General features: G+C 35.7%; 1 protein-coding gene across 1 annotated transcript; it reads right to left on the bottom strand.

The window, feature by feature from the left end:
- Positions 1 to 22,608: 22,608 nt before the first annotated feature.
- Positions 22,609 to 56,008, bottom strand: LOC145266665 (uncharacterized). The gene is made up of 5 exons (XM_080122591.1): positions 55,627 to 56,008; positions 46,927 to 47,091; positions 44,146 to 44,412; positions 30,447 to 30,697; positions 22,609 to 23,382 (listed from the first exon to the last, which is right to left on the bottom strand). Exons 1-5 carry the CDS (start codon positions 55,938 to 55,940, stop codon positions 22,823 to 22,825), a joined length of 1,557 nt encoding a protein of 518 aa, XP_079978717.1. The 5' UTR covers positions 55,941 to 56,008; the 3' UTR covers positions 22,609 to 22,822.
- Positions 56,009 to 72,089: the final 16,081 nt, after the last annotated feature.

The raw sequence follows: 72,089 nt of genomic DNA, 5'->3' as shown, positions 1-72,089 counted from the left end.
AATGTTTGTTTTTTCTGTTCAGTCTTTCCATCCTCCTTAAACCTCTTCGTTTTGTTGTGGTGACACAAAAAATTAAAATAAAATTCCAGTTTTTATGATTCCATGTGATGCTCCTTTGTGTTTTACATCTCACATTATCTGCAGTTCATGTGTATTGATCTCCACATTCAAGGGTTTTCCTTAATATTTCAGCAGTTTTCATTACTGTTATCTATTGTATCTCATAAGTTATCCCTCTAATTCAAATCTCTCCCATTCTCTTTTCAAAGTTTTTCAGTATTGTTCCTAGTGCCCCTACTATTAGTGGTGTTCTCCTAACTTTTTTTTATTTTCCATATTGTTTTGGACTCTTTGGCCAGTTGAGTATATTTGCTCTGCTTCTCCGTCTCCTTAATCTTCATTCTGTGATCTGCTGGGACAGTAAAATCTACAATCTGACAGGACTTTTCCTTCTTGTTAATTAGTATGACATCCGGTCTTCTTGCTTAGATTGGTTTATCCGTTTGTACATCCATGTCCCATAGAAGTGTGTGGCTTTCATTTTCAAGTACTGCTGCCGGTTTGTGCTTGTACCATTTGTTTGCGTGTTCAAGATTCAGTTGTCTGCATAATTATCACTGTACTGCATCCACTCTCCTTGATCGTGTATGTTCTTATATACTTTTTGCTGCATTCGCTTATTATGTGATTTATTGTTACGTCTTTTTTTCCGCAGAGTGCACGCGCGCGTGTGTGTGTGTATCTATGTGTGTGTGTGTGTGTGTGTGTGTGTGTGTGTGTGTGTGTGTGTTTTGTCGATCCTTGTTTTTATGCGGTTGGTTCTAATCGCGTTATCTTGTGCGACTGTTTTTAGGGATTCATTTACTCTGTCAAGGTTTTCTTTTTCATAGCCATGTCCAAGTATTTTCGTTAATCTCATCTTTTGTCATTCTGTAAGATTTATTATTATTATTATTATTATTATTATTATTATTATTATTATTATTATTATTATTAAAAATAACACTCGGTAGTAATTTTTAAATTCACAGAAACCATCTGTTTCACAAAAAGAACTGGATAACATGCCTGTAGAATTTAGGATGCCAAACTTCAATCGTTCTGCAATCGATGATCTAACACACTTCCATATACAAGGTGCTTTCAATAAGTTTCCAGAAGTTTTTCGTATGGGCACTTTTATTGAGAGTACACACATGAAACTCTAGCCCCCTTCGGAGTAATCTCCTCCGGCTTCAATGTACTTGTTGTACCGTTCTAACAACCTCTGGAAGGCATCATGAAAGTCATCTTGCGTGAGCGTGTCAATGATCTTTGTCACAAACTCTTCTATTTCCTCAGTTGTTTTATAACGGCAGCCTCTAAGGTTTTCCTTGAGCTTAAAAAATGACCAAAAGCCACAGGGAGCAATGCCTGGACTATAGAGATTTGACTTGATCAGCTCGACTAACCCCCTACTTTCATGATAAGGTCTTTCTTTGTAATCTTCTCTGAGTATCCTTGGGACACATTTTGTTCCCACATTGACATCAAACTGTGCACTTATTGTCTCATTATACACACAACGATTCTTATTCCTTAAATTCTTTATTTTCCCAATCAACACTGCTGTTCTGAATTCCTTACTTCTCTCACACCTGTCATCATCTCTCACGGACTTCTTGCCTTCCATGAATCTCTTATGCCGCTCAGAAATTGGTGTTTGGTTCATGCAAGATGGTCCAAAGCGGTCTGAAGTATTTGATACGTTTCTGTGGCATTTTTACCAAGTTTAAAACAGAATTTTATCGCATATCGTCCTTCTAAATTGTCCTCACGTCCAGATTGTATTTTTTAGTATTCACAAGCTGTGACAATTAGGTTTTAGTAGGGTGTATTCCAATGCCTACTGTAGCTGTTCATTTAGACCTGAAATCATAAAAAATTGGACATCTCATAAGATGTAAAGCAATAACATACTGAATTTTACGACAATTTTAAATGCCTGTACAAAAAAAAATCTGGAAACTTATTGAAGTTACGTTCGTATATAACTCTCCGCCAGTAAAGATTAGTCGTTTCTATGCAAGCGAAGGTATCTATGAACGATATAGCAAAAATAAATGAAAAATAACGAAAATTGAAGACAGAAACATTTTTGGGGAATGTTATTTTATTTAATTTAAAATCTCAAATATTTTTGTACATTTGATCTAATTATCTTGACATTTAATTTGATTATCTTGACATTGATTATCTTGAAATCTGATCCAATTTTCTTGACAGTTTGACTTATTTTCTTGACATTTTATCTAATTTTCTTGACATTAGATTTAATTATCTTGACATTTGGTTTAATTTACTTGATTCAATTGATTGAAATTTAAACTATTTTTTTTCATTTGATTTAATTTTCCTAAGATTCTTGACATCTGGTATAATTTTCTTGACATTTGATCTAATTTCCATATCATCTTGCTTAATTCTTTTATCTAATTGAAGAAAAAATTGATCCCATTTCTCCAACAACGAGCTACATTCTTATAAATTTAATTCAATGATCGAATAAAAAATGATAGTTCAATATAATTTTAGAAATGTTGCTTTTTAGTTTTCTGTAGATTCATAAAAAAAGATATTTTCATTCGTTCATTCTTTCATTCTTTCATTCTTTCATTCTGACGAAACCGAGATTTACTTTGATTTGATTTAAAAATTTGATTTGGATTTGGATTCATGTAGCGGAAATTGATTCGCTTGTGGAGAAATGAATTGCCGATTATTTACTTAATAAAAGAAAAAGTCGAGGAAACAATGTAAGAAAATGGGAGATATATCCTTTGAACTGTTTTCAATAAACGTTGAAGCAGAATTGAAACATTTGTAGAATGGTTGTACCCAATTAGCATTTCTTTTAAATGAATAAATGTTGGGCGTATTCCTTGCAATAACTATAAGGTCAAAACGCCCTGATTCAAGTTAAATCATAAAATACACTAATTAATATATTTTATATAGTTTATGTATATGCGACGCTAATCGCAAGGTTAACTATTTTCCATACTAATACAACCTTACAAGCATAACATTTAGCAAGAACATAAGCATTTTAATAGTTCTGGTGTTGTTTCTTGCCAATATTTCTCGAGTTTGTTGAACTATATAGATAATATCTAAGTTGAACTATACAGATAATATCTAAGTTGAACTATACAGATAATATCTAAGTTGAACTATACATATAATATCTAAGTTGAACTATACAGATAATATCTAAGTTGAACTATACAGATAATATCTAAGTTGAACTATACAGATAATATCTAAGTTGAACTACCTTTACGCGGTATCAAAAATTGCTTGTTTTATTTAATGATGTTAAGACCCAGTTTGTATTCTACAATTGTAGGCGTGCCCTCTTTGTTCCTTAGAATCATCACGAATATCTTTGAACGGAAATCGATTTTAAAACTTGTTGATTTTCTTTCTTATCAAATCTTTCTTGGAATTCATGTCTTACATCGATTGTTTTTTTGTTTTGTTTTGTTTTTTGTTTGTTTGTTTTTGTTTTTTGTTTGTTTTTGTTTTTGTGTTGTTTTTTTTTTTACTTTTTGTAAAGTCAGTTCTCTCAATGGCTCTAAACACTTTCTCACGCCTGATGATAAGCCTCTATTTCTACAATATTCCTTATATATTGTCCCTTAGAATCATCACGTATATCTTTGCTCTTGAATAGAAATCGATTTTAAAACTTCTTGGTCTTTCTTTCTTATCAAATCTTTCTTGAAGTTCATATCTTACATCGATTGTTTTGTTTTTTGTTTGTTCGTTTTTGTTTTTGTGTGTGTTTTTTTTTTGTTTTGTTTTGCTTTTCGTAAAGTCAGTTCTCTAAATGGCTCTAAACACTGTCTCACATTTCTGATGATAATTCTCTATTTCTAAAAATCTACTATCATATCATGTATGGAGAACTGTTGTCCAATTTTTGCATGCATCAATCTACTAACTATGAGTATATATATATATATATATATATATATATATATATATATATATATATATATATATATATATATATATATATATATACAGGGTGTCCATAAAGTCAGTGTGCACTTTAAAAAATGTATAACTTTATTTGTATTTGCAATAGAAATAATCTTTAAAATGGATTTGAAAGAAGTAAATCTATATTTTTAAGCTTTTATTGAAATTTTATTTCCCTTTTCACATGCCCTACATTATTAGCAATACAAAGGGTAATACGATTTTGCAGTTCACGAAAAACATTTGCCAAATGATTTATAGTAATGCCTGAAATCACATTAGTTATTCTAGCTTTCAAATCTTCCAATGAACAAGGTTTTGTTGCATACACAATTGTTTTCATATGTCCCCATAAAAAATTCTAATGGAGTCAAATCTGGCGAACGTGGAGGCCAATGAAATGGTCCACCCCTTCCGATCCATCTGTTAGGAAATTCCTGATTTAGAAACTATCTAAAACGCCGAGCAAAGTGACAAGGAGCTCCATCTTGTTGAAACACGGTATCATCTTTTAAGTTTAATTGTTCAACTTGCGGAATAAGTAATTCTGCAACATATCTAAGTAGCTGTCACTGTTAATAACATGATCTTAAAAAAATATGGCCCTATGATTCGATTTATTCCCAAAGCACACCACACATTAACTTTAAGAGAGTCCCTTTCATGTTCAACATTTTCATTTGGGTTTTCAGTTCCCCAAATTCGGCAATTATGCCTGTTGACCTTGCCACTAATGTGAAATGTTGCTTCATCAGAAAACAGTAAATTACTCACAAATGCATCATCATTGCAAAGTTTTTCATTGAACTGGTGACAAAAAGTTAGCCGTGCATAAATCCTCTTCTAACAACTGTTGATGTAATTGAATTTTGTAAGTGTTGTGCAGACGCCCACTAATTAGCATACGTGGGTGAACAAGATATAGATAAAGGTATTAAGTCAGCAAGACCGGAGAGCTGTGTTCGAACGCCGGATAGGCAAGACGCATGTGCCAGTTGCTCCATGAAAGACTTCAACACGCCCTCTGCCGGACAATCTTCCAACTGCAGTACAACTGCACCTTTGTAAATATGTATTATCTTTTCGTCTTAATATATTTGTTTCACCTTTACTTTCTGCGTTCGTGTTGTTATTGATACAGACACAACAGTAAGCTTTCATATGAAGTTTTACCCGCAGAATCTTATGCACAGTAGACTTTGACAGCCCGAGCTCCAATGATGCCCGTCTTACAGACTTTCTTGGACTTGCAGTAAAGGATTCTTCTATGGAAGCAACACTTTCGTCACTGACACATGGCCTTCCAGACTGTGGTTTATCATGGACAGAGCCTGTCTCTAAATTTTTGCATCCATTTAACAATGGTATTCCTATGAGGCACTTTTTTAATGTATTCAATTCTAAACTTTCTTTGTACAGCAATAGTAGATTTCATTTCAGCCAACCAAAGGACACAGTTTATTTTTTCCTCAATTGAAGCCATGGGATCAAATTGATTCGGAAAAACAAAAGAAATATTTTTTACTTATTTTTTACTTTTTTTAAAAATTGTTACAAATTTTGTGGGAAAAATTATTCAATAATTATACTTAAAACTAGATACATGAAACTTTATAACATTTTTTACAGATTATTTCTAAACTCACATAAATTAATATACGAAAGTATAAATTTATGCGTAAATTTTAAGTATTTATTTCAACAGTGCTCAATACATAGGTAGAGCTAGTTAGTAAGTTATAAAATATATGTGGCGATTAAGCTACACTGAATATTCCGCGTTTCCTGGAGTGAATGAAACGCGGAATATTCAGTGTAGCTTAATCACCATATATATTTAATAACTTACTGTATATATATATATATATATATATATATATATATATATATATATATATATATATATATATATATATATATGTAGACTGCGTGCAAAAGAGTTCAAAATAATGTTTTAATAAATTACACGGTTTCTAAGACAATAATCAGACATTTTAATGAATTATGTAAAGTTTCTGTAAAGTTGACATATTTTCCTTATTCTGCATGTAGTCAACAATTAGAAATTTCTGGAAGATATCACAAATATTTTTTTTAAATCCCGGGCTACGCCCTGTAATGAAAGCTAGTTTATGAAATGAACTCAGAAAATTGTATTGTTACATCATAAGAAAATTTACATTGAGAACATAATTCAGTTTCAGTAAAAGAGAATTTATTGCTCAAAAACCAATAACTCTCTTCTTTTTCTGTCATAACTGCAAATAACCCTTTTTTTCTTACCATGTGTAACATCAAACATAATTCCCATTGACGGGGTTTCTTTTCATGAACTTTTCATCTGTGAACCATATTATTATGTGACTGCTTTCCTGTTGATTACAATAAAACCTCTTTACCAAATGATGTTGTTATATATTAGGACTCTACGCAAGTAAGAAACGATTAAGTAAACTAGTATGAATTTTTGCGAGTACATGTCATGTAACCTGGTGGCAAAAAGAAACGAACGCACCGACAGGTGGCGTCATTGAAGCGGTGGTCAAATGTTACTCCTTGGACAAAACATGTGTCGAACGAGATGAGATGATGTCACATGTTCGAAGAGAGAACAAGAGTTCTAACCAGTCTTTTGCTGAAAATAAATTTTGCTTCAAAACTCTGTCCGTGCGTGCCAATCCTTAAGACTAAGTGTAGTAAATAATATGCAATCAACAATTCCCACCACTAACCAACAATCATGAGGTTGTTTGCTCAGCAACCGAGAAGCCTAACATACTTGCCAGTCGGTTTGCCTCCAACTCCACATTGGACTCTGCTAACCACCTCCTCTCCCTGACTTTCCTTTGCAGACAGACGCCACGGTAGACTATCTGAAAATCACCCCTTCTCAGGTGCATGCTATCATAAAAATAACTTGACACTTCAAAAGCATGTGGACCTTATTTCATCCCGGCTGTGCTATTAAAAAATTGCTCCACCGAAGTAACTCCAATCCTCTCCAAACTTTACAACAAATGCCTTAATGAATCTGTCTTTCCTGCCTGCTGGAAAACTGCTTCTGTGGTACCAGTTTTCAAGAATTCTGGCGAAAGCACTGACCCATTAAATCATCGCCCCATTAGCCTCCTCCCACTTTTCGCCAAAATATTTGAGTCCATAACCAATCTCTAGTCCATCACCTTAAAGATGCGAAACTTCTGATTGACGAACAATATGGATTTAGGCAAGCCCGTTCCACAGCAAATATCCTAACTACAATCTCTGAACGTATATATCATTCACTAGACAAGGTAGGGGAGGGTAGAGTGGTAGTCCTTTATAAATCTAAGGCTTTTGACAGGGTATGGCATATGGCAAAGATAGCCTCAGGAAAATCAGATCATACGGTATCAGTGGACGAATACTTAACATAATTAAATCCTTCTTAGATAGGAGAAAAGCTCCAGGTTGTGCTCGACGGTATTCCATCTAAACAATATGATATAAATGCGGGGGTGCCTCGGGTGTCTATCCTTGGACCTTTATTATTCCTAATATTCATAAATGACTTATTCGACAAAATTGCCTCTGAGATGGGTATATATGCTGATGACACCACGCTGTATAACAGGCACAACAGGAAAACATGCTAGAAAGCTATTAACGCCCGAAAGTATCCTGTACCTCTATAAAGCCACCATTCGCCATGTATGGAGTATTGTTGTCATATTTGGGCTGGTGCATCGGCTACTAGTCTCTCGCTCCTAGACAAGGTTCAAAAGAGAGACTCCAACCTGATAGGCCCTGAACTGGCATCAAGCTTCAGTCTCTGTCCCATCGACGAAATGTTGCATCCCTCTGCCTGTTCTACAAGTATTTTAATGGTGAATTCTCTGACGAACTGCAAGCACTTGTGCCCCCACGACGTAAATACTGTCGACAACCCCGAAAAGCAGCTAAATCCCACCCCTTCACAGTAGAGATCCATAGATATAAGAGAGTTTTCTACTCCAGTAGTTTCTTCCCAAGAACCGCTAGACTTTGAAATTCCCTTCCGGGTCCCTGCTTCCCCAACTGTACTGACATGCAAAAGTTCAAGTGTAACGTGAACCGACATCTTGCTGTCCAACTCCCTACATAGTACCCCAGTAGCTTCTTTCCCTGATAGTAGCCCCCTACACCAAAGTGGCATTGTGCCTTGTTTGGGGTGAAAATGTAATGAATATAAAATATGTTAACAAAATTAAGTAAACAATTAATTAATTAGTTACGTTGAAGATTTTAAATATGTGGGAACATTAATGCGTTTTACCATCAATACGTTTACATCAACACGTTTACATCAACACGTTTACATCAACACGTTTACATCAACTCGTTTAAAATGTGCTTGTGTTGTATCATGTAGTACTATTAATACTTCCACCTGTAAAGATTTCTCACAACAAAAATTCCACCAAACTTCATTCTACAAAGAAAACAAAAAAAAACTCAAAGTAATAAAAGCATAGAAGTTTAATCAGTTGATTAGTCAAATAACGCGAATAACGCTTGTCTTAAACAATGAAACATAAACATTAACATAACTTGTATATTGTAAAATCATTTTAATAAACAACGGTAATTCTTGGTGTTATTTGAGTCCTGTTTAAACAACGTTTCGGTCGATATAACCGCCAACCTATTTCAAGTGTATTTTGTCGAACTCTGGAGTCTTGGTGAAGGCGAACACGCGCGATTTGATAGCTCAGTACATGTGCGAAGCTATGCGGTTACGAAAACGACTTTGTGCGAGGGGTACCCGGCGTTGCCCGGTTGTTTGTAGGTGTGTGCGTAAGGGGGGAGGGAGTAAAGTAAAGAATAATCGAAAAATAATCCTGTTTAAATATCAAAATAAAAATAAAAACGATGTTAAATTCTGTAAAAAAATCGCAAAACAAAAAAAAAAAAACATCGAACAAACGTAAAACTTATTTAAAAAAGAAATCGGAAAAACAGAAAGCATAAATCAGGGAAAACGATGATGGACGACTTCTTAAAAACGAAAACCAGAAAATACAGCGCAAAGCGAAAAGCTAGATGCGGAAAAAAAGAGAAAAAAGAGGGGAAAATTGCATAAATAACCCTTCGATTCGATTAAATCCAAGGATGCGTTTCACCCAGTAGAGAACATAGAACGAAAAGGAACGCTAAAGTGCCATTCAATGTTTTTAAGCAACTACGAACCAAAAACCGGTGTTTCTTCGTACAGTTCCTTGTGGACGGATCCGCAGCGGTGTTAAGTGGTAGCGGTGGTAGGAGGAATTTATTAGAGATAAAAGGTTTTACAACTTCCATTGATTCTAACCGATTTTTGCCGTGAACTGTCACCAGAAAAAATATAGGGATCTACGATTATCGAGGAAGTGGAGATGTAATAGGCCTATAACACGCCTCAGATAATATGCTGCAGTTTGTGCACATTACATTTGCATGTAAAGTCTTGATTTTTAATACTATTACGGTCAAATTCGGAGGGGAAAATTGGTTCATTTTATATATATATATATATATATATATATATATATATATATAGAAGAGAAGAAGAGAAGAGAAGATAGAAGATAGAATAGAAGATAGAATAGAAGATAGAATAGATAGAATAGATAGATAGAAAAAGAAGAAGAAGAAGAAGAAGAAGAAGAAGAAGAAGAAAGATCGTCTTAACTTGATTCAACTCTGCGTTCTACAAGAAGAAAAGATGTCGATTTGTTTAGGTATATGGAGGGAAGAGAAAGAATAGAATTATGGGAACTTTCATTTTTTTTTTAATCAGCGTATCAGACGAAATGAGTACATTCTTTAACAAGTCTTCTTGCTTGGATGGGTTTATCCGTTTGTATGTCCATGTCCCATAGGATTTTGTGATTCTCGTTTTCAAGTACTGTTGGCGGCTTACACTTGTATTATTTGTCTGTTATTTACACAATTCCCAGTGTACTTCCCACTTGGTGGTGCCTGTTCTTGCATTCCCTGTGAAGCAGTTTGCTGTATTCACTTACTATATGGTTTATCGTTTCGTCTCTTTGTCCACAGAGTCTGCATTTGCTGTTTACTTGTGTTTTTGTCGATCTTTACTCTGATGTGATTGGTTCTTATCGAGTTATCTTGTGCTGCAGTTATTAGGGATTCATTTTCTCGGTTTATGTGTCCTTTTTGCATCCATGTCCAAGTGTTTTCGTTATTCTCATCTTTTGTCATACTTCTGTGTAGTTGTTTCGTTTCCCATTTTTTCTCGTCTCATCTGTCTCTGTTTCGTTGGTTTGTCCGTGTCTTTTGCTGTCATGTCAGTGTTTGTCATTATGCATTGTTCTAATTCTTTTGTTTGTTTGTTTGTTTTTGCTTTGTCATTCACACAGTCTTCTATACTAACCAGTCCTCTCCCGCCGTTTTTCCTGTTCATGTAGACTCGGTCAACATTTTCCTTTGGATGTCGTGCATTATGCATGGTCATCATTTTCCTGATCTTCTGGTCAAGCTGTCTCAGTTTTTCTTTACTTTACTCTGTGAACGGTCCATAGTATCTTACTTTCCATATATTTATACCTTTTTTATGTTTCTGCTATATAATTTAGTTTCTAAGAGTTTTCTTGTTCGTCTAAAGTATTCTTTTCCAATTCTCTCTTTCATTTCTGTTGCTTTGATGGTTTCTGCTTCCAGGACTCGCAAGTATTTATAGACCTCTTGTCCCCTCAAGCCCTCATCTCGGTTTGGTTGGGTAGTTCCATGCCTTCTGTGGTCTCCATTTTTCTCTTATTATAACTACTAGTGCGCACTTTTCCATACAATACTCTATTTAAAATCCTGGTAGTGTTTATTAGTATCTCTAGTGCTTTTTCGGTCCTTGCAAAAAGTTTCAGATCATCCATCTACATCAGATGGTTCATTTATTCCTCTATGTTAGAGGACCTGTATCCGGCTTGGCACTTTCTCGGTATATTGTTTAGGGGCAACATGGTTATTATTATTATTATTATTATCATCATCATCATCATCATCATCATCATCATCATTATTATTATTATTATTATTATTATTATTATTATTGCTATCGTTGTTTTTATTTATAGGATAGACACTGTCCACAAAAATGTTCACTTTTAGATAACACTCGTAATCTATAGTTGTAAATTTAGTCACCATAAGAACATAAAAAGATAATATTTTAAGAAAAAGCAACTAAGTTGAGGAAATGTCAGTGTGTATAACAGGTATTAAGTATTAGAATAAGTATATTTGATGAATGTTTGATAAATATCAGTCTTTATATAAATGCTACCAGAATTTAAAACTATTGAATTAAACGCAATTAGATTAACTACTCATCAATTAAACGTTGCGATTAACCATATTAATAAGGTGGGTAGTAATAAATCAGTATAATTAAGGTGTAAAACACACAATAATTCTTATTGATGAGAAAATGGAACTTATAGAAAATTAAGAGGGGAGGGAGCACGTGTAGAGTAGAGTAGATTGAATGACACGTCGGCATGAAGAAATGAATAAAGGATACAGTAGTGATAACAAAGGTGGATGTAATTATTAGATTGATTTACAATATAAAACTTATTAAAATTAGATGTAAAAATATTAAACGGTAAAACAGTTCACTAAGGATGTTAAAAAATAAGTATTAGTAATATGACTCAAAGTAAATAGAAAATGTCTGTAAGAAAAAAAAACTTTAATAACATGCTCAGTTCATAAGTTCAATAATCCGACTAATATTTGAACCTAAAGGATATAAATAGCTAAATACTAAATAAATATAACAAGAAAAATATATGGGAAAATAGGATAAGGAATAAGAAATATGACTTTAATATTGAACTTGAAACATCAAAGAATATACAAAATGTAAAATTAATTAGAATGGGTTAGTAAAAAGGGAAAATAAATGACTTCAGATTCAGTCAACTGAAATTTCATTTAAGTAGAAAATAAAGTGAATAAGATTCTGAGATATTGCGTTTTATAAGAATTACCTCCCTTGGGCTGCCAATAAGATTGATAGAAAAAAGAATAAGTTTACTTCTAATAATCAAAATTTTAAAACTTAGCACACACAACGTAAAGTTGATATAAGAAATTATAATTTAAGTACATATAACAAATAATATTATAACTATGCTAATAAAGTTTGTAGAATAAATTTAAATTCAACTATCAACGAAACCATCAAAAGAAGGAAAACAGCATGAAGTTTCGAATTTAATTTCTATCACTGGAAAATAAATTATACACTTCCCTACAAAATTTCTCTGTAAATTTTCAGTCTACAGACTCAAGATTTGACATAAAGGGTATTTAGATTTGGGGACATCTTTTTAATCAGTTTTCGTTATTAAGTTAAATATATAAGTTACATTTTTGTCGTTGTATTCTATTTTGAAGGATCGTTCAAGCAATTATTCATTTCGTACAGACTCAAAGACAGAGCATCGAACAGCTAAGCAGAACTATACATATATCAACTGAATAAAATGTATCATGTCATATATCGGTTAAAATTCTATTCAAACGTGCCTTTTTTGTTTGTTTTGTTGGCGTAGATTTCAAATCGGTAGCGGTTCGCTCGCTTCAGACTTCAAAGTAGCATTTAATTTCCTTCTCAGAACAAAGAGGCCGTAGTAAATAATTATTGCCGTGAGCTTTGTCTGATTATTTAATGATTAAAGGAGAGGACGATGACGCTAGTTTGGGTCAAATCATTGAGGCGTATGGCTCAGTTGAGAAGAACCAGGCAAGATTAAATGCTGAAAATATCAGATACAAGATACTGACCCACATAGTCTACCATTGTCTATCCAAATTAAATTGTCATTGGCAAGATTTGATTTGCGTAGATTTGATTGAAATTGATGACGTCATCGGCCTTACAGCTTATTAAACTCGAAGACAATATAGCGGTGGCCAAAGAACGATGAAAAACTCGGGACGTAATTTGAATATAAAAATACCTCTTATTATTTAACGACCAAAATGTACAATTATAAATTGTTAAGTCGCTTTTAAATCGGGTTGTCAACGTGATTGTATATATATATATGTATATATATATATATATATATATATATATATATATATATATATATATATATATCAAAACACGTGCACACATGCAGTGGAAACAGCTTCAAAATAATGCCAATCTTCCAAACAGACAATTATTTTTATTTACTTACGCAGGAAAAAAACTTCATCACAAGATTCACTCCTGAATTGAACAGAGCCTTATATCAACACAAAAAAAAAACATGAAATGCAAGGCACACTCGCATGCACATCCATATACATATACACACCCACACATAAATCAGAACCGACACATTAAAACACACGCGCGCGCATACAACTACACACAGACATAACACCCCTATCTCTAATACAACACACTGAACAATACCAACCCTACATAACCTTAAGACCAACAACACTAGGAAACACCTAGAACCATAATATAATATATGTTCCAACACCTCGCTCCCTCCTCAGTCAGTGGAGGAGAAATCCCTCATGACTGAGACAACTATCATCCCCCTCTCATACCTATACCCCTCCAATTGGCCCCTCCCCTCTGGGGAACAAGATCTTCCCCACACTAGGAACCGATCCTGGGTCTGGCCATACCCACATAGGGAGACAAATAAATAGAAACATTAAAAATTCCCCTATATATAATTTTAAATACACCCCTCTATCTAAACAAACATAATATAAAGAATACCGGAAAAGACTGGAACGAAAAATCACAATACTAAAATCCAAGAATCCAAAAAATAAATATCAAAATAGAATGAAAGCACCCCTACCCTTATTTCAGAAGAGCTGGTTCTACCCCCCCACCCTCCTCAGACATACACATTAGTACCGACCTTGGATCACAGTCACCTTCCTATGGAAGCAAATAACATCATAATACTATAAAACAGTACACACATTCTCAAACCAATAAAAGAAAACACACACACACACACACCCTAAAGGAAAAGAAAAAAACACAAGCAGAAAAAGAGAGTGAGAGAGAGAAACACAACACGGGAGTGACCACAGCCGAGGTACGCGGCCTCGACAAGCCCAATAAAAGAGTAATAAAAATTGAATATTCCAATGAATAGTAGACACTTACACGCTTCCACCCCTTGAAAACCCTTCAAATGAACTACGAAAATGCTATTTTTATATCTCCAACACATTTGAAAATAATTTCTGACGAGGACGCTTCACAGAACGTCTGAAACGCGTTAAAAACGATTTCAATGATTTAAAAACATTATTACAATGATCTAAACATAATTCTCCATCAAAAACCAAGACACGGAATAATAAAATAATGTTAAAAATACACATTGTTGGTGACTACCCCCTTATTTAAATATATATAAATATATATATATATATATATATATATATATATATATATATATATATATATATATATAGGGAGGGGGCAAAATGAAACTTATCGGTATATTACAAAGCTCAACAATTACATTGAAGCTTATATACAGATGTAAAACATAGACAAATGGAAATATAAATTTATATACTAATGTATATACATTTCATTGCCTTAAAATTTATACTTTCTTTGATACTACCTTGTACGTGTCAGTGGATAATTATATTTTTAAAATAATATATATGTCGCTCCCCATTAAAGGGGGTACCAGATTGGTCAATGGTAAAATTACTCCCAACAAGCATTTAAGTAAAAATGCACTTTCGTATAACTACTTGAATTCATTCAAGAAAATATCTCTAACAAAAACAAATGAAAACATCTACGTAAAAGTGATACATTTAGTAGTCCGGCGAGGTTAGCGGCGTAGTAGAGGTTTAGGCTTCTTATCACGATGTGCCGATTTTGAATCCCACTAGATTCAGTCAATCTGATGAGTCGTGGACGACGAAACACGTTTCAGTGGATAATTATATTTTTTTTTAAAATAATATATATGCCGCTCCCCATTAAAGGGGGTACCAGATTGGTCAATGGGAAAATTATTCCCAACAAGCATTTAGGTAAAAATGCATTTTCGTATAAATACTTGAGTACATTCAAGAAAGTATCGCTAACAAAAACAAATAAAACATATATATATATATATATATATATATATATATATATATATATATATCTTTAATCTTCACTCCGAAAAGGGGGAACAGGAGAGGAAAGAAAGAAAAATTGGGAGCCAGCTGACCCGTTTCGACCCTCGCTTCTCAAAGCTGTATCGAGGGAATTTTTAAAACAAAGAATGAAAAAGCGATTAAAATTGCGTTTTATTCAATTTATGGGGAGAAAAAAAGTGGGAAAACGATTATAATAAAACAGCGTTATGGTCGAATACCCTAGGGATTAATAACGTTCAAACCCAGGAGGCATTCCCTTTGCTTGTAAAGGGAAGGTTTTCTAAGTCGAACGTGAATAGTCTCCAAGACCTTAAGGTGATATAGTGAATGAGCACTACTCAGAATAGAAAAAGAGTCCGTGCTAAAGTTAGCTTTTTTTCTTTCTCCATCTCTCTCTCTCTCTCTGTCTCTCTCTCTCTCTCTCTCTCTCTCTCTCTCTCTCTCTCTCTCTCTCTCTCTCTCCATAAATTGAATAAAACGCAATTTTTATCGCTTTTTCATTTTTTGTTTTATAAATTCCCTCGCTATAGTTTTGAGAAGCGAGGGTCGAACCCGGTCAGCTGGGTCCCCATTTCTCTTTCTTTCCTCTCCTGTTCCCCTTTTTGCTATTTTTGGGAGAAGATTAAAGGAATATATATATATATATATATATATATATATATATATATATATATATATATACAAATTTACTTTTAATCATGAATCATAAAAGTCTTCCTTTCCTAATTGCAATATATATATATATATATATATATATATATATATATATATATATATATATATATATATATTTACGTGAATGTGCATTTTAAAGCGTGTTGGATGGTCTAGTAACAGTTGGGGACGGTTAAAGACAGTTCCAAGTTGCACACAATTAAACTCAGATTGTGGCTTTGACCAGATCGAGCTCGAAATTAGCTAATATCAGCTGAAGAACACGACCTTAAAGAGAACGTAGATTTTTATTTTTTATTTACTCACGTTTCCCCCTTACAAGAATATCGCCACTTGGACATAGGTGTTAATATTTGGGATCATTCATAGGAACGATTAACGAGATGTTGCTTTACGATGGTCGCTTGTGCCTCCCAAGCACATTTACCCAGAGTACAACTAATATTTATTGAATAAGTTAGAGTTTATGTTTTTCCTTTTTGTTCTCTATTTTTATATTTGTTTATCTGTGCACACACCCTCGGCAGCTGCCAATATGAGAGAGGGGGCAACGACCAGAAGAGAATGTAAAAAGAAAAAATCCACAGCACACGATCGTTGTCGAGGATCAGGTGGTGACACGTTTTTCTGAGAATGGGAAATTGTTCTGATATGTTTAGTTGAGTAAATCAAACATCAAACGTCGGATAAGTATGGCGGTCAACATTCGAAGATAATATCAGCATCAGAACCTGGGCTATGGTTGCTAATGAACAGTCAAACATATGGACTAATATGCCATGCCATGTAAGTAAGGTGCCATGCGCAAACAGAAAGATGAATCAGGTCTGTAATTATATACGCTGTTACAGAAGAGATAAAATAGAATTTCATGTCTAAAGACGTGATCAAGGGAATTCTTTGAAGCTGGAACAAAATAACAACAGTGATTTTACACTGAATTATTTATTTGCAAACCTAATAAGCAAGTTTTACAGATAAGCTCCAAGGTTTTAAAAAGTGTGGCCCTTTTTTTGTTTGTTTCTTTTTCGCCGATATTTTCGAAAGTAATTCCCTCTTTTCGATTGACTAGCCTTAATTTAAACTCTTGCCACTTCCGGTTTGGCGATGGACCCAACGCCAAAGACGTCAGTTTTTTTCCACGTTCTTTTCGTACTTTGCGGTATGGGTTCGAGCCTGCTTTTCTACTATCACTTTTTCTTCAACACACACCTTCAAACATCCGGGCAATGCTGGACATCCAGGCTAGTAATAAAATACAACATAAAAATTTTTTAAATATATAAAGTGTTGCCCAAAAGTATGATCTATATACTAAAATACACAACATGCGACAAATCCTATACAGACACCAACAAAGTACTCAACAAAAGAGTCGATTTTCATAAAAGCAACAGAAAGCCCCCACAAAAACATAGAATTATTTGTTTTACAATATATGTTCGCATTCAGCAAGAGTTAAGTTGAAAATCATGCTGATTTGTCGGACTCAAAAGTATTCCCACCTCTTTAAAGATGAACAAAGTCTAACTTAATTCATACCATGTTTATACACATCATAACACAACACATACAACGCACACATCACACAAAGCACATATATACGTGCGCATGAAAATAAAAATGAGTACACGTGTGTATGTTGACGAAAACATATATACGCACATCTTTATATTGATATAGGCAACCATATACAAAACACTGACATAAACGCAAATGCCCTCTACACACACACGCACATATACATAACAGACAAGGATTATGCACAAATAAACAAACCGCATACTTTTATTCACTAATTCCAACGCTCCTAATTCTGTATAAAATCATTCACCAAATAATTAACACGCTTCAATAAATGCAAGTTGTATTGATAGTGGCTCATGAAAGAAAAAAGGACAGGAACCAGAGCCGTTGAAATGTGCGCAGTAGCAACGGTAGCTTACATATGCAAATGACTAAGTCAGTGAGCGAGGTGACGTCACATCGGAGATAGAGAAGAGAAAGAAAAATCAGGAAACAAGAACCAAGTGAGCGACTAAAGGATTTGGAAGCACGAGTAGCGAAAAGAAAAGCAGAGGTTAAAACCAAGACCGTCTTAAAGACAAGATGGCCGGTGGCCAAAAATAATTTAATCTGCTGACATCATCACGGGTAGTCCATTAGTTGCTTCTTGACACCGGTAAACACCGGTAGTCACTCGTGGATATCTCCATTCAGCAATTAACGTGCTCCCCCCTGTATTTAACACGATGTAACTATAATTTAATTCAATATTAACATCCTAAGTTTTTTACCATTCAAAAGAAGAAGCTTCAAATAAATTGCTAATATTAAAAAAAAAATTTTTACAGCATACAAAACTAATGAAAATGCGAGACAACATCGACTCTTTTGAAGAGACGATTTTTTTAAGCTGTTGACACAGGTTTTAAAAATCTAGCAAAAATTAATTTTCCTGAAATTTTCAATATTTAAAAATAAATTATGCCGGCTGATAACATTTTTAAACTTTTTTTTAAAGCTAGAAAGATAAAATTTAAAAATACTTATAAAAAGTAAAAAAAAAAAAAAAAAAAAAAAAAACGCGTGTTCATTTCGGGTTTGTATTACTGTACACATAGATTCGAAAAAGTTGTCAAAAAACAAATATATAACAAATAAATGTCATCAAAGGCAAGATAAGTTACTTTTCTACCAAACTAGATATATTTTTCGTGTTTTTATTCAATGTAACATGTTTATTCAGCTCGAAAAACAAGGTGTTATAAATAAAAAAAACTAGAAAAAATATATGTCAAGCTATGTCACGGTAACATATATTGAGCGAGTTTTTAACAGTATTTTAACCAGTTTTTTTATTTATAACATCTTTTCCCAAACTTACCGTGTTAAAGAGGGGGTCAGACACCATCTTGAATTTTCTAATACATCGCTAAATACTGTACGGTTTTCGAGATGAATAAACATGTTACATTGAATAAAAACACGAAAAATATATCCAGTTTGGTAGAAAAGTAACTTATCTTGCCTTTGATAACATTTATTTGTTATATATTTGTTTTTTGACAACTTTTTCGAATCTATGTTTACAGTAATACAAACCCACGTATTTTAACAAACTGAAAATATGGATATAAAAAAATGATTTTGCATGTTATTTTTGTTATGTGGTGAAATAATCTTAAATAAGAAACATGATTTTTTCTTTAGGTTAATTATTTTTTTACTGTGCATTATTTCATGAATTTATTAAAAATATTGTTTTTGATTTTGAAAAAATATTGTGGTTCATTTGCATTTAAAAATATTGTGGTTCATTTTGATTAAAAAATATTCATTTTGATTTTAAAAAAATATTGTTCATTTTGATTAAAAAATATTCATTTTGATTTAAAAAAAAATATTGTTCATTTTGATTAAAAAATATTCCTTTTGATTAAAAAAAAATTCATTTTGATTTAAAAAATATTGTTCATTTTGATTTAAAAAATATTGTTCTTTTGATTAAAAAAATAGTTTAATTTTAATATTTCAAATGTTTTGCTTGTGTTCTGCTTCAAATATTCATAATCTTACATGCATAATTTTCATTTAATTATATTAAATAAACTTCAAGTTTACTACAAATAAAATCGTGTTCCTTCACTTTTTAAAAATGTAATTTATAAGTAATAAAGAACGCATTCTAATCTTTAAAATCTATAATACAACGAAATATTCAATTGCTTATAATACTTAAACAAACAACTTGTGTATTTTTTTATTATTTTTTTATTATTATTAGATGAGTTTCAGTATAAATCATCGTGTTCTTTATTTCAATCCAATTTTGAAGTTTTGTAACACTGTCTGTAAAAATTACTGTTCATTATTGACAGTCTAAGAGTTCCACATATCTTGCTTGTTGGGACCTCGGCGATGACGTCATTTTTTCAGCTGGCCGGCCATCTTTATAACGAAGGCCACGTTAAAACCCCACATGTCGGGGCAGCAAGGCGAAGACGGGCCTGCGTGAGAGATTTGAAACCTACGTGTCGTTTCAGCAGGCCACAAGGTGAAGATACAGGAGGTAATACTTGGGATATTGTATCATGACGGCAGAAGATACGGTACATTATCTTCAAAAACTTAGGAAACAATGCCTGGGAAGATGGTCTCATAAGAATAGAAAATATATTACACTTGGCAATGTCTGGACTGACAGTATCATGACAACATAAAAGATAACTTTTTCTCCTCGCATTAATTGAGCATTGAAAGATAGTTCATTAGTCTGAACTAGCCTAATAAATCTAAATTTATTTGAAAAAATCAATTATTTTAAATCAAAATTAAAACTTCTACAAGAACTTTCTTCTCAACCTTATATACATACATACATATATATACATATATATATATATATAACTACTTCGTTTAGTCACATAAAATTAATATACGAAAGTATAAATTTATGCGTAAACTTTAAGTATTTATATCAATAGTGCTCAATATTTATGTAGAGCTAGGTAATAAATTATAAAATATATATGGCGATTAAGCTACACAGAATATTCCGCGTTTCATCCTCAGGCTAATGCGAACTTTTGTGGTTGTCTCAAAATTCTCGCATATACTTTATAACTTACTATATATATATATATATATATATATATATATATATATATATATATATATATATATATATACCGCATATCAAATTATTAACGAGTTTACATTTTTTTATATTTAAGGAACGAATGAATAAAAATCCATGAAACTTTGATAAAGTGCTTACAATACTATTCAGGAATCTCTGTTGATTTCAGTGTATCAAGTTATTAACGAGGTTGAGAAAAAATGCAATATACCCATAACTTTTTTATTAAAATGATTTTCAAACTTTAAATGAACCAGAACAAACGCTTAGAACACAATAACTACATAGCAATTTCTACGTTGACATAATTAGTAGAGGATATACGATCCTTTTTTATAAAAGACGTTGGTCCACAGAATTAGTCAAATTTGTGATTTCGTCAACAGTTATTCTTCGCGATACATCTTGGAGAGCATCCCACAACTCATCTTTGCTCTTAAATTGGCGTCCACCTGCATAGAGGCGTTACTTCATGATGCTCCAAAGGTTCTCAATTGGGTTAAAATCTGGTGAATTCGAAGGTCACTCCATCTTCCGTAGCCCAGAGAATCCCAGTTGCTGCAAATACTCTTTGCCTATGTTTGCTGCATGCGAGGGAGCATTATCCTGCATAAAAATAATGGTGCTTCTGAATGTCAACCTTTGCTTCCTCAGCCATGGTTCAAAGTGCTCCTTCAGAAAAGCTATGTAAGCATTTGACGTCATTTTACGCCTTCTGGGACTGTCGATGGGCCAACTAAAGTACCTCCCATAATCCCAGTCAAAATCATTATCACACCACCACCTTGTTGGCGTTTTAAACGCTGATGACGATGTCGTCCATCTAGGATCCATCCCTTGTTCCAGCCATCTGGACCATCAAGAGTGACACGCACTTCATCCGTGAACATAACTTTGGAAAAATCCGTTTTCATGTTGTCCTCTGCCCATTACAGTCGGTTTTGTATGTGATGTTGCTTTAATGGAGGCTTTGTCACAGATTTAACAGACTTTGCCACTTCTTTCAGAAAGCGATATCGGGTACTTTTTGAGACAATCTTCAATCCGGCTTGGTCAATAACTTCTCGAATTGTCTGTCCAGGGTTCTTAATAACTTCACCTTTAATTTGGAGTAGAAAACGGCGTGAAACAACTCTAGATTTACCTTCATCAGCTCTCTTACGTACCTTTGTAGGGTCCTTCACAAAGTTTGATGGTACCTTCCTATCATTTTCGATATTTCGAGGACAGTTTAATCTTTTGCTAGCTGTTCTGTAATAATACTCTTCTCAGAATTACTCAAACAACCTTTACGACCCATTTTATTGAGGAACCAAACAGACTTGTTAATAATTTGACACACCTCAAATATCGTGGATTCAGCAATTACGATGGCAATTTGTTTACATTACGCGAAACAGTACGAAAATTTCACAGTATACGCAGCTCAGCATTGCCTACGTTTCCGAAGCTTTTGATACGAAACTACTGGTAAGTTTCTTAAACTGGTATAAAAATTTTATCTCGTTCGTTAATAACTTGACACGCAGTATATATATATATATATATATATATATATATATATATATATATATATATAGTGGCGCCAAAAAGAAAGTCCGCACTTGTAATTTTTCAAAAGCCGCAAATTTAAGCTAAACCTATACCTCATTTGATTGGCCTTTTATTCCTCTATAATTTTACCTGTTCATATTTGATTTTTAATTGAAGCATCCTTGTATTTACGTCAATTTAAAAAAATTAACGATATTTTATCTCAACCACTTATCATTGAATCTAACGACCTTTCTAAAGCTTTGAACAACTCTTTTAAACCAAAGTGTTACTTTATCGTGATGACGAGCAAAGCCAAGCGAGTTTTCAACCAGATTAAAATAGCCTTTCGTAGCCCACCAACAAACGCTTTGTGAACTCTATACATAACTTTCATTCTTGTGGCGAAGTTTTGACATCCCAGCGTTTGTAGTAAAAAAAGTTTTTATTTTTAAATTAAAGTTTAAAAATACCAAATTGCAGTTTAGATAAGTACACCTTAGTAAACAAAAAATATCTGAAAATAAAATGAATTTTTAAAATTTTATATTTGAGATAAATCAAATCAAATGTATTGTAAACTGTATTAGTCGTAAGTTTATTACGTTAGAATTGTTGATTTTAATGCGTTTCCGTTTTTATGTGTCTTTACAGTTGGAAAAGTCTGAGAGTAGTTATGGATGAGTTTTTCTTGTTCATGAAGTGTTAGAAAACATGAGTGTACACGAATTGGCACGCACCTGCATGAAATTAACTGTAAGATTGAGTGTTATAAACTGCATATAACTAATAAACTTTATTGAATGTTGGTGGACTTTGTTTCTCAAAGGACGGAATTGTTACCGAAACAATTTCCGTGCAATTTTTACATTCAGTCTCAAAGTTTACTTTATATAATTTCATAAACCAAAAGTCTTTAATTCCGTTACCTCTAAACTGTAAAGGATCTCGAGATGGAGTCAACTTAAACGAAGCATAGCCATAAATTAGTTCCAGTCCATGTTTTGTCCTTTCGATTTTAACGTCCCCCCATAGTCGATTGGAATAAAATCCGCTAAAATCGTATCGTCTATCCAAAACAGGAATTGAAATAACCGCTCGTTTTTTAGTAAGACTTTTCTTCTCGTCGCCTGATTTCCAAGGGAAACTACAAGCGCTGCTCCCATTCAACCATGGTCTTTCTCCCAAATAAAGGTCTGCAATGTAACTTTGAATGAGTTTCCGTTTAATGTAGCCGTCATCGCTTCCAATCTGCGCATTAAAGATACCCAACTTCTGGACAGGAAATAAAGTTAATATTGCCTTGTAACCCCATGTCGATCCAGTATGTGTGATGATCGGAAAACCTGCGGGGAAAAGAAAAAAAATAAAACATAAAATAAAATAAAATAATAATAATCATACAAAAGAAAACAGCAAATGCAGACTCTGTTGACAAAGAGACTAAACGATAAACTATATAGTAAGTGAATGCAGCAAACTGGCCCAAAAGGAATACGCTGGTAATTGTGCAAACGGCTGCATTTTGAACGTACAGACAAATGGTATAAGCATAAACCCGCAACAGCACTCGAAAACGAGAACCACAAAATCCTATGAGGCATGGACATACAGACGGACAAACCTATCCAAGCAAGAAGGCCAAATATCATAATAATATAATAATTAGCAAGAAAGAAAAATCCTGTCAAATCGTAGACTTTGCTGTCCCAGCTGACCACAGGGTGAGTATGAAAGAAAAGGAGAAACAAAGCAAATACACAGAGCTAGCCAGAGAGTTAAAAGGGTTTGTTTTTTTTTTACATGGGGGTCACCACTTATCAAGGCCCGAAGGCTACTCAGAGATAAGGGTTATTACGTATACAGTAATCAATGAGATAGTATTGTAGTAATCATTAGTATTGGGGGTTTTGATAGAGTGTCTTACTTAAGGGGACGGTTTGTAAGGACTTTGTTTATATTGGACTTGAAGACGTCCAAGTTGTAGTCAGGTGGGAAACAGGCAAGCTGCAGTGAGTTCCAGTGGCGTGCAGTTCTAGGAAAGAAGCTTTGCTCATGGAATCTACGTTTGGATTTAGGCACAGATAAAGAGTGGGGAAAATTATTGACAGTAGTTTCAGCCAGACGGGTGTTTCTCGTGAAAGATTGGCGAGAGGGGACGAGGGATTGGAGCTCAGACGAGTACCTGCCATAGAAATAGCGATAAAACAAAGACAGGCTTGCAACGTCTCTTCTGTGGGAGAGAGGTTGCAGGGAAGAGAAAAGGGAATCCCCCACTAAACCACGAAGTCTATTTTGTACTCTGTCAAGGCAGGATAGGCTGTTTTTAGCAGCTCATGTCCAGATGTAGCCGCAATACTCCATCCTTGGACGTACTTGGCTTTTATACAGATAGAGAATTGCATCAGTAGTGAGATATCTTCTGGAGCGCTAGAAGGATCCCACCATTTTCCCAGCGTCCCAGGCAACAGATTTGATGTAGGTGTTCCATTTCAGATCAGGAGTAAAGGTCAAACCCAGAAGCTTGTCAAAACATGGAGCCTCTCCAAGACGAGAGCCATCCATTTCAATTGATGCCAGATGGGTATCAGAGCGTTGATGATGTAAAGATAGAAGCTTGGTTTAAGATGCATTAAAAATGACCAGCAACCTCTTCCCCCACTGTACCACGTGCTCAAGATCAGAGGAGAGAGAATTAGAGCGAACTTTGTCATTTTGGATGATGAAGAATATCAAAATAATACCGATAATAGTAGGAGCACTAGGAACAATTTTGAAAAACTGTGAAAAAAGAATGGCAGAAATTGGAATCAGAGGAATAGCTGCAAAAATACAACGACTAACGATAATGAAAACGGCTATAATATAAAGGAAAATCCTTGAATGCGGAGAATAATAAAAGAATACAATATAATGAAGAAGCGTTGCAGGGAATGAAGAACACCGAAGCTGCATATCTACAAGTTCTACCTCCCCATCACGCATCCTCTCCCATTGTCTCATCACCGCCCCCCCCACAAAAAAGAAAAATTATACCAAAGTTCCGAGAAGGGTCAAGGAGGATGGAAAGACTGAGGAGAGAGCGCTGACCAGACCTCCGTTGGACAAGTGCGAAGAGAACTGGGACCTTGGTGAGGCTTAGTGCCACTCAAATTACAGTATAGACCAATGGCTAATGCCAGCGAGAAATCAATGGTAAGAGGCTGCTGCGATGACGCAAATTTATTTGCAAATCCTATCGAAGAATCTGGATGTGACTCAGCTTCCAGGAAACACCACAGGTCTCCATTAAGATCTTTTGTTGACTTGTGTGAAAGCTCCATGTGAGCCGCCGCCGCCGCCGCCAATAATAATAATAATAATAATAATAATAATAATAAGAAGAAGAAGAAGAAGAAGAAGAAGAAGAATATCATCATCATCTACAAAACACAAGAAAAAAAGTAAATGCAGACTCTAGGGACAAAGAGAATAAATTATAAACCACATAAGTGAATGCTATAAACTAGCTACAAAAAGAATATACGAATATATACGATCATGTGAAGAAGTCGGTAACACTAGGAATTATGCAAATAATTGCATTTTGAACACCCAGAGAAAGGATTCAAACATAAACCAATAGTAGAAAACTGAAATGAAAAACTCCTGTAGAACATACAGGTAAAAGCAGTCAAACCGATTCAAGCAAGGAAACGATTCATATAAAAATTAACAAAAAGGAAAATTCATGTCAGATCGTAGATTTCGCCGTCCCGTTCAACTAAAGGGTTAGGGTTATGCAGAAGACCGAAAAACGAAGTAAATATACGGAACTGGCCAGAGAACAGAAAATGCTATGGGACACACAAAAAGTAAGTAATCGTAGGAGCACTAGGAATATTTCTAAAAAACATCGAAAAAGAAATTACAGAAACTGGAATCGAAAGGAAGATCGAGAATACACAATAGCTGAATAAAATAAATAAAATCCTGGAATACAGAAACACATCTACATAAAGTGCGAACACTACTTGCATGCTGCAATAGTAATAAAAATAAAAAAGGGGCGCAACTTTAAAATACCATGAATATAAATAGGTTAAAGGGTCCAGGAGACTGAGCAGGGAGAGCACTAACACAGCCGCCTTAATCATAGAAAATACTAATAACCACCCAAACTACAGAAAATACAATAGCTGTCAGCGAGAAATCAAAGTTCAGTAAAGTTATTTACATGTACATAATGATAACAGTACTAATAATAATGATGATGATGATGATGATAATAATAATGATAATATTAATAATGATAATAATTATAATCATAACAATAATAAAAATGAGAATAATAATGATTATAATGATGATAATAATGATAATAATAATAATAATAATAATAATAATAATAATAATAATAATAATGGAACAGACGAAAAACGCCGCCCTGAAGGAGCCCCATAGATAAGAACCCCAGAGGCAGAAGAGCTGCAAATCTTTGATACAAGAAACGTGAAGACCGAGATCTATGGAATGACAGAACCTAACGAAAATGAATTAGATGAAGTAGAAAATATCAAGAAACAAATGAACGAGGAAAAAACAAAGATTTCATCCTTAAGAAACCAAGAGTGGAAAAACTAAAACCTGAAACAGAGAAGGTGGACAAACTCCTCCTATATATCCCAACAGATACCATTAATGCCGGTACAAGTAGAGTGAGTTGACCATCGTCTGATGGGTTTAGGGTACCGGATTGATAGTTCCTGGCTGCTGTTCCCGACTGGTAGTACTGGAGCCCTAACTCTTTGGCAGCGCTTAGAGCGGCTGCTCCATCAACAGTTGAATAATATCGGGATGTTTGTAGTGCCATGTCGCGCATAGAAAGGAAGCCTGCACTCATCCCTGGGGGGTGCCTGAGGCCACAGTCCTAGTAGATGGAAGGTCAGCTGATGGTCTACTTGTGTTGCATGTCTGGTGTTCTGCATAACCAATTGTTCAACACCCTTTACCTAACTGAAACTTTAAAAAAAAATGACAATGCAATCTAAAATTACGCTTAAACCAGGACAAAATTCAAAGAAAGTCAAATTGCCTCGTCCCTTGAGACTTGCATTTACTAACATCTGTGGGCTTAGAACTAATTTAAATGATGTTGATGCTTGCTAGTCGGTTTGCCTCAAACTCCACACTAGACCCTACTAACCACCCTCTCCCAGACTTTCCTTTACGAACAGGCGCCAAACTTGACAATTTGAAAATCACCTCTTCTTAGGTGCATGCCATTATAAAAACATCTTGACACTGCAAAAGCATGTGGACTTGATCTCATCCCGGCTGTGCTATTAAAAAGTGCTCCGCCGAAGTAGCTCCAATCCTCTGCAAACTTTACAACAAATGCCTTAATGAATCTTGCTTTCCTGCTTGCTGGAAAACTGCTTCTGTGGTACCAGTTTTCAAGAATTCTGGCGAAAGAACTGACCCAACAAATTACCGCCCCATTAGCCTCCTCCCACTTTTTGCCAAAATATTTGCGTCTATAATTAACCAAGCTCTAGTCCATCACGTTACAGATGCTAAACTTCTGACCGACCAATAATATGCGTTTAAGCAAGCCCGTTCCACAGCAGACATTCTAACTGTAATCTCTGAGAGTATATACCATTCATTTGACAAAGAAGGGTAGAGTAGAGCCGTAGCTCTAGATATATCTAAGGCTTTTGACAGGGTATGGCACGCAGGTCTTCTCGGAAAATCAGATCATACGCTATCACTGGAAGAATACTTAACATAATTAAATCTTTTTTACATAAGAGAAAATCCAGGTCGTACTCGATGGCCGTACATCTAAACAAGAAGATATAAATCCGGAGTGCCTCAGGGATCTATCCTTGGACCTCTATTATTCTTAATATTCATGAATTACCTCCCTGACAAAATTGTCTGTGAGGTGGATATATATGCTGATGACACCACGCTCTATAACAGACACGATAGGAAATCAAATGAACACATATCTAAAGAAATGGCAGAAACACTAGAGAATGACCTCCAATCTGTAGTGGAATGGGGACAAAAATGGTTGGTCACCTTTAATGCTGCCAAGACTAAACTTGTTTCCTTCAATAATTACAAGAAATCTTCTCTACCACCAATAGAAATGGCCAAAGACTCTTTATCTTAAGACGCATCTTTTAAACTCCTCGGCCTAACGTTCACAGCAAACATGAGTTGGAACCATTACATTGAGAGCATTGCCAGAACCGCTGCGAAAAAGAAAGCTAGAAAGCTACTGCCCCGTGAAAGTGTCCTGTACCTCTATAAGGCCACCATTCGCCCATATTGTCATATTTGGGCCGATGCATCTGCTACTAGTCTCTCACTCCTAGACAAGGTTCAAAGAGAGTCGCCAACCTAATATGTCCTGAACTATCATCCAAGCTTCAGCCTCTGTCCCATCGACGCAATGAAGCATCTCTCTGCCTATTCTACAAGTAATTTAACGGTGTATGTTCCGACGAACTGCAAGCACTTGTACCCCCTCTACGTAAATACCTCCGACAAACCCGACAAGCAGCTAAATCCCTCCTCTAGAGTAGAGATCCCTAGATGTAAGAGAGTTTTTGACCTGAAACTGTTTGCAAAAACAAAGAACTAGTGGTAGAGAGGTTGCAGGGAAGAGAAAAGGGCATCACCCACTAGGCCACGAAGCCTATTTTGTACTCTGTCAAGGCAGGATAGGCTATTTAGCAGCTCCTGCTCAGATGTGGCAGCAATACTCCATCCTTGGACGTACTTGGCTTTTATATAGATAGAGAATTGCATCAGGGGTGAGATATCTTCTGGAGCGGTAGAAGGGTCTTACCATTTTTTTCAGCGACCTTGGCAACTGACTTGATGTACGTGTTCCATTTCAGGTCAGGAGTAAAGTTCAATCCCAGAAGCTTATCAAAACATGGAGCTTCCCCTAGACGAGAGTCACCCATTTCAATTGATACCAGGCGGGGATAAGAACGTTGATGATGTAAAGATAGGAGCTTGGTTTTAGATGCATTTAAAGTAACAAGCCACCTCCTCCCCCACTGTACTACGCGCTCAAGATCAGAGGAGAGAGAATCTGAGAGAACTTTGTCATTTACGGCTTTGATGTGTTGCCATAGAAGGTCGTGTCATCAGCATAGATGTCAACGAATGATTTAAGTATGTGCTTTGGGAGATCATTGATGTAGATCAGAAAGAGTGTGGTCTAGTATGGACCCGTGAGGGATTCCAGCCTTAATATTGAGGGCCTCTAATTTCTGCCCATCAACCACTACTCTTATGAGCCTATCGGAGAGAAATTATTTTATGACTGAGAAAACATTTCCAATTATACCGTAGCTGAAAATCTTGGGAAGTAGACCCTTATGCCATACCTTATCGAAGGCCTTTGATATGTCAAGAGCAATTGCCCTAGAGAGGAGGCCTTTGTCAAGAGATTCGTTAATCCTATGAGATATAACAGTTAGCACATCTGCTGTAGATCTGGCAGAACGGAAACCATATTCCGTCACTAAGAAGGTTATTTCTGCTGAGAGGGTTGACTACTTCTCTATTTAATATGGATTCCAGCAACTTACTCATGACACACAGGTGATTTATTTGTCTGTACTGAGAGGGAGATGATTTTCACCTGAATTCTTAAATACAGGGAATACTGATGAAGTTTTCAGGGTGTTGGGAAGCACTTCTCTTTAAGGCAACGATTAAAGAGTTTTGTAAGTATGGGGGAAAGTTCTGGTTGAAGCTTTTTCAGCACAATGATTGGAATGCTGTCAGAGCCAGTTGCTTTACTGGAATCAAGGTTCTTGATTAGCTTGGCGACCTCGCGCACATATTTGTATGTTGCAGAGAATGCTGTCCGTTGTAGGAGTTGATGGCCTTCGTCGCATAGGGTAGAATTAGCTGCAAAGTTCTTGACAAATAGTTTGGCCTAATCTGATGCTAAGGAGATGATTTCATGTCCATTGATGATGGTTGGGATAGAACGCACGCTTCTGTTCAGGATCCTGTTTGCTATTTGCCAAAACTGGTGGGAACCAAGCCGCTGCTCAGCTACTTTGGAGTTAACAGACTGAGCATATAGCTCTCTTGCATTTTTTATTAGTCTTTTGCAGTGGTTGCTGGCAGTCCTGAAGGCAGAAGATTTATTGTGACTAGAATTCCATAGAAAACTAACCATCTAATATGAAAAAGAACACGATGATAGACGATTGATAGGCGGTTCCAAAGTGAGTTACAATGACAAGAAAAAGACGTGAAGGTACTTTAAATCTGGAAAGACTTAATACTACACGAAATAACACGTATTTTTATCAGCGAACGAACAACGTATGCGTAAACTTATAAACAGTACAAAATAATTGGCCAATCTCAAAAATATATTACCAACCTCGGTAATAACCTTTCTTCCATCCCAAGCTGTACAGATCGCCACTCATTGTTATCGGAATATTTGGGCGAACAAAAGTTGTCGACCATGTACCAGGATAGTTACGGTTTTTAAAAATATCTTCTATGTTATTTCGTGTCATTATGTTGTTTCCATTGAGTTCTCCTTTGTTCAATAAGAAACGCATCCATCTGGTCATATCTTGGGCACTTGAAAGAATCGCACCGGAACCACCAAGTTCTGCCCATAATCTGGCAAGAAAAAACGAGAGGAACATAAAGTAAAATTTTCCAAATCTAATTGTTTTTATTAATATAACACACAGAATATAAAACGAGAAATAATAAAAGTACTAGTGCGACCTGCAGAAATTCTATTAGGGACTTATTCATATGTAATCTACTGATGTTGGCATTCTGTAGATGTTCAGCGTAAATGGAGACGCTCTTTCTAGAAGTGTAAGCCATGTTTAGTTTCAGAACAGTTTCCGATGGTTCCTTGTTCTAAACAGGTTTTGAGAGGTGACTGGTTTGTAGTAGACAGTTCCACAGAGCAAAATATTCTTACTGTGTCGGTACGGAAAAAAACATGTGAAATTGCTACAGAAAAGGTTTAATATTTATAGAGCAATTCTGGTTTCTGATTGGTTGGTAGCAGAACGTGAATTAATTCGATTCGTCAGTTCCTAGCTACATCGTTTATAAATAGAATCGTCCGACTTGTGGGATCATACCCCATTATATGTCCAAAATATTGCAACATACTCCCTACTTTTTATAATGGGGAAGTCCCTTGCGTTCATTCTGCTCAAAAATAAATATATATTTTATATTCAATTATTCATAACAAAATTATAAATCATTTAGATCTTTAGATTTTAGCATGTAAAAGACGCCATTTTATTATGTTCAAATGTCAAAAAAGATATATATGTACAGAGAAAAGAAATAAAAGATATGGAAGGCATTTTTACCTTAAAAAGGGGTGGGTATGTGGAAAAAGAAGCCATTTCTTTAATTTGGTTATGCAGTTTTGTAAAAAAAGAAAAGAATAAACGCATACATATAAATAAATATACATAAAAAATAAACATACATGCAATATGTACCCGTTTAAAGAGTTTTTTGTTTTGTTTTGTTTTTTGTTGATGAAAACAATGCAAAAAAAGATAGGACATTTTTGAAAAATAAGAAAGAAAACTAATGTGCACAAAAAAATAAATGTCAATTGTAATTTCTGCGCGCCTAAAAATAAGTATGCAAAAAGTATTTTGTCGAAAAGGAAAATTACAAAGAGGGTTTTTTTTAAAGTGACTTTTTTTTATTTCAGCAAAATTATTTGTTACGCATTCGTAGGTAAACGTGTTAATACAAATAAAATGGATACAGTTTAACGTCTTGTCCAGGACTATTTTTTATATATAGAAATTTATATACATACAGGGCCGTGAAAAAAAATATTCAGTCGAATCTCCCAACAAGTTTTGAGAAAAAACGCTTTAACTTTATTCTTGTTGCGGGTTTCGTGAATACATCAGCGATATTTTGTTCTGATGATATGTAATTCAAAATAATGGATTCCTTTTTCACCTCCTTTTTTATGAAATGGTATTTTATATCTATATGCTTAGATCTTTGGTTGATTATCGTGTTCTGTGCTAAGACTGTACTGGCTTGATTATCACAATTAATTACTACGGGGCTTTTAATTAATTCTGGCTCTAAAATAGTCTTTATGATATTTTTAAGGTATAGTGCTTCCTGGGTCGTGTGTGTGATCGCGATAAATTCTGCTTCACACGTAGAGAGAGATACAATCTGTTGCTGTTTAGATTTCCATGAAATAATAGGCCCATTTACTGAGAGTCTGGAACAATATCCAGATATACTCTTGCGATCTTCCTCGTTTGCCCAGTCTGAATCCGAAAAACCTTCTAATTTTAGGGGATTTCTTGATTTTTTAAATATTAACTTCTGTTCTTTAGTTCCTTTTAAATAAAGCAGGACTTGTTTAGCTCTGTTTAAATCCTTCATTGTCGGTCGTGATAATTTTTGTGACAGTTTTGTTACTGTATAGCATATGTCGGGCCTGGTTGCAGTCATTAAATATATAAGATTACCTATAATTTCGCGGTATTGTTTATAATTTATTATTTCAGATTCTGTGCGTGTATTTTTATTAATATCATTTTCGACCGGTGTAGAGCGTTTCTTGCACTCTTCCATTCTAAATTTTAATAGTATTTTGTCGATATATCTCGATTGATTCATCGTAACAAGTCCTTTGCTTTGAGTAAATTCTATCCCCAGAAACCAGGATATTTTGCCGAGATCGGTAATTTTTAATCTTTTGCTTAATTTGTTCTTAACATCGGTTAACTTTATGTCACAATTTGCTGCGATTAAAATATCATCGACACACAAAACCAAAATCAGTAGTTTATCGTCTTTGTGTTGGGTATATAAACAGGGTTATACAGCGCATTGTCTAAATTGTTGTTTAATAATATAATCATGAAATACTGTATTCCAACATTGAGAACTCTGCTTTAGACCATATAATGACTTGTTAAGTCGCCACACGCTATTTTTATTTTTCATTATAAATCCCTCTGGAGGAGTAATATAAATTTCACAGTCTATTGGGGCATTCAAATAAGCATTTTTTACGTCCATTTGATGGATGTTTAGGTCATATTGTGATGCGATTTGCAGTAAAATTCTGTTTGTCGTTAGGTTTGTGGTCGGTGAAAACGTAGAAAAATATTCTATACAGTAAATCTGAAAGTACCTTAGCAACAAATCTAGCTTTGTACTGTTCTACGCCTGATGATGTAGTCTTTTTTGTAAAGACCCATCTTGTAGAAATAACATGTTTATCTTTTGGGAGAGGCACTACCGTATAGGTATCATTTTCGGTTAAGGTATCTATTTCTTTTTTCATGGCAATTTTCCATTCATCACAATGTTCTGAATTAATTGCTCCGTTAAAGCTTGTTGGCGCATTTTTCATTGAATAACAGTAATCGATTTGATAATCTTTTATATTGTCGACCACAAAAAAAAATCGGGTCGCCTTCTATTTCTTTTGGGATATCTTTCGACTTTATCATCATCATCATCATGGACACTCTTGTCTCCGTCATTTTTATTTTCTTCGTTTGTATTAATTATTTGACGGAATATAATTTCATCTTCTTCATATAACGGGTTTTCGTCTGTAAAATTAAACGTGTCTGTGAATTTTACACATCGGATTCTTTTTATTTTATTTTTTCTGGAAAAATACTAAATTGGCTGGACTGTTTTTATCGTATCCAAAAAATATACCTCTGTCGGCTTTAATATTCAATTTACTCTTTTTATCTATATAGGCGAAGCAAGTTGAACCAAATTTATGCATTCTGCTTAAATTTGTTTTTTTACCACAGAAAGATTCATATGGAGTTTTAGATAGTGTTTTGTTAAAGCACCTGTTGCGTATATAGGCTGCCGCCATAAGTGCGTACGTTCAGAGGCGCAGTGGAAGCGCCCTGTGCCCATAACCTCTAGAAGTGTAAGCCATGTTTAGTTTCAGAACAGTTTCCGATGGTTCCTTGTTCTAAACAAGTTTGGAGAGGTGACTGGTTTGCAGTAGACAGAACAGTTTCCGATGGTTCGTTGTTAGACGCAAGTCTTGAGAGGTGACTTGTTTGCAGTAGACAGTTCCACAGAGCAAAATATTCTGACTGTGTCGAGACGGAAAAAAACATGCAAAATTGCTACAGAAAAGGTTTAATATTAATGGAGCAATTCTGGTTTCTGATTGGTTGGTAGCAGAACGTGAATTAATTCGATTCGTCAGTTTCTAGCCGCATCGTTTATAAATAGAATCGTCCGACTATGTGGGATAATACCTCATTACACGTCCAGTGTGATGGGATGTGTCTCCTAGCGGCTCGGCTGCAGGGAGACAGGGTAGTAGGCGTCAAGGATTCGTCACTTGACACTCAGCCCAACAGTTTATTGCTTGCTGCCTGAGGCGCCCCGACCGGAGAATGCCGACGGGGTTACTCAGGCAATTTTTAAAATTGCAGGAGTGCCCCTCCTTTAGGGGAGCCTGTGGGGTTCCCACTTTCCAGGCCTTGTGCTAAATATTGCCGATGTGGGCGGCAATTAAATAACTACCCCATTTTACGTCTATTGACTTATGCGGTGCATTATTTCATAAGTGATTTCTCTACTTTCTGTCCTTTTTTTCTTTTATTTCTATTTCGATTTTTTGTACACGACGCCTTTTTTCCTGCTTTTTTACTGTTATTTCTAACAGTCTCGTGGACATTTTTTTTATTAACCGTTTTTTTAACGGTCCGGCTATGGCCGCTTCTGCGATCCAGACGCCTATTGTCGTCACGATGGAGACGGAAAACGTCACACCTTCTACGCCGAACTCCTTGACTAAACCTCCGAAAGTCGACATTAATGTTACAGTATTCGTCGAAAAGGTAAAACAATGCCTGGACCAAGTTACCGAAACAGGACTTATTGTCAACATTCCGAAGCTGGAAGAGATTCAGAAAAGGTGCCTAACACTATTTGTGGTCGACCGGAAGACAAAAAAGATTATAAGAGCAACAGTACAAATCATAATCAACCTTTTGGCAACTGCTGGCCTCAGACCCTTTCGCGTCATAAAGTGTAAGGGTTATAACACCTGGAGCGCACTCTTCAACTCAACACAAGAGTGCCTTTCTATTTCCCCAAAGAAAATAATCACACAACAATATATCCTGAGGACGGAATATTTGGGGAAATGTCGCACCACAGTCTCAGTCTTCCACGTACCACATTACGTTGATGGAGAACACATCGGCGCTTTTTTCCTAAAGTTCGGAGAAATGGTCCCTATAGAGGTCGATGAGTTTCACGGTGTGTGGTAGTTCGACATCCTTTTAAACAAGGAAGATTTCACAAGCATCCCCTTTTTCCTTGAGGGAGGCGAAGAAAAACTGCCTATCATAGTGGCCGGCAGGCGACCAACCTGCTGGAATTGCAGCGAAATTGGACATCTTACGTCCGAGTGCACCCTAAAAAAACCTCCACCAAACCCGAAAAGAATAATCGGCCAGCATCTGGGAACCAAAACACCACAAAGTGTTCCCAACCACCCTACCAACGAAGTGACTACAAACGCAGATGAGATCCTCAGAGGAGACCCGTGGCAGATCGCCCCTAGAAAAAAGACCCCTGGACGCATGACCCCGAACCAAATGAGAGAGGAAGCGATGCTCCAAAACGACCCCGGCAGAGAGAAGTAAATCTGACTTAAAACACTCCAATCCCCTTACAAGTTACCTTCACCGAAACAAAGCCCAAAACTCATCACTAATCCTATCACGCAGTCCCCCACAACATCCAAAACGCCTTCCCCTTTCCAGTCACAACTCCTGTCCCTCAGAAAATGCCAAAATTGACACCCCTAAGCCCCCTTAAAAAACATAAATCCTCCTCTCCTGTTCCAGCCACCTCTGTGTCCCCTCACAATACTCCTCCTGCATCCCTACTAAGATCCCTGCAGACACACACACTGACATGGGCGTAGATAAAAACCCTTCAGTAAATAAGAAAAAGACCCTCTACCTCCCTGGAAAAGACATATGTATCATTAACTCAGCAGCAATCAATAACCATAAAAACTTTAAACGTGCTGACCTCACCAAACTAATTGAGTTTAAGGAGATAGGGGGGAAGCTTGTAGATATCCCCACCAATTTCCCCCAAGCTAAAAGAGTGCTCACAGTAATACGAAAACGAGAAGAGGCTAAGGACTTGTGGCATATGCTGGAAGATGTAAATAAAGCCTTTAATCTTTCCCCTCCCCTAGCTGTTTTTAAAGATTCAGACATCAAAAACCAAAAAAAAAATGTTGTGTTGGGAGGGTCCCCGTAAAAATGCGCCCCTCCCTGTATAGGATAGCAAAACTAACCTATCCTTTGCATGTTGACGGTATCTCTCGTGACGGAATCATCGATACTACGGTGGGTACCTATTCCCTCACGATCGCGATGTTCGTTTCTGATTCTCAAGCCTAAGGCACAATCATGGATCTCAAGCTTGCTAGTGTGAATGTTTGAGGGTTAAGGGCCGACTCGCGAAAATGGCGCTTAAGTTTGGACCTGCAGCACCTCGGAGTGGATATTTGCTGCGTGCAGGTAACGCATTTTATTCCTGGCGACAATTTACGTGCGCTGTCTAAGACTCAGCGTACTTTAATTCTCACTCTAGAGAGGTTTCCTGGCTAGTTAAAAGGTCCCTAGATGTGTCGTGTGACCCGTGATACATGGATCCCGAGGGAAGACTATTTGTTTTGGATGTTACCATAAAGGGCAGGGCATTTCGTCTTATTGGGGTTTATGCGCCCAATAGCCACGTTAAGCTGGCTGCCTTTTTTCGGCGAATCGAGCAGTCCATGGATACTTCTCGAACGTTTATCTTAGCAGGAGACTGGAACGCGGTCCTGGATCCCGAGTTAGATCGATTTGGGTTACCTTCTAGGGGAACTAACAGAGATCTGGATGCTGTTTTATTTCGTGAATTTGTGGATAAGTTTGATCTTATCGACAACTTCCGAAATGAAAAGCCCCGTGACTTAGTGTGGACTTGGACAGGTAGACGTGGCTCCGGTCCGGTACAGCTCTCGAGCTATATCGACCGGTTCTTAGTTAGGCGAGTTGACGTAGGAGTATTGAATTGTCCAAGTTTCCACAATTGTCCAAGTTTTCCACATATATAATCTAAGCCTATATTAGCCGGTTACTGGAAGCTCAACACGTCGTTATTCGATGTGGAGGCTTCCGTAGAAGGGCTATTACTAACCTTACAGCGGGAATTGACGGGGGCAATTATTGGGAATAAGTGGTGGGTAAAAATTAAGGAAGCCATTAGGTCCTTTTCTGACAACTTTAGAAAAAGACTCAACCTAGATTCTAGGGCAGATAAAGCGACACTAGAGTCTAGATTAGATCGGGCAGTAGAGAAGGGGGATAGTTCTAGTGCTAATGTAACTAAGGCTCAGCTTGCCTCCCTTACTGAAAAGGAGCACCAAGCTTTAGCGATTAGGGCTAGGTTAAAAAGAATGCCCCAGGAAGCAACAAACATGGCCGCTGAACTGCATGCAGAGGAGCTTAGGCAAGCGGCTGATAGGCACATCGTTCGTGTCACATTGCCGGACCGTCGTACCGTGACCACAAACCAGGGTGTGCTGGAGGCGTTTAGATCTCATTTCCAGGAGCTTTCTTCCATGGAACCAGGTCTGTCATTAGAACAGTTCGACACCTATTTGGCTTACTTTTCTTGTCTTTCGACGACCGAAGCGGCTAGGTGCGAAGGTAGCATAACGGAGGATGAAGTAATTGAAGCCTTAAAGCGGGTCGGCCTTAATAGGTCTCCGGGGATCGATGGTCTGCTCTACGAAGTGTATTTGAGGTTGTCGCACATCTTTGTCCCTTTGCTGACGGTTTTGTTTAACTCATGGTTTACGAACGGCTCAATCCCCAAGTACTTTACCATGGGTGTAATAAAACTTGTTCGTAAAAGCAAAGATGTTGGGGATGGGTTAGGTAATTTTAGCCCTTAACGATGCTTAACGCTGAGTTAAGGTTTTGTCCAAGATTCTCGCAAATCGTCTGCAGCTTGTCCTGACTCGTCTTATTAGCCCCAAGCAAACGTGTTCCGTGAAGGTCAGGACAATCCAGGATAACTTGCACACGATACGTCTGATGATAGAAAAAGTCGACACTGAGGCCGCGCTGATCAATTTAGATCAGTCTAAAGCCTTCGATAGGGTTGACCATCGGTACTTGGGGGTTGTTTTGTCGGCGGCCGGTTTTGGCCCGCAATTTCGCTCGTGGGTTCATCTTCTCTATGCTAACCCCGCGGTGATGGTAGAAGTGAATGGGAAGTCAAGTGTGCCCGTTGTAACCCATGCTATACGTGCTTGCGATAGAGCCATTTTTGCTCAGGCTAAGGGTGAATCCGATCCTACGCGGAATCACTTTGCCAGGTGCGGATGCCCAGGTAAAGTACTCCGCCTATGCCGACGACGTAACTGTGCTTGTAACGAGCAGAGCTGAGATTGGTGTCGTCGATGTAGAAATCAGATTGTATGAAACGGTAACAGGGGCCAAAATTAACTGCAACAAGTCTTCGGGTTTGCGCATTGGGTCGGGATGCCTCACTAACGACGAGGCATCCTTGACCAGGCTGGTAATTCGAGATGCTCTCTGGATCGGTAAGAGACTTCACTCAGCTGGCTTGGCGGTTTCGCCTATTTGTAAACGGTGCGGCGATTAGAGCGAGACCTTGTGTCACGCCTTCGTTTATTGTTACATCGTGGTGCCGCTGATTGAGTCTGTTACAGGTCTCATGGTCCGCATATTGAACATATCATCGTTAACTTTGGTTCCTATCAACGTATGTAGCAATAAATAAAGCATTCGGACCCGCATCACCTTTTCGACTGGCGAATCAGCGCACCTGCCACAGTTTAACAACAGGGAGTCTTTTGTTACTAACATTGTAAATACTTCATTTTATCTTTATATTATAAAATTTTTATATTCCAAACCCCCATTTTTCTTATGGGTTTTAATTAGTTTATCATGGTATGATGTTCTTATGGTGACTGACAAAGGATTTATACGCTGATGGATGTATAGTATGAATGTGGTATTGTGGTGAAAGTAGAGTGACAGTAGGAACTAGTTATGTTAGATTAGTTAGCTTTAGACACAGAAGACCGTCCTTCCCTTCCCCATGTTCGGCCTTGTGCCAAATTTTTCTGAAAATTGTGTATTTTTTGAAAATAAATATATACCCCATTATACGTCCAAAATATTGCAACACTCTTTGTAGCTCTTTTGTTAAAATTGCAAAAGTATTTATCTAAGCTAGCAGCCCGGTCGTAAAGTACGCTTAAATATAATATTTTAAATCTTGCAGCTTTCGTATATATTATTATAGAGTTAATGTTCTATCGATTTTTATACATTACAAAGTTGCGATTTCAAAAGTAAAAAATATATCTATGTGATTTGGGTTCATCAGATTAAATCGAAACCGAATCCCAAACTTATATATATATATATATATATATATATATATATATATATATATAACTGTAGCTCCTTCAGCTACAATCTAAACCGAAACCAAAACTGATATGCAGAATTCTTGATAAAAGCTATATATCTATAAAAATGAACGTGTCTCTGTGTGTGTGTACATTTCCCTACGCAATAACTCTTTCAATTTTTAGTCAACAGACTCGAAATTTGATATACAGGGTACTGAGATTTGGGAAAATCTATGTGATCGATTTTCGGCCAGAAATTTGGTTGTTAAGAAGTCAAAGTTCAACGATTTGACCTTTGAGAACTCTACCAAACTCCTCCGACAATTACGGGTCTAAACATTTGAAATTTTGGATAAAGGTTCTTTGGACATGGATCTAACTTAATAACTTGCTTTGAGCCCAAAACAATAAATGTTAAGGGGTCATAATAGGGGTCAAAGTTTTAAAAATTGACCTATTTTTGTTTTGTTCTTTTTTTGCTCAGCATATACCTCCAAACACCCGGGCAACACCGGGCACCCATGCTAGTTATTCATAAAAAAATCAGCTAAAATTGAAACCGAAACCAACACTTATGAAGAATTCTTGATAAAATTATTTAAAAAAAAAAAATAGATTATTGAAGTGCCATCAGTCATAATGGAAACCGGAACGAAAACTTATGAAGAATTCTTAGTAAATAAATTTATAAAAAATTAAATGACTTGAGTGCCATCACCTATAATCGAAAACGACCAAAACTTATGAATTCTTGGTAAAATTATTACAAGACATGGAAATACATAGCAATTAAACGACGCGGATGTAAGCGTGACACAGAAAAAACACACACACGCTATCGTATTAATCTATAGATAAGCATGTCTGAAGTTAAGATAGTAATTTTATAGTGTAAGATGGCCTTTCTATTCCGTAATTTGTCTGACTGTAGTGATGCAGCATATGATCTTAAAGACAGTTCTTACATTCATCCTCCTATGTTTGCCTCAGACTCGTTCATCTTTTGTCCTGCCTGGTTTTAGATGTTGTCTTCTCATTTATTTGACCCACTCATTATCATCTTGTCAAAAACTGATGTCCGAACTTACACTTGCATCTTTGTACTCTGTTCAAAAGATCTTAGTAGGATCCTATTCAGCCCTTCTCATTTCTTGACCGATAACTGCCTAAGAAGCTGAACAATTTATAAACGCATTTATTTTACCACACTTCGGCAGATACCATTTAATCGCTGGAATGCCACAATAATTCGTTTGACAAAGTTTATAAACCACAGAATAAAAACCATGCAATCGTAATAAAGCGTGAAGCAAAATAATAATATGAATTACATTAAGGAATAAAAAAAAAATCATTTTTTCGGGGCGGATTTGAAAAGTTCTTAGTAATATAGTATTTGTTGAGCAAATGCGGAATTACATGAATGCCTTGATAATACAAAATACAATCAAGCCGTAATCCCTGTCTCTACTATTAAATAAAAAGAACTTTGCCTCTGTGTGTGTGTCTGTGTGTAAGGTTGTTTGCTATAGACACCTAAACGTTTGGAAATTTCACACGAAAGTAATTTACGTGCTGGGCAGTATTCTCAAGTATTTTTGTGTGGTAATTTCTTTAATAAAGATCGATAATCGATAATCTAAATAATTCGCTGAAATAAGAAACAAGCAATATTGACCAAAATTAACACCTTACACAGCCTAACATAACAAGTGTATTTGAGAAGTTTTATTACCACACAAGCCAAAAGGTCCGACATACAAATCAACGGTAAATTCTTTGATATTGCAGGGGCGCGTTCGAAATGAATGTCTCTGTTTAAAAGCACAATTGAACCATGATACTTGACTTTTTCATTTTAAACTTAAATGCAAGCCATTACAACCGCACAAGTAGTAATGTCAGTCATATAAAATCAACAGTAGGTTCTTTGATATGACAGGGGCGTGTTCGAAATGAATGTTTCTATACAGAGCACAACTGAAGCAATTATACTTGACTTTATATTTTAAACTTTAATTCAAGCCATTATATATATATAAAAAATAATTTTATAAAAGCAATAGTATCTTCTCTATAATGCAATGTAGACAAAGAACGTATTGTAGACTAAGTCACTGCAAGGAATCACGTGAGGTATATTCGCGGTGCACCGCGATGGATCACCAACTAGAGCATGCAATCAATGGATTTGATTAAAAATGGGTGATTTCACCGACTTCGATGACAATAAAAATATGAGAGTGTGAAACATTCGTTGATAATCTTTCAATCCCGGGCAACGACGGGTATCCCTGCTAGTCTCAATGATAATAGCAAAATATAAAATGTGTGTGCTCTAAAGTAATGGTTACTGCTGTTCAATACATATAACCAGATATGGTTTTCAGTATAGTAAGATATATGTATGTTATGAAAGCTGAAATATTTCAGTGTACTTATCTTGACAAAAAGAAAATAATTCCTGGCTTCTTGAGCCGGATTCATCTTTGTGTATATTGGACTTTCTAAGAGGAACAAGTTATTTCACAATTCACAGGCATAAAAATATACGGAGATTACAAGAGAGTTCATTACTTTTATCTTAATGTTGAATTCGTTGGTCCAGTCAGCCTTGAGCATTACTGTGTTTTTGGAGATCGTAGATATCGTTTGTGTTTTAATCTGTCGTCTAGGGAGATGTGATCGTTTTTTAGTTTATTTGATTATTTTCTCTTGTGCCAGCGCTGATGTCAATGGTGTGACTACTCTGTTGATTTCGTCAGAAAAACGAGTTGATTATTGGTGTGTACGCTTTTCTACGGTAGACCTATGGATGGGAGAAAGAGAGATCAAGCAGCCTTTTCTCGCTGATTGTAATACTGAACCCGTCCCATGGATACATGTTTATTTATACTTATTTGTTTGCCTTTTCTTATAAGTATCAGTCAAACATATGTGGTAAATAATACATAGCTTACCTGAGTGTAGCTGCCGGAGGTGAGGATGGTCTTCCAACAATCAAGAAGAACAATAGCATTGTGGTTATTTATGCTAATAGAGTAAGGTAAATTGTTATAAAAACCTTCCTCCTTTGTGAAGAGTCTTCATTATTCTTTTTATGTTACTGTGGTTACAAGACCTGAGAAGAAGGTCGCGAAGAAGATTGTATTTTTTTCGCAACCTCACTTCAGGTTAGCTACTCTTAGTTATATGACTTTTTTTTCCAACACATATTAAGTTAGGGTCGATATTGTAAAGAACCGCATTGGGTTAAATACCCTGCGAAATTCCTTCTTAAAATGTACGATGGTCTCTTTACATGTAATATATGGATTAACTGATACAAATCTTGCTACGAGGGACGTTCCAAAAGTGAGGCCTCTTATTTATTTTGCACGAATTAATTATGGAGAATTACAAATTGCATTGTTATGATAATTGAACTTATACATTCATGACATGAAATTTCATCTCTCTGTTGAAGATATTTACGGTGTGAGGCTCTAAAAGAAGAACCCCCGTCATGGGCGTGTATCGTGAGACTCAAAGAAATCAATCCCTGTCATGGACGTGTGTTAGAAGCAGAAATGCATCATTAAATTCCCGGGAAAATGCATTGAGAATGGTGGCGACTATGTAGTATAATAAAATCTAGCGAACAAAGTGTCAATCGTTTAATGGTACCACTCTCCTCTTTGTAACTCTTCAACATTTTGAATTAAAACAAATAGGAAACTTTATTTTTGGAACGACGCTCATATGACGAAGCGCGTTCCGGACACCCATGCACAGCCATCGTTTATAATTGTCTAAAGTGCATTGATAATGGTGGTGACTATGTAGAAAAATAAATTCTAGAGCAAAAAATGTCACTCGTTTTAATTGTAATACTTTCGTCTTCGTAGCTTTTTAAATTTTTAAGTTAAAAAAATAGGAATTAATTTCAATTGCACACAATGAAAAAGCGATGGACTCGAGACCATTTTCAATTTTTTCTTAAAATGCATGATGACATGGAAAAGGTTTTGTTGGTGTTGAACATGCCTTTTGTACATTATCCTAACGTCCTGAGGTATCAGAACGTGGAAATTTGATTATTGGCCAGCTTCCTGTTGAATGTAGCATGTGTGGTCGCCCAGTGATTTGCTTCAACATGTTGAAACTTGTGGAATAGAAACAGAGGGTATTACGTCTGTAATATTGAATTATTTCAATAGGTTAAAGAAAACTGAATTCTTGGCTTTTCTATAAAAGTGTTAGTCATTAAAATCAGGTGTCGATGATGTAAAGCGTCGTGCTGGTATAGAAATTTTCAGTTATATATCTTACGAAATGGCTTTTTAGGATGTACAACAGATTTTTTAGTTTTGAATGTGCCTTTCGCGGAGTATCTTACCTTTTTGATGCAATATTTCGTTGAAATCAATTTATCATATTCTTGGCACAAAATCATATATGTACTAGTGTCCAGGGCTGGATGCGTGCACTTGATGCTTTAGATTGGTTTTGTTTTAAAAATTGTCTAATTGTAACATCTTCAACACTTTTATGAGAAAATAAAACCCCTATCTGTGTATATGATGATAAAAAAATGAGAGATACTTACTTTGAGAAATTAGGGGAGATCCGCCGTAACGATTTTCCATGGCTATTTAAATATGCATATGCCATATTTACATCGTCTGGATCAACTGTCGTACTGAAGGTCGTATCATTCATTCCCAGTGGCTGTAGCAGGTGCGTTCTGACCACCTCTTCCCAGGTCGAACCGTTGCTTAAAGTCTCGGTGATGAAACTAGCCAAACCATACATGACGTTGTTGTAAATAAAACCGGTACGAATATCTTCCATAGTTTCGAAGTGTCTCAGAAAACTTGGGGAAACATTTAAAATTTAAAAATTTTACATGTTTCATAGAAATAAGAAAATATTAAATAAAAAAAAAGAAAAAGTTGGATTATTTTGACTACTGTCCTCATTTTAATTGGGTTTAATACTACATATCTAGATAATATTAGGTTAAAGGCTCTTATAAGTTATATTAATTTGTTTACATGGGTCCATGGCATAACACTTAAATACGTTGATCAGCAGTCTGTTCTGAATCATAGCATTCTGTGCGTTTAGCGTTCAATAATAAAATAAGGATGATATAGGAATTACATTGCTATCCAGACAGTGCTGACAGAACGAGAACAAAACTACCATATTGATAAAGGGTTCGATTCATAACTCCTTGTGAGTTTCCTAATTCGAGAATAAATGAAAAATGACTGAAGATAGACTACTCAGTCATGGCCAATGGAACGAGGAGAATATACTTCCAGGAAATCATTTCGAAATCCTATATAGATTCCAAAGTTTGACATACAGATTCCTAACTTCAAGGAGGTGTACATGACGAAAGTAAGAAGTTATGTTAGATGAAACATTTTAATCAAAATGACCTTCGTTAAAAAAAAAGTGTCCGAGAGTAAGAAGCAAGGCAAATTATTCCAGTGCGTTTATAGATTAACGCTGATTCTGTTAATTCACAACAATAAACACAAACGATTCTACTGAATGTAAAAACTGGTAATTATTAATGAAAGTATCGTGGCAGACATTTTGGTTTCAGTTCCAACAACGATTGTTGATTATATTCTACGTGATGTTGAAAAAGGAGTTAAAATGACATTTCGTATTTTAATTTAAATAATTATCTACGATCTCTAGATTATAGATGATATTCAGCAACTCATAAAAAGATCTACTATGTCTGATTACAGACATTTTTCAAGCTATTAAATCCGATTGTTAAAAAGAATAAGTTAAATTACTTAAGGTATGAACAGAATATTAGACGCTACTTCGGGGTAGAATATTTCTTGATAGAAAGAAAAAAATTAGTTTTAACCCGTTTTTTATTGAAAAACGGAGTGACATATTGTTTAACACGGACCCGACATTGTGTATTATAGTCTCGCGAAGAAACAAAGGAAAAACTTTTTCACGAGTTTTTTGGGGGATTTTTTTCAGATTACAGGAAAGGCGTTTATTACCAATCGTTTCTATACCAAGCCGCCTAACACGTATTTTCCAAATTAGTTACAATGTGGTTGCATTCCTGATTTTACATTAAATTTTTTTTAGTCTGCAGCTATACCTAGCTGTTATGTCTGTAGTTTGTTCCGCTGTATACAGCGTTCAGAAAATCTTGTTAAAAGTTCGGAGGATAAATTAGTTTTTCATCTTGCTTGCTTGTTTGTCATGCCACCACATGGTTTTTAAAAAATCTGCCCTATGAACACGTGATTAAAACTCTTTCTCTTCCTCTCTCTTCCTCTCTCTCTCTCTCTCTTTCTCTCTCTCTCTTTCTCGACCACGTCTTTTTTCTTCTGCTTTTTTCCTTTCTCATCCTCCAGTTCTGCTGTGACATCACACTCGTGCCACGGCTTGGTCATTTGCATACATGGAAGTAACTTCGTTACAATTGAATCGTAGAATTTCGTGTGCTGTAAGAAACTATAACCACTCAATAACACCGAAATGTAGTGTATTAAATGTATGGAAAGTAATGGTGTTTACGGTGTTCGCATTTGGCAAAATTAGAATTGATTATAATTAATCAAATGCAGAAGTATTGGATAAAACTAATCTGTTAATCTGTTATTCCGGAAAGCCAGAATGTAAAATATAGTACTTAGAATACGCCATCAAAACGATTATGACGTGTATATAGAGGGAAACTTTCGTATTTCGGTCGAAATGCAGAAGTATTGGATAAAACTAATCTGTTAATCTGTTATTCCGGAAAGCCAGAATGTAAAATATAGTACTTAGAATACGCCATCAAAACGATTATGACGTGTATATAGAGGGAAACTTTCGTATTTCGGTCGAAATGCAGAAGTATTGGATAAAACTAATCTGTTAATCTTTTATTCCGGAAAGCCAGAATGTAAAATATAGTACTTAGAATACGCCATCAAAACGATTATGACGTGTATATAGAGGGAAACTTGCGTATTTCGGTCGAAAATGTAGAGTATATAACGTACAAAATCAAATCGAAATACGAAATAATAACATCAGTGACAATATATGTGTTCTAATGCACTTATCGATACATGTGGTTGAGAGCGATAAGATATATTAGTAAAGGGGTTAAATTCCTCTGTCTTCACGTATGGATGATTATCGATATCAAAAGAAAACTTCGATTAAAACTAGATGTAAATAAAAGTGAACGAAATAAATTTATAGTTTCTGAAAACACACGTCAATAATTAGTCTCAACCTATGAAGAAGTAGATTTGTATATATGCCTATTAAACAGAAAAGTAGTCCAATCAATTTTATATGGAAAATTTTACTTTATTTTATATATAAAATAAAAGGTTCTTACTTGTCAAGAGTCCCACGTGTAAAATTGGGGTTGAGTCGTAGGAAGTTATTTTTGGCAAGACCAGTTCGGTGCGAGAGAATATCCTCCAAGGTGACATAGTCGTTCAGTTGATCACTCGGGAAAGTAATGTTCACATATTCTCTCAACGGGGTGCTTAGAGTTATACTGAATCATAAGAAAGTATATGAAATATAAAATAAAAATCATTGTAAGCAATAAAATGTCGACTTTTTTAATTACATCCGGAGAGAAGATTTTAAAATTAGAGCAACAACTCCAAACCAAAATAATTAGCAACAGAAAAATCGTGTAAAAATAGTCAGACTAACATTGTATTCCCAACCAGATATTTATTGACAACCCGGACTTAGGGTTAGTATTCGGGGTACTAAAAAGCATTCCAGATTTTGAAAAATGCAACGAGACTTCTCACTGTACACATAATCCCAACTAATAGGCCTTTACATTCCAAGTGGCAATATGCCTTTTTTGGGTTGAAGAAGAGTAAAAAATAAATGTTACTTCTGTCAGTAAACACGCATGTGAATCATGGCAGTTATTTCTACTGTTATATAAAAGTCACTTTGTGTTTGTGAAAGAGAGTTTCTTCTTAATAATTTCCGAAATGACTAAGCCTATCTTTTGCAAATTCACACAAAGGTTATTTACATGCCTGGATGTGTTCTTAGGTATGTTTTTTACAGACATTCACCCAATAGGTATCGAAAATTGAAAAATTTCGATCGTAAAAATAGTTTTTCTTCTCTTACAGATAAAAAGAAGAATGTTTAGAGGGGAATTTTTTACATTACACCGGCTAAGGGAAATAATAAAATCTCAACAAATCATTTCTTTAAAAAAAAAAGATTTATTGTCATCCGGAGATATAGCTCAGTGGTAGAGAAAAGTCAATGGAAAACGACTGTTGCGATGATACCAATTCATGTGCAAAAGCTATCGAAGGTGAAAAGTACTGGTAATCAGGTGGGGGACTTATTGTCACTCGGACTCCATGAAATACGACCAGTTGTTGTCAGTAAGCAATCTCTGATAATAACCTGTTTCAGAACTCCTACTGAGGGAATAATAAAATTAATAATAACCAAGTAGTCGTGGAGGGTCAAGGAGGATGAGACGACCGAGGAGCGAAAGACTAACCTGCACTGGATAAGTGCGATGATGATGATGATGATGATGATGATGATGATGATGATGACGACGACGACGACGACTTCAGTAAGTATACGCTGCATCACTAAATAAAACAGATCATTAATATATACAAGCTGAGGCTTTTTTATGTCGATTTAATGGTTTAAGCTAATAGCAGTTAAAAACCTACCCGAAGCATTCATAGCTTTTAATAACTTTTATATGTTTGTTAATGCACAAAAAGTTAATAAACGGAAAGTAGTTGTGATTGTGTTGCAATGTAGATTTGTTTCTGCTGAACACTCTAATGGTGCCCGTCAATACACCAGTTAAAACAAAAATCATTCATTACCCTTTCCAACTCATGTAATTTGCAAATAAAAAAAATGTTTCATTATTTCCTAAATATGGATATTTTTTTCAGCATAATCAGTAAAACAAAAAATAATCTGGTTTTTAATAAAGCAATAAATGTTCTTACCTTTACGGATTATAAAATATTTTCAAAAAAGATTTTTTTTTCTTTTTGTGTTTAATCGTTCCTTCCTTCGAAAAATCATATCAAAAATGTTTACGGTGTTTTAATGAGATTTTTTTATATATAAAAAACATCATGTTTTTACACAAGTACTGAAAGTTAAGCAAAATTGAGTCAAAAGCTGATTTTTAAATAAAAATGTTTTATGTCGTTTTAATAATTTAAGCTACCTAAGGCGTTCATATAATTTTATTAACTTTTACGAACGGCTTCAATAAGTTTTGTACAAGCATTTAAAGCATTCAATAAGTTTTGTACAAGCATTTAAAATTGCCGTAGACTCTTGAAAATTCTGTATGTTATTGCTATACATCTTATAAGATGACTGACCAATTTTATGATTTCAGGTTTAAATAAACAGCTACAACAGAAATTGGAATACACCCTACTAAAGCCTGATTGTAACAGCTGGTGAAGTACAAAAATGCAATCTGGAAGACATTTTAAACGAACAATATGCAATATCTGTTTTAAACTTAAACAAAAAAAATGCCACAAAACGTGTGGAATGCTTTAGACTGATTTGGGGCCATCTTGCATGAATCATGTATCAGTTGGTGAGTGGCGTAAGAAATTCAAGGATGATGAGAGGTATAAGAGGAGTAAGGAAGCCAGAACACCAAATAAAAAATTTCATGGATAAGGACCGTCGTGTATCAATAGAGACAATAAGTGCACAGTTTGATGTCAGTGGTGGATATATATATACAATTATTCGCGAGGAACTAAAGATGCGGAAGATTTGCGTTAGTTTGTCCGAAAGTTGCTCAGAGAAGATTTAAAAAAGACGGTGTCATGCCAACAGGGATATGCTCAAGCTGATCAATTCATATCCTGCAGCTCAGACCTTGCTCTTTGTGACGTGTTTGTTCCCTAAGCTCAAGGAAAACCCTAAAGGCTGGCGTTATAAAAAAAATTGAGGAGATGAAAGAGGTTGTCACGCTCACACAAGAGGACTTCTATGGGGCCTTCCAGAAAATGCTGTGACGGTACAAGTGCATTGCAACCGGAGGAGATTACTTCGATGGAGACTAGAGCTCATGTGTGTACTAGCAATAAAAGTGTTCATACGGAAAAGTCTGGAAATTAGTAGAAGACATCTCCTTTATTAAATAATGAAAATCGTAAACTGCTATCACAGGGACGTGACAGATTTCAAGTGGTTAACGACACGGGCTAACAACATTGGTGTTCCAAGTTCGAGTCCAGTTCGTTCCACAGTTACATCACTTTTACTTGGGATTTTTGTAAATTTCTCGGTGTTGCCTCCGTAATTACCCGATATCCCCATAGAAAGAATTATGATTACAAAAATATAGTGGAGACCAATGGCAACAACATAATATTCGAATTCATATGATGATGATTAAGTCGTTGAATACTGAATACAACAATGCGATGTGTACCAGTTTTCAAGAATTCTGACGAAAGAACTGGCCCAGTAAATTATCGCCCCATTAGCCTCCTCCTCATTTTCGCCAAAATATTTAGGTCCATAATTAACCAATCTCTGGTCCATCACCTTACAGATGCTAAACTTCTGACCGACCAACAATAAGGATTTATGCAAGCCCGTTCTATAGCATATATCCTAACTATAATCTCTGAATGTATATACCATTCACTGGACAAAGCAGAGGAAGGTAGAGCGATAGCTCTAAATATATCTAAGACTTTTGACAGGGTATGGCATGAAGATAGTCTCAGGAAAATTAGATCATACGGTATCACTGGACAAATACTTAACATAATTAAATCCTTCTTAGATAAGAGAAAAACTCCAGGTTGTGCTCGACGGTATTCCATCTAAACAATATGATATAAATGCGGGAGTGCCTCAGGAGTCTATCCTTGGACCTTTATTATTCCTAATATTCATAAATGACCTCCGTGACAAAATGTCTCTGAGATGGGTATATATGTTGATGACACCACGCTCTATAACAGACAGCACAGTAAAACAAATGAACACATACCTAAAAAAAAAAAAATGGCAGAAACACTAGAGGATGACCTTCAATCTGTGGTGGAATAGGCGACAAAATGGATGGTAACATTCAACGCTGCCAAGACTAAACTTGTTTCCTTCAATAATTACAAGAAACCTTCTCTACCACCAATTGCAATGACCAAAGAGTCATTATCTGAAAGTACTTCTTCTAAACTCCTCGGCCTAACGTTCACAGGAAACATGAGTTGGAACAATTACTTAGAGAGCATTACCAGGACCGCTGCGAAGAAGGTAGGTGCTCTCTACCGTGCTAGAAAGCTACTAACGCCCGAAAGTATACTGTACCTCGATAAGGTCACCATTCACTCATGTATGGAGTATTGTTGTCACATTTGGGCTGGTGCATCTGCTACTTGTCTCTCGCTCCTAGACAAGGTTCAACAGAGAGTCGCCAACCTGATAGGTCCTGAACTGTCATCTAGGCTTCAGCCTCTGTCCTATCGACGAAATATTGCATCCCTCTGGCTGTACTACAAGTATTTTAATGGTGAATGGTCCGACGAACTGCAAGCACGTGTACCCCTTCGACGTAAATACCATCGACAAACCTGACAAGCAGCTGAATCCCACCCCTTCACAGTTGATCCTTAGATGTAAGAGAACTTTCTACTCCAGTAGCTTCTTCCCCAGAACTGCTAGACTCTGGAATTCCCTTCCGGGTCCCTGCTTCTCCAACTGTACTGACATGCAGAAGTTCAAGTGTAAGATGAACCGAAATCTTGCTGCCCAACTCCCCACATAGTACCCCTGTAGCTTATGTCCCTGATAGTAGTCCCCTACATCAAAGTGGCAATGTGTCTTTTGGGGGGTGAAAATGCAATAAAAAAAATTAATTAAACACTGCTAATTTGATAAAACATTAAGAAAATAAAAATTTCAATATGAAATGTTTGAAATGAAAATCTGATTGTCTACCGATTAAAGTGAAAAAAAAAATGGACGACGTTTTTGATCGGCTCTGTTCTATTGTTGACGTAGCTTTCCACAATTCTCTCTAGAATCAAGTAATTATAGGAGGAAGTAAATGAAAGTTACCAACATCCCTAAGTTACAATGATGCTATGGAATTCATGAGATTTGAACTGAAAACGCATAATATGTCTATACTGTCTTTTAACTTCATCATCGCTATCAAAATATTTTAATCATAATGCTCTTTGAAGTGTTGTCATAGCCAGTAGTGTCTCTTCCTTAGATATTAACAAATGATCTCAAAAATACTATTAGGCAGTTCATAAATGGTGATTAGGTAAAGGGTTGGGCCTAAAATTTATCTTTCGAGTTAATCTTGATACTATGTACTTCAACATTCTGCCTTTGGAGGTGGGGGGGGGCTCCGTTTACCGGAGAAAATACGAATTAGTTTGATTTATTTTCCAAATAAATGAAAATGACGATCTGAAAATTTAAAAAAAAAACTGCCAAAATTTTAGTTCTATTTTCAAAATTATAAAACATATATTTTAAAATAATCTATGATTTGTGATAAGAAATTATTTCAAAGGACTGTTTACTTTTTAGTTTGTTATTTACGTTGTGTTGTGTATAAAGACTGGTGATTGTACGAAACACATTTCAAGGCACCCTCCGCCCTCTTCATGTAAAGATTGTGTTTATAAATAATTATGTTATTATTTAGAAATCCAATCTTAACATGAGTAGATGGAGGGGAGTACTTTGTTTATTAATCTGTTCTTACACCTGAAATTGTTTACATATATACAAAAACAAATTTTATTTTATGTATTAGACATTTTATAATATATATATATATATATATATATATATATATATATATATATATATATATATATATATATATATATATATATGCTTAAATTGATACTTACTATTGAACCCTGCACTCTGTGCAAATTCTACAAAAAAAGTGAGATTCTATTGTTTTAAGCGATTACATGTAAAGTGGGCGGTAAAAGTAATTAAAAAATGATATTCAGAATTAAGAGTGGGATAAATCTAACTATAAAATGAGCAGTCACTTTCTAACCAGGTAATGTTTTCCAAGGCAAATTTAACACACTAGTCTGAAAATGGATGATAATTTTACGTTGAATTTATATGCGATATGCGAAAGTGATCTCGCATTCAAAAATATTGTATGAGTATGTTTTAACTATCTATGAAGATTTCAGTATATTACGTCCTCAGTTCCGAGTTTTTGCCGACCAATTCCGACACTACCGAATATTAACGAACGTAACCGAGTAATAATGACTGAAATGTCATTTTTGATATTATTATATTTACCCTAACTTTTAGTTTTAAACTCTTACTTTAAAGTTTAATTTAAGTTTGCAAGGTCTATATAGTTTGTATATGTATTATGTACTAGCAAAAGTACCCATCGTTGACTGGATTCAAAAACAGCCTACAGAAAATGGACTCTGATTTATGAAAGTATGATAGGTTATGAAAAGGAAGGGTTGTAAATTTGGGTTGAATTTGGGGGTATCAACACCAAAGCAAAATATGATGAAAGTAAAAATAAAATAGATAAACCCCATAATTTATTATACCATACCTGTTCACACTGAAACACTTATCACAATATTCTGTGGATCTATATTAAAAAACCTTGTTAAACTTTGTGACATATTTCCATTCTATGGAGGTCAGGTGCGAACGAACACCCCCATAATTTTATTATACCATATTTCTTCAAACAGAAACATAATTATCAAAGTATACTTACACAGATAGATAGGAAAAGTCTTTATTAAAGTGTGTGCCTATCTCCATTCTATGGAGGCCAGGCGCGAACGCAGATCCCACAATTTTATTATACCATCCCTATTTAATTGAAAACATACTTATCAAAGTATTCTTATGTACATCTATATCAAAAACACTTGTAAACGTTTTCTCTTTTAATTTTTAAATTTTTTATTTCCATACTTTATGGACCAGGTGCGAACGTAGACCTCACCATTTTAATGAACCACTGTTCTGCCAGATCAAACATACCCATGCTTGTGTCTCGATACATCTTCTATCATTATATGTAATCAGTTTTTTTTTTAAATAGTTAACCATATAGGAGTCTATTCGTGACCAGACACACACACACACACACACACATTCAGCTTTATATAATATATATATATATATATATATATATATATATATATATATATATATATATATATATATACTAGAATTTCAGCTAGGCGTTGCTCGGGTGTTTGGATGTGTATGTTGAGAAAAAAAATGATAGTAGGAAGGCAGGCTCGAACCCGTACCGCAAAGGAGGAAAAGAACGGAGTAAAATCTAACGTTTATGCTGTTACGACCACCGTCAAACCGGAAGCGACTTTTTTTTTAAATTAAGGCTAGATAATCTAAAGAAGAGGATAACTTTACAAAATATCGGCGAAAAAAGTGACCCTCCCCTATAGAAAAGTGCCTAGTTGAAGGGGAAGATATTAATGTTTTTAGTCAATTTTTCGATATTTGTCGTATGAAAGGTCGAACTTTAAAACTATACTGATCTTGGTAAAATCCGTCGCCTCTATTGAAAGTTTAAGGCAGACATGCAAACAGACATACATACATACATTTATATATTGGTCACTAAAAATTTTCGACCCTCACTAATGAAAAAGCTTGCCCTATCTCTGAATACCCTTTATGTAAATTTTCAAATATTTAGATCCAAAATTGTCTGAGTAATTTGGAAGAGACCGCAGATGTAAATTTTTTTTAACTTTTATACCTATTTTAACCCCTTAAAATCTGTTGCCTTGGGCTCAAATAAAGTTATTAAGTTAGATCCATGTCCATGGAACCTATATCTAAAATTTCAAGTGCGTAGACCCAAAATTGTGGGCGGAGTTTGGTAGAGTTCTAAAAGGTCAAATCGTTGAACTTTGACAAATCGCCAAATTTCTGGCCAAAAACCAATCACATAGATTTTCCCAAATCTCAGTACCCTGTATATCAAATTTCGAGTCTGTAGACTAAAAATTGACAGAGTTGTTGCGTAGGGAAATGTACACAGAAACACACACACACACACAGACACGTTCACTTTTATATGTATACTAGCATGGGTGCCCGGCGTTGCCCGGATTTTTGGAGTTTTATGCTGAGCAACAAAAAAAATAAAGCGGTCAATTTTTTTAACTTTGATCCGTATTATGACCCCTTAATATTTATTGTTTGGGGCTCAACTCAAGCTATAAGTTGGATCCATGTTCAAGGATCTATATCTAAAATTTCAAGTGTTTAGACCCAAAATTGTCGGAGGAGTTTGGTAGAGTTCTCAAAGATCAAATCGTTGAACTTTGACCCCTTAACCGTAAAATTTCTGGCCGAAAACCGATCACATCACATTTTCCCAAGTCTCAGTACCCTGTATATCAAATTTCGAGCCTTTATACTTAAAATTGACAGAGTTATTGCGTAGGGAAATGTACACAGACACACAGACACACACACACACACGTTCACTTTTATAAATAGATAGATAGATAGATAGATAGATAGATAGATAGATAGATAGATAAGCTACGGAACTTGAGTCAACTATTTCTGTTCGCGGCCATGACTATGATATAACTAAGGCTAAGACAAGATCATATTCCTTTCATTGTTTTGACTCTCGAGTGTGTATACGTTGATATCTTATATGCTTTTATATAGAGTGATGCGGTTCTTGGTTGATTAACTGTGTCTAACTCTGTCAGATATATACTCGAGAGTCAAAACAATGAAAAGAATATGCTGTTGTCATGGTCATAGTTATACCTGCAAATTTCTGGATGCATCTCTCTAGAAATAATCATTGTTTTCTGTTTGCTTGTTCACGACAGCTTTTTATAATCGCTTAAAACAGTAGAATGTCATTCTCTAGAAAATTCGAACACGGTTCACGTCTACGGTTTTACAAGTATAGGTTACTTATTAGTACTATTTAAAGAGGTTTTTAAAAGTCGGTATTTTCGATATATTAAAAAGAATTGATGAAATAAAGACTTACTTTTTACCAGTGAGAATTTTCACTAGCGTCGCCGCTGCAAAAGCTTTGGTGAGTGAAGCGATTCCGAACAGAGTTCTTTCGTCGGCTTTTTCTTTTCGTTCTAAATTTTTGTAGCCGAAACCTTTACTCATGACAACTCGGTCATCTTTTACAACCGATAAAGCCATGCCTTGTATATTCTTGCATTTGCGTAGTTTTTCCACAAAGGTTTCGATTTTGTCTTCAATCGAGCGATTTTGCTGAGTATTTACAATCGACCACAAAACAAGAAAAACGAACATCAAAAATGGGACCAGTTTCAAGAAATCCGCCATCTTTGAGAGAATGCCGTTTACTTAAGAAACCGGTGTCTTTATGCGTATAAACTTGAATGGAACAAATATATAATGCCGGTCACGTGGAGGTGACGATGGTGACTCGGTAGAAATAAAAAGCAAATAAAATAGAACGACATGAATACGTTCGCATTTGGCCAGCTGCTGTCGAAAAAAAATGTTAAAGTGTTTTTGGTTTATTTTACACGTAAATATTTTGCTTTTTTATTCTTTGAACAAAAATGTTAAGTGACATTAAAAGAAAAGAAAAGAATTAGTTTGACAAGTGAACCTTGTCTTTTGTTCGCCTTTCAATTCGTTCTGGCAAATTAGAAAACCGTTGTTTGTATCATGATTTTCGTCTCTTCTTTTCTCTCTCTCCGACTGAAAGTCTTCAAAAATTTTCCTTTAGGTCTTCTTAAAAAAAAGATGAAATACACCTACTAAAATGTCTTTCATCTCGTCTGTATAGAAATATCATTGGTAAAAAAAATGGCATCCACTTTAAAAGACACAATCAAAGTATCCCACTTTAAAATAACATAAAACAGCTCCTCACCGCCCACTTAATAAATAGATTCATCACAAAAATAAATAAATAAAATACTACTTTTTTCATCTGATTAATCTTTATCCTCGAGCCAATTTTAGTCTCGATATGTGTTGACTCATTAGTTAAAAAAATCATCTATTACATAAAAAAGTTGAAATTTGACGAATTATTTCTATTTTAAGTAACACATTTTCCTTCCATTTAAACAACATCCATAACGTAAAGTTATATTTACAGGACGGAACGATAAAATTGTTGCCATAGAAAAGATGACATGATTCCATTTCCGATTGATAAAAGAAACAGTTTTCGTTTTTGATAAGCAGACCCCCGGTAGGAGGTTAAAAGTAAATTTGGCCAGAAACGTGACTAAGGGTCACGTGCGGAATCTTCGTGTAGTCAAGGACGGCTAACAAAAACATCGGTCACAAGTCTAGGAGGACCCGGGAGATGACATCAAAGCGAGGTTAGGTTTTAGGACGCAAAATATCTGGGCAGCGAGTGACCACATTTTTGCGAAACAACGACACGAGAGAAGTGCTAGCAACACATTCTTCTACACAAGACCCACCAACACCGTCACGCAGGCATCAGATTTGTCAATCTTTCATTAAAACTTACATGTATAGACATAAACAACGACATATTTTTATAACCAGTTGTGTGTGTTTTCTATTCTCACTGACGAATCTTTAAGTAAAAGAAATTTTTTTTAATTATTTTTGGAGATAATAGACGTATACACAATTAACAGATCGGTCATCATCATCATTATCATCATCAAAGTGAAATTTAACATACAGGTTTTGGCGCCGTGACCAATTTTATTCTCCCAAGAATAACGAAAGAACCAGCACCATGAACACACAACTGAACACAAAGAAAAAGCAAGAAAAAACAAAGCAAGTGGCGGTTGATAGTTTTCCCTTGGGTGTTTCAGCTATTGAAAAGAGTATATATATATATATATATATATATATATATATATATATATATATATAAACAAGCAATATATGTGTGTGTGTGTGTGTGTGTGTGTGTGTGTGTGTGTGTGTGTGTGTGACACGTATTTATGCATGTAATAAGTGACAAGAAAAAAGAAAAAGAAAAAATTCAAATTTCTTAGAAAATATAGAAAAGTATTTTAGAATAGTCGGAGCCGCGGTCAAAAAAAATGGCAGGCAGCACTTTTGACCACTAGGGGCCCGGTTAGGCTATTCGAAAATGGATTAATGTTAAACAATGAAAGTTTAATATGGTTAGAATTAAAACGGTCCTTACAAGACTATTGCGGAATAGTCGCAAATCCCAACAAGTATATAGTAGAATTAGTTAATGTTAAGCAGGGTATAGAAGAAAGAAGGACTATATGCAGAGAATAGTGCGACTAGCAGAAGAGGTATATAGTGCGATAGATGCAGGTAATGCACAGATTAAAAAACAAATTCGTGTTGTTGTTTTTTTCATAGATGGCCTCAGAGATAAAGAGGTATAAATGGTTGTGATGAGGGATGAACTCCGGATCTTCAGGCAGTTTGCCAGAAAGCTCTAGCAGAAGTAAGATGGAAGATCTGGCTTGACGCAAGTCATGATATGAAGACGAACCTATGGACGTTTGTGACACTAGGCGGTGAATTCAAGAAACCTTGGTTCCAGCCACTTCCTCCAAAATACGACGATAGACGGAAAAGATGGAACCGAGTAGAAAGTACATAAAACTAGGGGTAAGGAAAGAAGTAGGCAGGTCATAAAGTGTTTTTATTGTCGTAAAGAGGGACATATGTTGAGAAACTGTAAGCAACGTATCCAGGGAAACAAAAAAAATCGTCTTCTAGGCCAAATAAAAAGAGATAAAGCGAGATTAGTTAGAGGAACGACACAACGATACGTGAGGGGCGCTAGCAACAGTTTTCGACAACCAATACCAACCTCGTCACACAGCCATTAGATTGTCAATCTTTCATTTAAAACTTATATGTACAGAAATACAGAACGGCATATTTTTATAACCAGTTGCGTATGTTTTCTATTTCAACAGATGAGTGCCTAAGTCAAAGAAATAAAAAAATGTTTTTTTTATTAACTAGACTAAAACACAATCGGTCATCATCATTATCATCATCGCCATCATCATCGAATGTAACATATATGTATATATTATTCAATTTAGGTAAGCAAAATGACTTTAAAATGAAAACCTAATTTTTAAAAAGTAAAAGAAAATTTAAAGAAACCAAAAAAATGAGAAAAAGAAAAATTATGCGTTCGAACACGTGTGATTATTTTAAGGAATAAGGTTCTGGTTTAATCAGTTATAATGAATTGACTTTGCATTGCTTAAATTATGTCAGAATGCCACATATATTAGGTGACAGGAAATAAAGAATTTATTAAGAGAAAACCGAATATGAAAGAGAAATGAAACGATGCGTTTTCTAACATTCGGTATCCAAGATAACGCGTATGTCCTTGAATTATATTTGTTCAATTTGCGCGTATATATATATATATATATATATATATATATATATATATATATATATATATATATATATATATAGCAAGTACTTAATAAAACATGTTAAAAAACACTTTGAAAAAGAGTTAAAACATATTTAATTTGAAAAGGAAACACTAAAAAAGTAGATAGTCCTTAATCCGCGGAGTTTCGAAGAAATACTTTCCTTCTCATCAGAGGGTAGGATTTAGCAAAATGCGGGATCGGATTTTGCTTGCAAAAATATTTGATGAAACTACAAGTAAGTCAAAGATCTTACTTGATAATAAAAAGTGAAGCAAAGGGAATAGGGTGAAGAAAAAAGTACTTTCACGTAAATGGATAGTCTGGTGAAAGGTAAAATATCCAATGACGGTAAAATCCAAAAATGCAAATCCAAGAAAGTTAAATTTACATTCGCACAAGTAAAATCTAAGGGAATTGCGTAATTGGAGCGTGGTCCAAAACAATCCAAAAGGTAGAAATCCGTGGAATAGTTCACAGATAGGGACAAGGAAAATGTGAAATAATTTCAATAATATTATTAAAAGAAAGATATGATATGTGTTAAACTCGGCTGCTGAGGCATGGCGTAATTAAGAAAAATGAGTGAAGAAGCTGAGAAAGTGAAAGAACTCTCTTTAGGCCGTGGCATTAGCTTTAAAATCTCAATGTCCTCTATAATATATATCTTCCCCACACTAAGAACCGGGGAGACATGGGGAGACAAATAAATCGAAACATTAAAAAATCCCCTACGTATACTTATACACCTCTTTACCTAAACAAACATAATATTAAGAATACCCGAACAGTCTAAGACTGAAACGAAAAATCGCAATACTAAAATCTAAGAATCACAAAAAATAAATATCAAAATTGAATGAAAACACCCCTACCCTTATTTCAGAGGAGCTTCCCCCCTACCACACACACATTGGTAACGACCTTGAATCACAGTTACCTTCCTAGGGAAGCAAATAATGTTATAATACTATAAAACAGAACATACATTCTTCAAACCAATAAAAGAAAACACACACACACTCACGCACACACACACACACACATCCTAGCCTATGCACCCAGTTAACCAAGTACCAATGGGCCCCTCACCCTCACTCAAGTAAGTTTTAAAAAAGAACAAAAATGAGAAAAAACAAAGAAAGATAACTAGAAACACAAGCAGAGAGAGAGAAGCATAAGACAACATTTCAGCCCAATTAACCGGTAATAAAAATTGGACATAGGAATGAAAAGTAGAATCGTTTAAACATGTTTCCACCTCTCGGAACATTTCAAATGAACTACGAAAATGTTCTTTTACATTTTTAACACGTCTTGAATATATTCTAATCATTTTTAATACTTTCTGAAGAGGACGCTCACAGAACGTCTGAAACGCGTTAAAAACGATTTCAGTGATTTAAAAACATTATTACAATGATCTAAACATATTTTTCAATGAAAACCCAACACACGGAATAATAAAATAATGTCTAAAAAATACACATTGTTGGTGACCAACCCCTTATTTAAATATACATCTTTCTCTCGTTGGAATTTCTTAACCCATTTTATATAAATATAAATATATATATATATATATATATATATATATATATATATATATATATAAAAGTGAACGTGTCTGTCTGTCTGTCTGTCTGTCTGTGTGTCTGTCTGTCTGTGTACATTTCCCTACGCAATAACTCTGTCAATTTTTAGTCTATAGACTCGAAATTTGAAATACCGGGTACTGAGATTTGGGAAAATCGATGTGACGGGTGTCAGCCAGAAATTTGGCTGTTAAGGGGTCAAATTTCAACGATTTGACCTTTAAGAACTCTACCAAACTCCTCCGACAATTTTGGGTCTAGACACTTGAAATTTTAGATATAGGTTCCTTGAACCTGGATCTAACTTAATAAAGTCATTTAAGCCCGAAACTATAAATTTTAAGGGGTCATAATAGGGGTCAAAGTTTTAAAAAATTAACCATTTTTTTGTTTTTTTGTTTTTTTTTTTGCACAGCATACACCTCTAAACACCCGAGCAACGCCGGGCACCCCTGCTAGTATATATATATATATATATATATATATATATATATATATATATATATATATATTCGATAATTCGTGAAATTTATTTCTCTTTTCTTTTCTTTTGTACTCATTAATAATCAAGGCTAGAAGTCTCTCGATGAGTTATGCTTGATGGGCTATCGTTTTATGATAAAGAACTGTGACGGTTGAGAGGATTGAAATAGATTATAGGAATTTGATTACTTATAGAGATGATGTTTGGAAGAGTATTTATTGATTCCGGATTTAAAGACTACAGTGTTTTAGTCTACAAAAAGACCCGACATAATGTGATGAAATAACTCTGTTCATGTCTATGAACAGAGTTATTTTATAAGGACGTCTTGTTTGTGAAACACATTTCGACGGGACTGCTTCTTTGTCGACTAAAACTTAGTAATCAGGCACACAGAGGAAGAAAGACATTTTTGCAGTAGAAAGATGAATTGTCTCATGAGAAGGTACCACAGATGGCATCTCTGTCGAGCACCTACCATGGATTGTAAAAGACAGAACAAAACATTTCACCAGATTTCAACGATGATTTTTTTACTAAGTGATGCCAACTGGAATTTACAATTAGTCTGACAAATCCCAGGTTCATTAGGTAAGCAAATAACACCTTCCGAATGAAGCACGTTTTTAAGCATTTGAGAGACGGAACCCTAAAAGCATTTTCTAGTAAATAATTAGGACAAAATCTATATATTTTCGAGTTTAACAATCCTACTTGACATTATATTCTGCTCAACGATCTCAGAATGTTGAAAGCTTATTCAAAGAAAATCTACTAAGAAAAAATTATCAAATTCGAAATTCTGCTGAGCCAAAGTTGACGATCAATAGAACTATTTGCTTTCGACTTTTAGATACTTTGTATACAACTTTAGAGCAGAAGCACTCTCGCCAAAAAAACTAGGACGTTTTACAAACAACTATATTCTCTCTTTTTGCAATAGTATTTTATACTCACCTTCTTAAGAGGAAGCTATAAACGATCTGCGTCTAAAAATGAGGTTTTCGCCCGACAACTCGGAAACAGAAAGCCGGTGAGTCAACTGACGACCACATAATTAAAATAATAAAACTGGATAAAGGCTGTGATTTAAAAGTAATTAATGCAGAGAAGTCCGGAAATAACATTTTATGGTCGCTTTTATTAGTGGCTTTCGGATTAATTAAATGGGGCGAATAGTCTTCTAAAACAAAGCTATGACGTTGAAAGCGAAATTTGCTCTCAATTACGGCTATGACTTAGTTCGTTTAAAACAAAAAGAACGAGAAATACAGTTCTCTAAAGAACTGTTCTATTTTTTCAGCCTATCTTAATCGAAAGGTTTGCGTAGCCACTTGTAGGCACGAGCTCCTTAGCTATCGTCTGAGGCAACACCGTGTCCACTATGACATTGTTCTGCAACGTCTAAACCTTCATAGAATCGAAACAAAAACAAAAAACATGTTTGTTGTGTTGCAACAGCTTTATAATATTCTGCGTGTCATTTCCTTAGTTAGTCCGTACGTTACGCTTTGAAAAAAAGCAAAATACAATTTTTGAACACCAAACTGCTTTCAAAAGGCGAAATTCGCAAAATTTGGTCTTTAAAAAAACCTATATGGAGACCCTGGATGATAATATGTGAGTGATATCCCTTTTTATGTAGTCCCATTATTGAATATTATTGTAGTCTATATATCTATAAAAGTAAAATGTCTGTCTTTGTGTGTATGTGTGTATATTTCCCTACCAAGCTACTATGTCAATTTTCACTCTACAGACTCGAGACTTGATATAAGGGGTAGTGAGATTTTCGAAAATCCTGTTTCGAAGTGGTCAAAGTTCAACGATTTGACATTTGAAAACTCTACCAAACTTTTCCGAAAATTTTGGGTCTTAACACTTAAAGATTTAGATGTAGGTTATTTGGACATTGACCAACTTTTTAATTTGATTTGAGCCCAAAACAATAAATGTCAAGGGGTCAAAATTGGAGTCAAAGTTTTTTTTTAATTTGACCTCTGTGGTCCCTTCCAAATTACTCAGCCAATTTTTGGTCTAAACATTTGAAAAATGTAGCCATGTCACTAGTAAGGTTGTTGGAGGTAAACGTTTTATCTGGGCTGACGTTATCCGCCTGATAGTCAGGGACCTGAACTTTGGATTAACCACTAAGGAGGCTGTCCTATCAGCAGGAGCAAAGTACTGGGGCTGCTGTATTGCCATTTTGTGAATGGATTCTGTACCATGCAGTAATTTCTGGTCGGGCCTCTCAATGCCATATTAGTGAGTAATTATTACGGCATTACCTTTTTCATGTGCTACAAAAAAATATTTCTTCATTTCTATTTCTCTCTTACTTTCCCTCTCTGCCCTACTACAGGCATGTCTGTCGACCTAGTCCACAAATCCTAAAACACCATCATGAAAACTCATACAAATACACAATTAAACCCGGATCTCCAACTTCTAACATAGACCCCCACTACCAGGTCTCCTTCTCTAACATCAGGGGTCTACATTCTAACCTTCCAGAGGTTGAATTATTATTATTTCTAAGTGAAACTGGCATTAGACAGACCATTTCCCTAGATTAGTTCGTAATTAAAAGATACTAATTTAACTTCCAAATCTGACTCCAAGATCGCTATGGGCATCGAATATGTGCCTATATAAAAGATGGCTTTTCATGTGGTAGGGACATCTCCAGAGAAGATCCTAACTTACCGTATATGTGCTTCCGGGTTGCACTTGCTCAAACTACTGCATTTATATTTGCTCTCTATGCCCCCACAACAGCGGAGTTACTATCTTTAAAAGCATATCTGAGAAAATTGACAACGTCCTATCTGCTTATTCTACAGCTAATATTCATGTCTGTGGAGACTTCAATGTTCACAATATGGAATGGTTAACTCACTCAAACAAGACCGATGATGATGATGGGAGGTTCTGTTATAATTTCTCCATTACTTATGACCTCACTAAGATTATTCACAAACCCACCCGTGTTCCCGATACTGACGGCCAGTATGCAAGTCTCCTAGACCTCTTTCTCACAACTTGCCTTGAACTGTGTTCAGCTTCTGTTCTGTCTGTACTTGGACCTTCCGACCATTCAGTTGTATTAGTTAAGATAAAAATGGATTGTAATAAATCCCCGGATGTACCTCTCAATCGTACAGTATATCGATACTCTATGGCTGACTGGGATAGCTTCTGCACAGTTACATCAGATCTACCTCTGCATTCCATGTTTACAAAGGATGTGTCCTCTATAGTATCAGACCTGACAGAATGGTTAATTGTAGGTATAGACCGCTTTATACCCTCGAAAAAATTTCAGCAAAAATCTAGCAGGCAGCCGTGGTTCTCTCCAGAATGTGCTGCTGCCATTGCGCATAGAAATCACTTTTTCCATTGCTTCCAACGTTCTAGATGTACTCAGACTAAAGCCGCTTTCAGGACTGCCAGCAACCATTGTAAAAAAGTAATAAAGAACGCAAGGTGGGTTGTATGCTCAGTCCGTCAAGTCCAAAATAGCCGGACAGCGGCTTGGTTCCCACCAGTTTTGGCAAATAGCAAACAGGATCTTGAACAGAAGCGTGTGCTCTATCCCAACTCTCATAAAGGGACCTGAGGTAATCTCGTCAGCATCAGACAAAGCCAAACTCTTTGCCAAGAACATTACAGCTAATTCTAACCTTTGCGACCAAAGTTGCCAACCTCCAATATTTCCTCCTGTATCAGAAAACATGCCATGTGATATACAAATATCTGTACGTGATGTTGCCAAGCTAATCAAGAACCTTGATTCCAATAAAGCAATCGGCACTGACGGTATTCCAATTATAGTACTCAAAATACTTCAACCAGAACTTGCGCCTATCTTTAAAAACTGTTTAAACATTGTCTTAAGAAGAATTGCTTCCCGTCACCCTGGAAAATGTCATCAGTATGCTCCGTATTTAAGAATTCAGGTGATCGCTCATCTCCCTTACATTACAGGTCCTGTGCGTCATGAGTAAGTTGCTGGAATCTGTGTTAAATAGAGAAGTAATCAGCCATCTTAGCAAAAAAACCTTCTTAGTGACATACAATATGGTTTCTGTTCTGCTAGATCGACAGCAGATGTGCTTACAGTTATATTTCATAGGATTAGTGAATCTCTCGACGGAGGCTACCTTTCTGGGGCAATTGCTCTTGACATATCAAAGGCCTTTGATAGATTATGGCATAAAGGTTTACTTCACAAGATCTCCAGCTACGGTATAGCTGGAAATGTCTTCTCAATTATTAAATCTTTTCTCTCTGATAGGCTCATAAGAGTAGTGGTTGATGGGCAGAAATCAGAAGCTCTCAGTATTAATGCTGGAGTCCCCCACTCTTTATCTGTACCTAAACCTAAGCGTAGATTCCATGAGCAAAGCTTCTTTCTTAGAACTGCACGCCTATGAAATTGTCTTCCGTTTTTCTGCTTTCCAGCTGACTACAATATGGTTGTCTTCAAGTCTAACGTAAACAAGTTTTAAATGAGCCGTTCCATATAAGTTAACAAATTTACCGAATCACCATTACTAACGGTTACTATATTGTCCAATTTCTACTGTACACTCTTTAACCCTTACCGTCGAGTGGCCTCTTGGCCTTGATAAGTGGTGATGCCTATGTAAAAAAACCACTGCGTTTGGTTGTTTCATCCAGACTTCTTCTCCTATTTGGATTCTAGAGGGTTCTTGCTCATCGCTTTCTTGAAATGTGTCTCTTGGGTGTCTCCATCCATGAATAAAAACTGATCTATGTGGCATTGTGTCTTCTTTCTGTCCAAACTTCTTGTATCAGAATGTGGTGATATTTTCATCTCTCAGCTTTAGTTTTGACCTCCGATTATCTCGCTCCACTATTCCATTTCCTCGGGGCATATAGGCTGCTCTGTAGTAGCTTCTTATTTTCCATGTTTTTAAATCGCCTAAAAATTTTCTGAACTAAAAAGGATGCCATTGTCTATTATGACCTCTTTACTGAATCTTACGGCATCATCTTTTCCAATTCCTCTGCAACTGCACATGTCGATTCTGCATGCAACTCCGTCTATATTGCCCGGATCATTTTTTATATCAGGTAGAATTTCCTGTATCACTTTGAAAGATTTCTCATTAACTCTGGTCTTCCAGTCTACTCTGCTTGCTCTTCTTTTAACATAACTACCTGCTAGTCGCAGCTGTCCAGCATGTGGATAGTGTCCCATCAATTTTTCACAGATATAAAATAACTTCCGTCTACTAATTTCTCCCATCTTTGGAATCTCGTAACCTCATCTTTTTTTTATTGGTTTGTTTATTCACAACGTTTCGGCCAACTAATTCCTCTGGCCTTCGTCAGGTGGTAACCGCGACGGATAGGAACTTCGAATCTCCCTCACTGAGAATGCAGTTAGGAGATTCGAAGTTCCTATCCGTCGCGGTTATCACCTGACGAAGGCCAGAGGAATTAGTTGGCCGAAACGTTGTGAATGAACAAACCAATAAAAAAAAAGATGAAAAACAACAACTAATAAAGATGAGAATAGTAGTCCTAAATAAAAATAAATTAATATATATAATGCTCATCTCAAAAATGAATTCCAATTAAGGAATAATATATATTTTGCTATCAGTCCACATTTTTTTCATATGTTCGACAACATTTTTATTGATATATTTGTCACACCATTATATCATCGATGTACGAATCAGTAGCATTTTTAGTTTTGCTTCTTGTCTTTAACACCGTTTTTAAAACAACTGCCATAATCTCCGGCGCAACATTCAGTCCGAATGAAAGGTCTGTTAAGCCATATATTTTTCTTTATAGCAGATCAGCTGTTACTGCCATAGTTCCTTAACCTCATGGAGCTGCAAGTAGGCAGGCTTAATGTCCACAATCGCAGTTCCTCCCACCCTCTCCACTTACTCATCTTTTTATCACACGCATCTATCATATTACTCCATCGCACTCCAGAAAACGGTTCAATTCCTGGAAGTCAAACTAAAGTCGTCAATAGTAACATGCTTTTTTCTTTCTCTCTTCCTCTGAGGATTCTCACTTTCCACTTCCATTTTGCCGTCCATTTCTCTCCGTTGAAATTTGCGTCAATGACTTTATCCTCAATTTTACAAACATCTGGTTGATGGGTAGCTAATTTTACCTCAGCTTTCTTCATAGTTATACCTCCTACATTATTGATTAAATATATGCCAATTACGACTTCAATGCCGTCAATGATGTGACTCGTTAACACCCCCTTCACTTTTACTCACACTCCATGTACTTCGATTTTGATTTTTATATCCATTCCATCAATTGCTTTCACGATGACACTCCAACTGCATCCACTCACAAGTCTAGAATGGATTAAAGTAGTGATGCACCCAGTGCAGTCATTACTATATGGTTCACCACCACAGCTATTATCGGAAGAGGCCAGAACTGCTCCTTTATTCTGTTGCTGGGGTAGCTACTGGTGCAGAAGCTCGCCCTTGTCCGTTTCCCTGAGTGTGGGGACAATATCTTGAAATGTGGCCAAACATTTCACAGTTATATCACCTTAGTCTTAGTAACTCCTTACAATTTTTATAAAGTGCAGTCCTCGACATCCGAAACACTGAATGCTTGTTGTTTCCTTATTTCTCTGAGTATTGCTTTGTGCACTCTCTGCCACTATTCCAGTATCTTGAATTCTTTTGCTGACTAAAAACCTTGCCATTGGTATTAGTTTGCCAACGTCCATTCTAAGTGAGGTAATTGTTGTAGTGCTACTAATACAGCATCTGGAAATTCCGTGATGAAAGCAAGTATGATCCATCTCTTTCTCTCTCTAGGTATCTTGCTAGTCCACCCAATTTTTTTATAGTATTGCTTCCTTGCTCTAGCCAGCTTTGCCGACCTCTTCCAGAAATCCTCATATTTAATCATGTAAAGTTTTAAAAAAACGAAACAGGATTAAACTCAGAACTCCAACTTCCAACTCAGATCCTCACTACCAGGTCTCCTACTCTAACATCAGGGAGCTACGTTCCAACCTTCTACAAACCAGATCTATTGTTACCGTGTGAATCCGACACTGGGCCGGCTGTTCCCCTAGTTTGAGATCAAAATATACTCTTATTTTACACCCAAATCTGACCCTTAATCTCGTCATGAGGATGAAATATATGCCTACATTAGAGATGGCCTTTCATGCGATAGGGACATGTCAGAGAAGATCCCAATTTGCACTATACATATGCGTTCATATTTGCCCTCTATCACCCTTGCAACAACAGGGTTAATGTTTTAAGAACATCTCTGAGAAATTGATCATATCATCCGTCAGCTAACATTCATGTCTGTGGTGACTTCAATGTTCACAATGGTGAATGGCTTGACCACTCAAACAAAACGGATGATGAGGGAAAGTACTCTCATGATTTCTCCATCGCTTATAACCCAACTCAGATTATTCACGAACCCACACGTGTGCCCGACTCTGACAGCCAATATGCAACTCTATTAGACCTTTTTCTTACAACATGCCAGAGTTATGCTCACTCTCCGTTTTGTTCCCATTATGATATTCCAACAATAAAAACAAAATGTAATAAGTCCTCAGATGTACATCTCCATCGTAAAGTATATCGATACTCTATGGATGATCGGGATAGGTTCTGTACATTTATATCAGATATTCCTCTTCGCACCGTTTTTAAAATGAACGTGCCCTATATAGTATCAGATCTGACTGAATGGTTAATTGTCGGTAAAGATCGCTTCATACCCTTCAAGAAATTCCAGTAAAAACCGAACAGCCAGCTATGGTTCTCTCCAGAATGTGCCACTGCCATTGCACACATAAACCATTATTTCAACTGCTTTCAGGCAAATAGATGTACTGAGACTAACGCTGCCTTTAGAACTGCCAGCAACTACTATAAAAGAATAATAAAAAACGCAAGAATTGTATGCTCAGTCCGTCAAGTGCAAAGTAGATGAGCAGCGGCTCGGTTCTCATGAGTTTTGGCGAATAACAAGCAGGATTCTGAACCGAAACGTTTCCTCTATCCCAACCATCATCAATGGGCCTAAGGTAATATCGTCGGCATCAGACGAAGTCAAACTCTTTGCTAAGAACTTTGCAGCAAATTCTACCCTATGCGATCACGGCTGCCTACTTCCTCCCAATATTTCCTCTTGTGTCTGAAAACACACTATGCGACATACAAATCAGTGTGCGTGATGTTGCCAAGCTTATCAAAAATCTTGATCCCAGTAAAACAAGTGGCCCTCGTGGCATTCCTATTATAGTGCTCCGAAAGTTTCAACCAGAACAAGTCCACATACTTGTAAAGCTGTTTAAACGTTGCCTTAAGGAGAAATGCTTCCCAGCACCCTGAAAAGACCTTCCAGTCGGCCGCATATTAAAATAGTCATGCGATCGATTCTCTCTCTCTCTCTCTCTCTCTCTCTCTCTCTCTCTCTCTCTCTCTCTCTCTCTCTCTCTCTCTCTCTCTCAGTACAGACCAATCAGTCTTATGTGAGTTATGAGTAAACTACTGGAACCTGTGTTTAACAGAAAAGTGATCAACTATATCATCAGAAACAACCTCCTCAGCGACATGCAATATGGTTTCCGCTCGTCTAGATCTACAGCTGATGTGCTAACGGTAATATCTTACAGAATTATTTAATCTTTCGACGCGGGCTTCGTTTCTAAGGTAATTGCTCTTGACATATCAAAGGTTTTCGATATAGTGTGACATAAAGGCTTGCTACACAAGGTCTCCAGGTACGGAATAGCTGGAAATGTAATCTCAATTATTAAATCATTCCTCTCTGATAGGTTTATAAAAGTAGTGGTTGATGGGCAGTAATCAGAAGCTAACACTGTAAATGCCGGAGTCCCTCAGAATGCCATCCTGAGCCCAACACTCTTTTTGATCTTCATCAATAATCTCCTAAATCATATTCTTAGATCATTTATGCAGACGACTACTATCTATGGCAACACTTCTAAGACGAGAAACAGCTAAGACTCTAATTCTCTCTCCTCTGATCTTGAGAACGTGATGCAACGGGGAAAAAGTGGGCTTGTTAATTTTAATGAATCTGAAACCAAACTTTTATTTTTCTATCATTACCGCTTTGGCCCACATCTGGATCTTATTGAAATGAACGGCCAAACTTCTTGGTCTGATCTTCACTCCTGACCTGAAATGGAGAACATATATCAAATCCGTAGCCAAGGTCGCTAGAAAAATGTTTGGGGCATTCTACCATTCCAGTAGATATTTCACTGCTTAAGCAATTCTCTAGCTATATAAAAGCCAACTACGTCCTAGGATTGAATACTCTTGCCACATCTGGGAAGGGGCTGCTCGAAGTAGCCTATACTGCCTTGACAGAGTTCAAAACAGACTTCAGAGTCTAGTAGATGATGCACTTTTCTTTTCTCTGCAGCCTTTTTCCCACAGAAGAAACGTTGCGGGCTTGCTCTATCGCTATTTTCATGGCAAGTGTTCGACTGAGCTTCAATCTATGGTTCCCCCTCGCCAATCATTTACTCGTCTAGCCAATATCACTATCAATAAATTCCTCCACTTCCTATCGTTTCCTAAACCTAAGCATTCCATGGGCAGAGCTTTCTCCCTAGAACTGCCTGCCTGCGGAACTATGTTCTGTTGGTCTGCTTTCCAGCTGACTACAATATTATTATCTTCAAATCTAACGTAAACAAGTTCTTGTTGAACCGTTCTCGTAAATAATCTAATTATACCAAATTACTTCTACAAATGATTATTACGCAACTGTCCCAATGGCTATAATATATACACTAACCTTTATCCTTGAGTGGCCTGCAGGCTTTGATATGTGATGACTCTTTGTAAAAAAAAATCTCATTTGCAAGTTAAGTGACAATATCGCAAGCATATAAAGGGAAAAGGCTGCCATTTTTTATTCATTCTTTTTGTCTATACAAAACTCTATAGACGGCACACAAACAAGTGTGTATACTTTTTTAAGTGCTTAAGTACAAAAAAGAAACTTATTTTGCCTTTGGTAACATTTTAGAGCACAATATACATCATTTCAAATTATATAAAAGATCCTCAATGAAGAGTTTTATTTATTTTTAAGGAAAAACTGAAAATAAATCATGTAAAAATTATTTGTTTAGAACTTTTAAAAACTAAAAGCACGATATAAACACCTAATAAAAATTGTAAGTCAACATGTCGACTGCATAAAGAATGAATAATGATTAAAAATCCTCATTTAATTTTTTAAAGGTACATGATTAACTTCAAATTAATGAATTAATTAATGCATGAATAATTAATCAAATACACTTTTAAAAAATATTTTTAAAAAATATCTTACTTTACTGTATTTGCCCTGTAAAAAAAACTTTTTAATTGCATGTGACGAAATATAAAATAACGCATCTCTCGTAAAACAAAATATAGATACTTTTTGAGTTTTATAATTTCCTCGGCTGCATGGAACAACGCAATCACTTTAAATCTTTGAGAATCGAAACAGAAAATGACCGTACTTCGTAATAGTGGTATAACACCTTGTACCTTATCCTGTGACGTCAATTAATGCAGGTAGCTTAGTATACCTGCATTTTCTTTACGACCGACGTGGTCGAGCCATAAACGCAAGAAATCGCAAATATGAAAAAATTATTTTTTTATATACAGTGTACGAATCTTTACTCTTTCTAACAACGCATTGCCTTAATATTTTTGTTGTAACTAGTTTCCCAAGATAGACTTTTGTATACCATACTAAAATAGTTACTTCAGATCCATATGTTGAATGTTTATAAACGACTTGTTTTATTTGATTCAACAACCGTCAACAAACATCCCTCACTCTCTATGTGCCTAAAACTAAACGAAAATTCTTTCCTATAAATCTCCGCCTGTATAACGCAAATATCGTATGTCTGCTTCCCGGTGGACTATAACATTGTCCTCTTCAAAACCAATGTGAA

This window comes from Euprymna scolopes, chromosome 4 (genome assembly GCF_053919585.1).
Source record: "Euprymna scolopes isolate OS-2025 chromosome 4, ASM5391958v1, whole genome shotgun sequence".
Classification (NCBI taxonomy): domain Eukaryota; kingdom Metazoa; phylum Mollusca; class Cephalopoda; order Sepiida; family Sepiolidae; genus Euprymna; species Euprymna scolopes.
The sequence above is the reverse complement of the archived record's forward strand: the minus strand, read 5'-3'. Positions and strand labels throughout refer to the sequence as shown.

Bases quoted from the DNA above. Each gene is read 5' to 3' on its own strand.
- LOC145266665 (XM_080122591.1), bottom strand. From the start codon at position 55,940: ATGGCGGATTTCTTGAAACTGGTCCCATTTTTGATGTTCGTTTTTCTT. The intron at 44,413-46,926 runs GTAAGAACCTTT...TGTTTCCCCAAG, and splicing joins ACACGTGGGACTCTTGACAA to TTTTCTGAGACACTTCGAAA. The intron at 30,698-44,145 runs GTAAGTATCTCT...TTTTCTTGCCAG, and splicing joins ATCTCCCCTAATTTCTCAAA to ATTATGGGCAGAACTTGGTG.